Source organism: Schistocerca gregaria, chromosome 4 (genome assembly GCF_023897955.1).
Source record: "Schistocerca gregaria isolate iqSchGreg1 chromosome 4, iqSchGreg1.2, whole genome shotgun sequence".
NCBI classification, from domain to species: Eukaryota; Metazoa; Arthropoda; class Insecta; order Orthoptera; family Acrididae; genus Schistocerca; species Schistocerca gregaria.
This window is the reverse complement of record NC_064923.1, coordinates 696,188,443-696,260,531: the sequence shown is the minus strand read 5'-3', so window position 1 is coordinate 696,260,531 and position 72,089 is coordinate 696,188,443.

Here is a 72,089-nt window from a genome sequence, read left to right as displayed (position 1 = left end):
CGCAATAGCTGTAGCGCACAATACCGTAAGCTGCGATGACTGCGGTCTGCGCCTCTCGCTGCTGACAAATAAGATAACTCTCGTTCTATCTGGATTGACCCTTGCCAATCAAACTCTCCCTAGGCCTTGATGAAGTCAAGGATTCCTGTTCGCCACTAGTCTAGCTATTGGCATGCACCAGTCAGATAACTAGGCCACCGCGTTGTCACACAAAATTCGCTTGGAGGCGTTTAACTATAACTCTGTCCATTCACACTGCACAATAAGTGTGTCGGTCAACATAGTGAACAACGCTTTGTAGCAAGGACTCAATATAGAGTAGCACTTCGATTCGCTCTCGACAGAGGTGCTTTCCCAGTGAAGTACTTAGGAGAGACTTGTTCCTCACTCCAAGAGCGACAACGGAACGGCGCCTCTCCACGCCAGACGTGAAGGGGTATATCTTTCACTCTCTTCCATTATTCCTTCAGCTCGAGGCGTCAGAAATATCGTCTAACAATCACCATTGCTCTTCTAAAACGGGAAAATGACGTTTCGTTTAAGGCGACCAATCCGGAAACCTGTAGCATTGGCGTTTGGCGTTTGCTGTCTCCCTGTGAAAATCTCTGAAACTGCGTGGTACATGTAAAGAATGCATAGGCTGGCCGCTCCCACACAATGTAGCGGAATTTGCTTTTAAGTTCATCACTGGGTCGTTCCCCCTTTTCACTCGGGTCCACTCTGTCTGCTCGACGGGTGGTCGCCGGCCGACATACCCTGGGTAATCCTCTGAAGGGATCGGCCTCCTGGTATGTGATCTACCTATCTCGAACTAAAAGCTCCTGTGACCGTCGTGTCTGGAATGTATGTGTATGCGCCAGCCTTGAGTATTTCAACCATGATGCACTTACTTGTTAATTGCATATCGTTTACGTGGATTCATACAACATTGACTTTATCTTATCGAGTTTGGGTTCGAATGAAGCTTCTTGATGTGCGGAATATGAGTGTAGGTTCAAATGGTTCAAATGGATCTGAGCACTATGGGACTCAACTGCTGTGGTCATCAGTACCCTAGAACTTAGAACTACTTAAACCTAACTAACCTGAGGACATCACACACATCCATGCCCGAGGCAGGATTCGAACCTGCGACCGTAGCAGTCGCACGGTTCCGGACTGCGCGTCTAGAACCGCGAGACCACCGCGGCAGGCTATGAGTGTAGGGAGGAATATGTAAGCAATGAAGGTCAGGAGACCAAGACGTCTTACAACATGCATACAGTAGTGTCGTGTCGTGTGTCGGTGTTGGATTTGTGGTAAGCGTAAGTTAACAGTGATAGACAACAGTACTGATAGGCTAATTGATGAAGAGTTTTCCAACATGCACCTCGTGTATGGGTTCACTGAACCCTGTACAGAAGCGGCATAACGAACCTTTGCTGAGCTGACGGCAACAAGAACGTACTGCGGGATCTGTACATACGCACCAAAGAAAAACCAGACGCATTCCAAAAAGGCACACTCCATATACCGTCGCCATTTCTTTCATTCTGCTAGCAGTTTCTGTGCTATTCATAGATACTGTGCTATACAGAGATAAATGCGAATAAAAACCCAATTGAATTGCAAATAAACTGCAGTGATCCTCTGGAAACCACCAATTCCTTATTCTTTCTGTGGATTTCGAGATCACCCTTTGTACGTTCTGCTGTTTCTTACTGCCAAGGAATCTCCTCACTCCGGGTTAGAAAATGATACCAAAATGGTAGAGATAGCTGAATGGAGTTTTTAGTGGCACGCAGTGTCGTCTGACGCGGATGTAAAGTACCCCGGCAACGTCCGTCCTGAGCGTGGAATGCGGTAGGCGGTGAGCTACCGATCGCACGGCTCGTCCTCGTCATTACAGAGGGCGCTCACAATCGATGGCGACGTAACGTGCTGGCGGGGGCGGAAGGCCGGCGCGCCTCTGCGCTATGATGGATGCGCGGCCGCGCGCCAGAATACACGGTCGCGCGCCATCGACCGCCCGGCTCTCTGTGGCAATTTTTCGTTCCGCTGTTTAGACAGCGCGCCGATTAATCACGAATTCGTTCCGGCGCGACCCGTCCGAGACGGTGGCCGCCCCTGCCGGCGACCGCGCGCCGCTGACCAGGTGCCTCGGAATGGGGGCATTTCTCCCTGTGGCGCGGGACTTGACCACGTGGAAGCACTTTGTCACCTCGACGTATATTATAAGGGGACGGCCAGCCGTTCCGGGGAAGGAACAAGAAATGACGCAGGTGATTCATGACAAGCTTCCGTCAGCGGAGCTGTTTCCTTTCTACTCTATAGAGAACGAGCTTTATTTAAACTTCTGCCACTCCGAATCAGACAAAATGTCTTTCTTACCTGCTCTAGTAGGCGGTATCACTCAACACACTGCAGCAGCGGCAGTCGCCTCAGAGCCACACCGACAAATCCTACAAGTGGATAAAATTTTTAGCACCGGTTTTTCGTCGGTAAGGAAGAAGATTTGATAAATCGTTTTAATCCAAAAAAAGAACTGACATATATTCTAAATCTCCTTTGAGAGCCTCATGAAATTATAGGTTTTAATATATTTTTATAAGGCCACTTTCTTCTCTCTTTGTTCACTAAAACTTTTCAATCGATTTTAAACTAACTACCGAATGACTTAGAGGCTTGAAGGTTTAGACAAAGCTCTTGATTAAACGGTAAGGCGGTATTACTTCACTTTTTTTGCATGCCTGATCCGTCTAGCTCCCATAGGGGACGAGATGAAGGTGGAAATGGTTGGTAACTCCTGACGACTCTGCTGCCATGCCGGAGCAACTTGTTGTGTATGTATGTGGTAATGCATTTCAAGCAGTAAATGTTGAAACGTCCCCTTAGAAAAATTTGTGAATTACTGTGCTGATAAACCTCTTACGTTATTTGATTTACAAACAACTGAGCAGAACTGAACGTACTCAGACATTCCTCTCTTTACTTATTCTGATCAACACTAAACTGACACACAAAATTTAGCACAACGCAATCTGACTTTCAATAATACCTCCAAAAGAATGGCTCTGACTTACATTAACCTATACCTTTCAAGAATCACTTACCTCACAAAAATCTTCGTTATTCGAACTACTGCAATACAGCGAGCGCCACTACTGCCAGCTAAATAAAAGATTCTAACTACTGAAGGCACTAACTACTTATAGGCATAGTTAGAAAATGAAAGATTTTGATAGACCACACGTCCAGATCGTCCGCCCTTAAAATTCTGCCATCTCTCTCCCCACATCCACCACTGCTGACGGCTCACGTCCGACTGTGCAATGCTACGTGCTGTTAACATCCAACTGCCCAACACTACACTAGCGAATATTCGAACAATGTCAACCAGCCACAGACTGCACACAGCACAGCCAGTGATTTTCATACAGAGCGCTACGCGACATTACCAACGTAAAAACCTAAACAGCCTACTTAAATACCCCCCATGCTCCTCACAAAAAATGTTACAAATTGTTTTGGGCAGTTGCCAATACAAATTTGAAGAAATTTTTCATAATTATAATAACAAAGAAATCAAATGCACACACTTATTGATACAATGTTGGTCAAAAGCTAAAATTTTCTCACAGTCCATAAAGACAATCTTGATCATCCATCACAGTAGAATCACAGTGTTTTTTTTCTCAAAACCTGAACAGTAAAAAAAATTCATACGGAAGTAGTGGATTAGCATGCACTCTTGAAGAAGTAGTGTTGTCCTTCCAACGGAACGACAATGGTGACTCTTGACGTGCAGACAGGTAATGGGCCACAACAGAGCAAACCCACAGCAGAGTCAGCCAAAGTTTTGAAGAATATTGATAGGTAGGCCATCACAGAGCAGAACACTGTCGTCCTGTTAGAGATTACGGTATTGGTGGGTAACCAGAGGTGCAGACCCACTGCAATTCTTGTAGAAATAATGGTATTGGTGTGCCATCAAAGATGTAGACCCACTGTAGTCCTTGTAAAGACGGCCAGCAGCCATCTGTTGCGATTGTGCAGGTGCACAATCACCATCGAAGAGTCTTGCCGAGAATATAGCAAGTCCATCAACCACCACTTATCCACGCAGAAAGTTTTTGGAATTGTCCTTAGAACCAGCAATGCTGTTAATCGGTAAGGAATGTAATGGTTCTTTATTTACGTGACCATTACGAAACTCCAATCCCAGTTCTCGATACCAGCAATATCGTACTATTTTTCTGCGAAGTAACATAGATATTTTTGTGACAATATTCACATATGGTTTTATTAATGTATAGGTACTCCAATAGATCGCTATATTACAGTGATGTGGTTCTTGTGAGTACTCATTTGTGTGAGACTGTCATAATCTTTGACTTACTTGTAACCGTTTTGGTGCAAATGCGCACAGAGCAGTCTTTGTTTCACTTTGCAGAAGTTCAGTTGTTATTTCGCTTTGTAAAAGAACAGTCAAGTCTTGTGTTTGGTTAAAGTGGCAATTAAGTATATCAAGACTGATACAAAACTGTTTTCTTGATGATGTGACAATTAAGAAGAAGTATATGTGAATTTACAAAAAGTTTAATAAAAATGTGGGTCTTGAACACCATGTCAAAAATTATTTCTACCATAGGATTGTTCTGATCTGGGATTGTTTGATCATTAACAATTTCCTGAAAAACGCATTTGTTATGTCTTCAAATATTGCTAAAATACAGATCTGCACTTTCTAGCAGTGAAAGTGGAATCACTCTAGAATCAACAAGATGAGGCATAACAACTTCGACGAAATCTACGTGGGAATCCATTCAAGATAAGTTCCAAATTAACTTTTTTACAGTGACGACACCATCCATAGTAAATAACTTTGTTGTTGGCCGAGAGAGCGAACATATGCTCCGTGAGCAACATTATGTATCTGATTTCTAACCTACTTTGCAAGTGGTGGTATTGTTAGAGGAAGAACATTTGATAATAAACGATTTTAATCCATTAAAGGAACTGAAATATATTCTAAATCTCTTATGAGAGCCTCAAGCAATTAGAGATATTAATATATTTTTATTAGGCCACTTTCTTCTTTGTCTGTTCAGTAAAAATTTTTCAATAGATTATAAACTAACTACCCAATGAATTAGTGGCTTGAAGGATTAGACAAATTAAATGGTAAGATCGTATTAATTCACCCTCTTGTCTGTCTGATCCTTCTAGCTACCATAGATAGGGGAGGAGATGAAGGTGGAGACGGTGGGTAACCCCTGACGACTCTGCTGCCACGCAAGACCAACTTCTTGTGTAAGTACATGGTAATGCATTTCAAGCAGTATGTGTGGAACTCGATGACTGTCACTGGAATGTACTATCCTGTGGCTGAGCGGTTCTAGGCGATTCAGTCCGCAACAGCGCTGCTGCTACGGTCGCAGGTTCGAATCCTGCCTCGGACACGGATGTATGTGCTGTCCTTAGGTTAGTTAGGTTTAAGTAGTTCTAAGTTCTAGGGGACTGATGACCTCAGATGTTAAGTCCCATAGTGCACAGAGCCATGTTTTTGAAGAAATACAGCGTGTATCAGACATGACGAGGAAGTGAAGAGTTGCATTCTACGGAGACCTGAAGAGGCTGTATGAAAACAGGACAAAAAAAAAAAACTTCTTTGACAGAAATCCCAAAATGTCACTAATTTGGACAGAAGAAGGTAAAGCAGACCTGAGGGAAATGGAAACAATGGAGGAAGAAACAGGAGAAAGAGAAAGATTCAGAGAAAAGGAAATGTTTTCAGGTGTTTCTTAGAGAAAACAAAGAAAACGACAGATGCAATGTGGGCAGAAGAAAGAAGAGATGATCATAGTTAAGGAATGAAAAATTACTGGAAATAAAGAAAGGAGAAAAGAAAGAATGCATAAGATACTTTATCTGGTAGCCCAAACGAATAAACAAAAACCTCAAAAGCTACTGACACACTGAAGAGTGCTTATCGACAAGCATATGGGGACGTAGAACGAAAGATATGTATGTCGAACTGCTTTAATATGTTTAGAACTAACCATGGTTTCCTGCGGTTGTGGTATCTGTAACATTCGCCTTTTTGACCACCTCAGTATGTTACTCGCACAGCTTACATCCAGGGTTCGATTCCCGGCCCGGTTGGAGGTGTCCTCCGCTCGGGGACTGCGTGTTGTTTTGTCCTCATAATCGGCCGCAACTCGCCCAGTGTGGCTGAGACTGAAATAAGACTTGCACTTGGCGGACGAAGCTGAATGGGACCACCAGGCCAACAATGCTCCCTGCCGCCGTTGGATAAGCAGCTGCAGCAGCAAGTCGTATAACCCTAGCTAACTTATTTGTTAGATAGTTTAATTAATTTCTTTGCGTGTTTTTGGGTACTTGCATTGTTTAATTCATATATTTCGGGCGTATTATAGTATTTGAGGGATGTAGCATCGCGCCTTAGTACCTGAATAGTGTAAATTCGCGTAGTCGTCTGTCTTCTGTTTTTGTTGTGAACGGCCAGTGTCGGTTGGTCATTCAGTGTGCTCCCTGCCGCCGTTGGATAAGCAGCTGCAGCAGCAAGTCGTATAACCCTAGCTTACTTGTTTGTTAGATAGTTTAATTAATTTCTTTGCGTGTTTTTGGGTACTTGCATTGTTTAATTCATATATTTCGGGCGTATTATAGTATTTGACAGTTGTAGAATGCGCTTTAGTGTTTACTTCGTAGATTCTTATTTAAATTGCGTGTGAGTTTCGTATAGGAGGTGCAATTCCGAGTTTTAGTTACTGTAATCGTAAATTCAGCAGATTGTAGCGCAGTCGTTAGGCATTTGTACAGGTTAGTTGATACATTATTTGCGTGTTTCGCTTGCGTTATCTAGGCACGGACTCGTGTTTCAGTAACTGTTGTTCAACATCGTTTAGAATGGACAGGGACTGCGACTGCTGTATTCGGATGAGGGCTGACTTGGCATCCCTTCGCTCACAGCTGCAATCGGCGCTGACTTCGGTCGCGCAGCTTGAGGCTGTTGCCAATGGGCACCACTGTGGGGAGCCGGACTTGGGTATCACGGGGATGTCAACCTCGTCCCGTCTGTCCCCAGATCGGTCTGCCGCTGTGGTTGCCCCGGTTGCTGCCCGCAGTGGGGCTGAGCCCCCGCCTGTGGCTGATTGGGATGTCGTTCCAAGGCGTGGCAGGCAGCGAAAGGCGTCCCCGGAGGCTGATCAGAAAGCCTCCCCGGTGCGTCTGACAAACCGGTTTCAGGCACTGTCTCTGGCTGAGCCAGATGCAGCTGCCTGCCCTGTTTCAGAGGATCATTCTCAGCCTTCAAAGTCTGGGCAATCGCAGAGGGTGGGCTTACTGGTAGTTGGGAGCTGCAGTGTTAGGCGCGTAATGGGGACCCTTGGGGATACAGCGGCTAAGGAGGGGAAGAAATCCAGTGTGCACTCCGTGTGCATTCCGGGAGGAGCCATTCCTGATGTGGAAAGGGTCCTTCCGGATGCCATGAAGAGCACAGGGTGCAGCCAGCTGCAGGTGGTGACACATGTCGACACTAATGACGTGTGTCGCTTTGGATCTGAGGAAATTCTCTCTGGATTCCAGCGGCTATCTGATTTGGTGAAGGCTGCCGGTCTTGCTTACGAGATGAAGGCAGAGCTCACCATCTGCAGCATCGTTGACAGAACCAACTGTGGACCTTTGGTGCTGAGCCGGGTGGAGGGTCTGAATCAGAGGCTCAGACGGTTTTGCGACCGTATTGGCTGCAGATTCCTTGACTTGCGCCGTAGGGTGGTGGGGTTTCGGTTTCCGCTGAATAGGTCAGGAGTTCACTACACTCAGCTGGCTGCTACACGGGTAGCGGAGGCTGTGTGGCGTGGACTGGGCGGTTTTTTAGGTTAGAAGGCCTCGGGAAAGTGCGGGATGGGCTGCAATGTCAAAGGGTGCTTGGCAATTACAGGACGTGCTTGGATCAAGGAACAGTCGGAATTATAGTTGTAAATTGTTGTAGTTGCGCTGGAAAAGTCCCTGAGCTTCAAGCGCTAATAGAAAGCACAGAAGCTGATATCGTTATAGGTACAGAAAGCTGGCTAAAGCCTGAAATAAGTCCTGCAGAAATTTTTACGAAATCTCAGACGGTGTTCAGGAAAGATAGATTAGGCAGAATTGGTGGTGGAGTGTTTGTGTCTGTCAGTAGTGGTTTATTTTGTAGTGAAGTCGAAGTAGATACTCCATGCGAATTGGTATGGGTGGAGGTTATACTTAACAGCCGATTTAAGTTAATAATTGGCTCCTTCTACCGACCCCCAGACTCCGATGATACAGTTGCGGAACAGTTCAGAGAAAGTTTGAGTCTCGTAACAAATAAATACCCCACTCATTCGGTTATAGTTGGTGGGGACTTCAACCTACCCTCGGTATGTTGGCAAAAATACTTGTTCAAAACCGGTGGTAGGCAGAAAACGTCTTCCGAGATTGTCCTAAATGCTTTCTCCGAAAATTATTTCGAGCAGTTAGTCCACGAACCCACGCGAATTGTAAATGGTTGCGAAAACACACTTGACTTCTTAGCCACAAACAATCCAGAGCTGATAGAGAGCATCATGACTGATACAGGGATTAGTGATCAAAAGGTCGTTGCAGCTAGGCTCAATACCATTTCTTCCAAATCCATCAGAAACAAACGCAAAATAATTTTATTTAAAAAAGCGGATAAAGTGCCACTAGAAGCCTTCCTAAAATACAATTTCCATTCCTTCCGAACTGACTATGCGAATGTAGACGAGATGTGGCTCAAATTCAAAGATATAGTAGCAACTGCAATTGAGATATTCATACCTCATAAATTGGAAAGAGATGGAACGGATCCCCCGTGGTACACAAAAAAGGTCCGAACGCTGTTGCAGAGGCAACGGAAAAAGCATGCGAAGTTCAGAAGAACGCGAAATCCCGAAGATGGGCTAAAATTTACAGACGCGTGAAATTTGGCACGTACTTCGATGCGAGATGCCTTTAATAGGTTCCACAACGAAACAGTCTCGAAATTTGGTAGAAAATCCGAAGAAATTCTGGTCGTATGTAAAGTACACAAGCGGCAAGACGCAGTCAATACCTTCGCTGCGCAGTGCCGATGGTACTGTTATCGACGACTGTGCCGCTAAAGCGGAGTTATTTAACGCAGTTTTCCGAAATTCCTTCACCAGGGAAGACGAATGGAATATTCCAGAATTTGAAACACGAACATCTGCTAGCATGAGTTTCTTAGAAGTAGATACCTTAGGGGTTGCGAAGCAACTCAAATCGCTTGATACGGGCAAGTCTTCAGGTCCAGATTGTATACCGATTAGGTTCCTTTCAGATTACGCTGATACTATAGCTCCCTACTTAGCACTCATATACAACCGGTCGCTCACCGATAGATCTGTGCCTACAGATTGGAAAATTGCGCAGGTCGCACCAGTGTTCAAGAAGGGTAGTAGGAGTAATCCATTTAACTACAGACATATATCATTGACGTCGGTTTGCAGTAGGGTTTTGGAGCATATACTGTATTCAAACATTATGAATCACCTCGAAGGGAACGATCTATTGACACGTAATCAGCATGGCTTCAGAAAACATCGCTCTTGTGCAACGCAGCTAGCTCTTTATTCGCACGAAGTAATGGCCGCTATCGACAGGGGATCTCAAGTTGATTCCGTATTTCTAGATTTCCGGAAAGCTTTTGGCACCGTTCCTCTTAAGCGACTTCTAATCAAGCTGCGGAGCTATGGGGTATCGTCTCAGTTGTGCGACTGGATTTGTGATTTCCTGTCAGGAAGGTCGCAGTTCGTAGTAATAGACGGCAAATCATCGAGTAAAACTGAAGTGATATCAGGTGTTCCCCAGGGAAGCGTCCTGGGACCTCTACTGTTCCTGATCTATATAAATGACCTGGGTGACAATCTGAGCAGTTCTCTTAGACTGTTCGCAGATGATGCTGTAATTTACCGTCTAGTAAGGTCATCCGAAGACCAGTATCAGTTGCAAAGCGATTTAGAAAAGATTGCTGTATGGTGTGTCAGGTGGCAGTTGACGCTAAATAACGAAAAGTGTGAGATGATCCACATGAGTTCCAAAAGATATCCGTTGGAGTTAGATTACTCGATAAATAGTACAATTCTCAAGGCTGTCAATTCAACTAAGTACCTGGGTATTAAAATTACGAACAACTTCAGTTCGACGGACCACATAGATAATATTGTCGGGAAGGCGAGCCAAAGGTTGCGTTTCATTGGCAGGACACTTAGAAGATGCAACAAGTCCACTAAAGTCCACAGCATACACTGCACTCGTTCGTCCTCTGTTAGAATATTGTTGCGCGGTGTGGAATCCTTACCAGGTGGGATTGACGGAGGACATCGAAAGGGTGCAAAAAAGGGCAGCTCGTTTTGTATTATCACGTTATAGGGGAGAGAGTGTGGCAGATATGATACACGAGATGGGATGGAAGTCATTACAGCATAGACGTTTTTCGTCGCGGCGACACCTTTTTACGAAATTTCTGTCACCAACTTTCTCTTCCAAATGCGAAAACCTTTTGTTGAGCCCAACCTACATAGGTAGGAATGATCATCAAAATAAAATAAGAGAAATCAGAGCTCGAACAGAAAGGTTTAGGTGTTCGTTTTTCCCGCTCGCTGTTCGGGAGTGGAATAGTAGAGAGATAGTATGATTGTGGTTCGATGAACCCTCTGCCAAGCACTTAAATGTGAATTGCAGAGTAGTCATGTAGATGTAGAAATGCCATACGATCATTTCATTTTCATTTTTCACAGCTTACATTAGGTGCAGACAGAACGAGGAGGTGTTACTACATTTTATTCATGTGAAATTTGTTGTGATGTATCGACTTTACGAAATGTTTAATTGTTAGTTGCCGCGACCATCCCCAGTGTTTCCGCGATGTTCCGGAAGGCACATTTGGTTTAAAAAAATGGCTCTGAGCACTATGGGACTTAACATCTGTGGTCATCAGTCCCCTAGAACTTAGAACTACTTAATCCTAACTAACCTAAGGACATCACACACATCCATGCGCGAGGCAGGATTCGAACCTGTGACCGTAGTGGGCGCGCGGTTCCGGTCTGCAGCGCCTAGAACCGCAACGACAACCGCGGCCGGCAAGGCACATTTCTCCTTCCGTCTTGCGACCTCCTGCTGATATAAGTAATATTTTTGTGCTACTTGAAAGCTAACCTATGGCTTAGAACATCATGAATATATCGATTTTCTTGCTGATGCGGCAAATCACACATTAGACAGTCACGGCGACACCTCTCCGTACATTGCACTGAACAGTACACAACTTAATACACGGTCAAGAAAGAAATTCAGCATTGAATGGGCACAGATTTACGCAGGAGGACGTCTAATAGATATCTGTGCCATAGTGGTATGTGACTATACTATGAGATGACATCTTACTGTTTGTGTTGGCTAATAGACGTAACAATGTACAAAATTGTATTGGTTTTGTGCCACATACGTGCAGTTGGGTGTCAGGTGGAATGCAAATGGAACCGAATATTGGTATTCGAGAAGTATGGTTCCTCTTAAGAAATTAATCAAAATTTTAACCGAACTATTCCAGTCATCGACAATAAACACATTAAATCAGGAATATGTAAAGACACTTTAAATACAATATTGATAAACTTTTATATCGTCCATCAATGGAGACAATATTGAGATTTCATATTATTCACAATTTCCTAATCTAATGCAGCTTTGCCTAATGCTGGATACAAAAATCTCGTTGACTTTTGTAAGTTGAACTGGAATCGGAGCTTGAACACTACATCGAAAGCGCTTCTAAGCTGTATTAAGTACGTCGTATGAAAGAAGTACGAAAATTGTGCTACCAGGCGTCATTATAAAATAAATAAAAATTCCAATTAGTTGAAGTGATACTGAAAGTGGCTCCTGTGATTGGCCGTCAGCATTTGTGAAGTAAATAAAGCCAATGTTCATACTGTAACACATCACAGTGCCCTAGTCAACGCATGACATACATACACCACTTAACCCACCCCTTTCCCGCAAACCACGGTTAAACTGTAGCGGTCAGCCAAAAGGTATGCTTCGATTTAAAATGGATATCCCAGTAAAAGACCAAAATCAGGTGCTTTTCTTGCGTTCAAAAACTGAATCTTCAAGCAACTGACTGTTTCTCCTTGTCCTTGTCCAGTCTCAAAATTTGACATTGAGATACTCTTTGCATGCTAATTACTGCCTACGACTGACGCTGTGAGCATGCTGGGAGCTGACGAGTCTCTACTCAGTTCCACGACAGTAACACTATGTCTGGCGCTAAGCGTCATACACCCAGGAGAGGGAGTAAGGAGGAAGCGAGGTATGTGGAACGAGTTAAGCTGCCCGAAGTGTCCGCTTGAAAAAGCCGAGCGGTACAGAGATGAAATTTACTGGTTGTCAACCCATGACCAAGTGATACCACATCTGGTGGGAGGTGGATAGATTTTGGTGACATAACAGCACGTGTCCGATGCTTGTACATTACAGTGACTGTCATGTCGTGACATGAAGGGTTTGTTCCACTCTATCCCCCGCCCTCGTATAAGGACCAAAGAGGAGACATTCCAGTTCCCAGTCCAGCTGGATTGTTTGACATTTTAAAGTGATGATTTGTAATAACAAGTATAGATGTTCCTAAGTGAGCATTAATTTTCATCTTCTTGCACCCTAGGAAAAAAATGACGTACCACGAACGAATTTTTCGAATGGTTCAAATATCTCTGAGCACTATGGGACTTAACTGCTGAGGTCATCGGGCTCCCAGAACTTAGAGCTACTTAAACCTAACTAACCTAAGGACAACACGCGTTTCCATGCCCGAGGTAGGATTCGAATCTGTGACCGTAGCGGTCACGCGGTTCCAGACTGTAGCGCCTAGAACCGCTCAGTCACTCCGGCCGGCTATTCGAATGGTACGGAAATAAATATATGTGATGTACATATGCAGGCAAACAAACGATTACAGTTTTAGGAAAATTTGCATGATTCCTTCAAGCAAATTACTTCTAAAAATTGAATAGGTAAATAAAGTTTTGGTCCAATTCTGGCACTTACGCAAGCAGCTATACATCTTGGTACTGACACAACTGTTGGGTATCCTTCTGTGGAATATAGTGCCAAACTCTAAATTCAGTCCAACTGGCTGGTAAGATAGTCCAAACCCGAAGTTGGATGGAGGGTTCTGCCCACAATGTCCCAAACGTTTTCAATTTTGGAAGGATCCGGCGACCTTGCTGGCGAAGGTAGAATTTGTAAAGTACGAAGAAAAGCAGTAGAAATTCTCTCCGTGTGTGGGTGGGCATAATCTGAAATGTAAGCCCAGGTTTGATTACCACGAAGAGCAACAAAACAGGGTGCAGAATATCGTAGATTAATGCTGTGCGATAAAGATGCAGCGGATAAACAAACGGGACCTGTTGTAAAATTAAATGGCCCAGACCATCCCTTCTGGTTTTCAGAAATTACAGCGGTCGGGAGTCAGGATGGTTGTGGGGCGACGGCGTCGTCCTTTCTACGAGCTGTCCGAAAGTTATTTTTGCGGTTATCCAGAAAGCTATGGAGAACATACTGACCATAATTTGCAACCTGCAAGTCCACATTCTTCATTTCCCATCGAAGGAAATGTTTCTACTCTCTATTTGCTTATCGGTATCAGGAACTATGATTATAAATAAAATTTATGAATTCCAACTGATCGATTATCAGTATCTGATAAACTTTCACACACACGACATCGTAATATTAATAATAATAATAATAATAATAATAAATATAATAATAATAATAATACTGTCTGTCATAAACAGCACTATGTGCACTTCAGAGGTGACCTCTACGGTAAGTTCTCATTAAATGGTCTTTCGCCTTGACTTCTGATAGTCAGAGTTATTTGCTCGCCACAAAATAGGGGCAATAGTTTCCCCACTTGCCACGTGATTGTGTTAACATTACGGGTGGCACACAAACAATTACTTTCGCGAAATCTTAGCGATCCAGGACGGTGTACAGTCCGCGCGAGTTGACTTTCTATTTGTGCTGAAAACATGCGTTTAGTTGCAGCCTGACAGTGACGTCACCCGAGGCAGTGAGTAATCCGGCGTTTGACTGACGCGGACCGTGTGGTAGCTGGGTGCGAAGTGAAGTCCTCACTGCCCCTCAGATCGTATTTAAATGTGGGCGCAGCGGACGGCCTAAGGGAACAGCTGCCGTCATTCGCTCTGTCCCCGACTAGCAGAATCTAAATGGCCGCTTTCTCGGACACACATCATTTTATAACACTCTTGTGTATTAATTTAGAATATTCGTCAATTTTGGATGAATGGAGTTAAGTTGGCTTTAACCATAGAAAAAGTTTTAGCTCCACTGCATTTGAACTTCGCCGATCACAATTTTTTTAGAAGGAACCGAAGTAGAACATAATCTCTGAACTATATCTTTAAGAGACCTTGTGTTGACTGGTATTTGCATAAAAGTTCTTCAATATTCAATAGATGTAATCAAGTGCTGTAGTCAGAACTGTCTATCATTAATATAACTGGTACTTAATCAACTGCAAATAAGCACGTTTTGTTAAAACCTTAGTTTTCAGTAAATTACTTGAGACCTATTAGAGGTACCTCAGTGAGGTCTCATAGTTACCGTTTTTATATCATGTTTGTAACTCTAATATTTAGCATCCTCACATTAAAAAAAAAAACATTTTCGCCAAAATATTATTCCGATCAGGCTGAGACTTGGAGCAGTTGTTTTTGACATAAATTCGCATTTTCTGAAGAATTTTTGGGTTTCTAGCTTTGTTATTTATAGCTACTCTGTATTTTACTTAAAACAATGTATTTAGGGAAACATTCAGCTGATCACTCTGAGATTTAACAACTTTAACCTAACACGTTGAAGCATATGTTGAAAAAGTTTGTAAAAGCCTCTTCAAATTTTAATTTCATTTTTAGATTATGACGCAAATATTTGTATGCTAAGCAGAGGGCCATTATGATGACGTGACTCTAGTAGATATGAACTGGGGTACGTCCCGGGACACTCGCAGGCCTCTGTATCTCTCAAATGATGCGGCGGCTGTTTCACCACATCACCACCTATATATTTTTGTGAAAACGATTTGTTTTTGAAGAAAATTAAATATTAGAACCAAGGGATGTTACTCCAACAGCCAGGACTGATGGTCTGAGGGGCCACTTCATTTCATCGCAGAACCCATTTGGTTGTCATCCGCGGCACCGTTACAGCGCATTGAGAAGTCGACGACATTCTACGCCTCGTTGTGTGGCACTTCATCGCAAGCCACCCTACGCTTACATTTCAGCAAAACAGCGCACTCCCTCACACGAGCAGATTTTCTGCTACTTTTATTCCAGCTTGCAAACACTACTTGTTATCTGTATGCATTGTAACTGTTCACTTTCACTTCATGATAAGTATATATTTATCTTGACATTGTGCTTGTGTTTTTGGAAATGCCATTTTGACTATGTCGATGATTTGATAATGGGTCCCAGCCCGAAACTATTCATCATGTAAATAAAACAAATGAAATCTGCTACTTGACTGCTGTTTCGTTGTAGTGAGTAACAGAAATGACTAACCTGCTGTTATTCTAACCTGCTGTTATTCTAACCTGCTGTTATTTCAACACACTGATCCTCTCTTGGTCAGATAGGTTGCAGGATCTCTTCCCAATTGAGAACATTTGGAACATTATGTGCGGGGCCCTCCAATCAACTCTGGATTATAGCGATCTAACTTTCCAATCAGACAGATGGCATGATATATCTAAGGAGAACATCCAACAAATCAATCAATGCCAAACAGAGTCACTGTTTGCAAAATGGCCAGAGGTGGATCAACGCGTTATTGACTTGCTGATCTTGTGAAGCTCTTCCTCTTGAAGCTATCATCTAATTTTTATGAAATTGTAATCATTTGTTTGTCTGCACGTGCACCTCATATCTACCGACTTCTTTCTCTGGGTGTACATTTTGGCACCTAGCGTGCGGTTAACAGTTCGAATTCCAAAATGGTTCAAATGGCTGAAAGCACTATAGGACTTAACATCTGATGTCATCAGCCCCCTACCCTTAGAACTCCTTAAACCTAACTAATCTAAGGACATCACACACATCCATGCCCGAGGCAGGATTCGAACCGGCGACCGTAGCAACAGCGCGGTTTCGGACTGAAGCGCCTAGAACCGCTCAGCCACAACGGCCAGCTCGCATTTCAGTTCCTGAATTCATTACATGCTGGAGACTGACGCAGATCCCTCTGGATATCAATTCCTCATTCCATTGCAATACACACCACTTGATCTACGAATGTAAGTACAGCCACAAATTCCAAGAAGCACAATAAGCGAATTGCATTTCCAGCGCTATACTCCATTCAGGTATTGGTGTCAAGTTATATACAGTACAACATATTAAAAGTAATAAAGGAATATTAGAGGTGAATACATTAAATTGCACTATACGAAGTAAATGAAAGGGAGAAAAATACCATAGAGCCTTGCTGCTCCAGTGAATTTATCTTCCCGGTGACTTCTTTCACTGGCGCCCCGATAGAGGGCTCGAATTTCAGTTCTCATAGATGATCGCTGACTCAGTTTGAAATAGGCAGGCAGTGAGTTGTGAAATAAGAACGGACAGACGGGGTGCAGCGTAAAGGTAGCATGCTGTGCTTTTAGTGCGCAATGTTTCTTTGAGCCGTTAGTTCTGTTTGTGCCGAGGTCAACTTCTCACTCCTTTGGGTAGTGGCAATCACATTGCTGTATCGTCGGTGTGCTCCTACGGCGTTCTGCGAATTTCCACTTCCATCTTTATTCATGCTGTGTGGATCTGGACACTTGCAGTTTTGCCCTCATTGTTTCGGCGTATGTAAGGGCCGTCGCCAGAAAATGTTGCAGTCAGTATTGCTTGTGCTCTGATACCTGTGCCTCTGTTGTTCATTCCTTATGAATCACTGAAACATTTTAATTTATTGTGATTAATGTTGGCCACAACCGCTTTGTACGTTTGTAATCATTTTATAGTTGAAAGTTTTGGGTGTAAATAACTCATTGACCCTGTGCTGGCTATAAGGTGTATTACTGAGACATTTAATTTCTGTGGATTACCAAGGCCATAAGCTATGCAGCACCTTCAAATTCAGTGCTTCACTATTGAAACTTGGTTTTCGCTCCAGACTATGGCAATTTGGTGTTTAAACTTTAGTTCTTATTGAAGATGTTTACTCAGTTTCATTAACTTAGTCATGAGCCGTGTGGCGTAATTCCTCTTCACTGAGTTTGAGATTTTTTACATTTTGTAAGGTCGGTAATTTTACCTTTTAATTATTTGAAGGGAAATTATCTGTATGAATATGTGTGTTTTGAAACTAGGTTCTAGACGGTTATCAAGCGTGATGATGATTCACGTAAACACTATTTGTAATGCCTAGTCACTACGTTTTCCGTTGGAGTTAGAGAAACAAGGTTAATCATTCATTTGTTCCATGTTTTTGGTTCAAGTGAGCACCTGGTCGTGCAATTCTTGTGTAAAATTTACATAACTTGTTTGCGGAGACGTTAACTGTGTATTTTTATACCCACTTACTAGTGCTTTAAGATCTACATCCGTTAGGAAGTTTTTTTGGGAGTAACATTTGCTACCCTATTTTATGATGTGTTTTGGGTTAATAACCATGATCGCTTAGGAAGGTGGCGATTGTTGTTCATGTAAATTGTATTTCCGTAGCCTATATCTAAAGTAAGTGGCGTTTGTAAGCAGTGCCTCTTATCCGTGCGAGCCCGACATTTTGGTAGCTGCCGGCCGAGAGGGTATGATGCTGTTGTGTCCCTGCACGTACCTCCCGGCTGTGTTTGAGGCGTATCGGCTGTTACTATAGTGGAAATGTTCATCTTGGTGTTTTGCCTTCATTAAGCTTCGCCTTCCCTCCTTAAGGCTCCGATGTAACTCCTTGAAGCTCTAAATACTCTGCCTAAAGACCTACAGGTGGGAGTTGTTGTATTTCAATTTTGAGATAGTTCCTTTGCCTGTTCAAATATGTGCGTATATACTTGATATTATGAGGAAAATGTTAGTATAATTTCCATTATAACTACAATCTCCTTAAGACTTCTATTTATAATCACAACTCTCTATTTTTTGCTTGAGCTTATAATATTATTGTGAGCGTTCTATGCACGTAAGAAAATTTGCCAGATCTACCATGCTTGGTTGTTTATTATAAGTTGATAACTCAGTAACTCTGACTGTTTAACAGTACTTGCAACAGTTATTTTTACTTTCTTATTGTTTAACAGAGGTTTTATTATGATTTATTTTTTGTTTGTTGCTGGCAATGATTCCGTCGGGAAAGCACGAATTAAAAGTTTAGTCATGTCAGTATGTGGCTGAAATTTTAAAAGGCTTCTTTTCACTTAACAGCCTCTTGTGTTCAGAGGTATTTGATGATTATTGTATTTTATTTAGTACTGCCATGTAAACTATAACTAAATGTGATACTTCAAAGGACAAATGACGCAAGAATTGTGTAAGCACCCTTCCATGTGATCTTTTCCTATCTCAACTTGTATCCTGAGGTTCAACTATCGTCTCAGTGTCACCAAACTGTGCAAGCTCAAGAGATGTTAGTGGTGGCAGTTAGGAATAAATGTAGCCATAAGAATTGTAGCTTTAAGGAAAAGTAATCGTTTTGTTGTTGTTTATTTTAATGCATTCGGAAGGAAGCGTATGACTGAAGCTGATGGACCCACTGCTGCAAGGTTGTTGGCTACATAGAAAGTCAGTTTTAAATTCAAATAATCTTTCTGGTCACACATTCATATTGCTTGTGTTATCACTAGGTCAGTAACAGTGGTCATGTACCCATAAATCAAACAATTATAAAATTAGTGAAATGAATAGGACAATTTATTAATTGTTATCAATTTTTCCGTGGGTAACTGAAACCACTGACGGCTCACTGGAGTAAAGGACCATCGAATGGTGATGATAGAGCAATTCTCATGTACAGCAAGCTGTTACTAAATTGGTTCCTTCTGCACCCCCTCCTCCTCCCACGCAGATTATTCTGTTGCTGAACTCATTATCATCTTTAATAGCTACCCCGCTCGTTCAATTATAATTTTTGATAAGTTGGCATAAAACACATGTCCAAAGATGGTGGAGCGTATCAGATATTAAAAACTGTCATGAATGCTTTCTCCAAAAATTATTTTGAGCAATTAATTCAGAAGCCCACTCGAAGTGTAAGTGGAAGCGGAAACATACGTTACATTTTATGAATAAATGATCTTGAGCAAATACGAAACACCATGACATAAACAAGAAGTAGTGACCAAAAGGCAGTTGCAGCGAGACTGACCGAATCCAACAAAAGTAAACGCAAAATATATGTATCTTAAAAAGATAATAAAAGTTTGCTTGACACCTTCCTAACAGACGGTCTCCACTGCTTGCCAACTAACTGTGTAAGAGTAGTCCAGATATGGCTTGAATTCAAAGAAATAGTATTTCAGGCGACTGAGAGATGTATAGCGACTAAATTAATAAAAGATGGTACTGATCCACCATGCTACCCAAAACAGGTCCCACCATTGATGCAGAAACAACGAAAAAGTATCCCACATTTAAAAGAACACAAAGTCTCTAAGTCTAGCAATGTTTAACTGGAGATCGAAATTTAGCATGGATTTCAATGTGGGAACCTTTTAATAGTTTCCATAAGGAATTTCTCTCTCGAATTGGGACAGAAAATCCAAAGATATTCTGCTCATATTAAAGTACACCGCTGGCAAGACAATATAAACACCTTCAATGCGCCACGCGGGATTAGCCGAGCGGTCTTCGGCTGTGCAGTCATGGACTGTGCGGCTGGTCCCGGCGGAGGTTCGAATCCTCTCTCGGGCATGGGTGTGTGTGTTTGTCCTTAGGATAATTAAGGCTATGTAGCGTGTAAGCTTAGAGACTGATGACCGTAGCAATTAAGTCCCATAAGATTTCACACCCAAACAACACCTTCAATGGGTGGTAACGATATCAGTGTTACCGACGACAGTGTCATTAAGCGAAGTTACTGAACATAGTTTTCCAAAATTCCTTCACCAAAGAAGACGAAGTAAATATTCCAGAATTCTAAACAAGAACAACTGTCAATATGAATGACTTAGACATAGATATCCTCGATGAAATGAATCTGTTTAAAGCACTTGATGAAGGCATGTCTTGCAGTTCAGACAGCATAACAATTAGGTTCCTTCTAGAGTATACCACTAACAGGCCAATACTTGGAAATCATAAACCACTGCTCACACTACGAAAGGTGGGTACCGAAAGACTGGAAAGTTGCAGTGCACACACGAATACTCAAGCAATGAAATAGGACTAATCTTCTGAATTTCAGACCCTTTTCACTAATAAATGAAAAGCACCATTTTGCTTTTGTTCTACAATATTACGTTTATTGTTAACCGGTTTTTGGCTTACAAGGCCATCTTCAGACATTTACTTTTCACTAACGTCGACTTAGAGTAGGATTTTGGAACACATACTGTGTTGGAACATTATGAGTTACCTAAATGGTAAAGGTATATTGAGAGACCCTCAGAACAGATTCAGAGAATATAGATCTTGTAAATCACAGCAAGCTCTCTATTCGAATGAATTACTGAATGCTACCGACAGGGGACTCCAAATTCATTCCATACTTCTAGATTTCAAGAAGGCATTTCACACCATTCCTCACGAGAGACTCTAAATCATATTGCATGCCTGTGAAGTATAGCATCAGTTATGCGGCTGGATTCGCGGTTTCCTGTCACTCAGGGCAAAGTGCTTAGTAATCGACAAAAGTCATCGAATAACACAGAAGTGATATCCAGGGTTCCCCTTTAAAGTGAACTCCTCGCCAGGCCCTGAAGGCCTAAGGGATTTCTACGGGCCGTCGTCGTACCATCTGCCGTGAGGCGTCATGGGAATGCGGTATAGATCACATGTGGTCTGCACATTGTTTTCCAGGACGTTTTGCAGACTTTCCTGACAGTGGCACCTCTCCTGTACGATTAAGTAGCTTCTCTATGTGCATCACGAGGGCGTTCCCATCACGTATTAGTCCTTCCACCAAGGAAAATTGCTTGGCAGTACCGGGAACCGAACCACTGTCCAACCCATGGTGGCCCATCATGTTGACCAATCAGTTACAGAAGCGGATGCTATAGGCCCTCTGCTGTTAATAATCTACACAGGACAACAGAATTAAAGGATTAGTTTATCTAAGCACCGTGAATTCCACCTGTGCGATGCGTAAGTTCGAAATTTGATTCAAAGGTGTCAACAACGGTCCCCTCTATAAGTGCAAAATCATGCCACCAAGGTGTCGACACTTACGAGAGGAAAGGTTACACCTCTCAAGTTATTGTGATATATAAGCTGGGTTAGTGATATCACATTGGCACCAAACTCCACCACAATCCCGCCCAGTGCCGCCTTGGACGTTTCACACGATGGGAAGTTCGTTTACAGCCCCTTGTACCCACATTTTAACCTGTATTTTAACGCCTCTGCGGTAGGGGTTAGAACCACGAGGCTCAACGTTCAAATAGCGCGGTTTCATTATGAGTTGCGGAGAATCGGTGTGAAAAAGCCTCAGGGGGTTGTATAAAAGGCTTCAATGGAATTACATTCTCTCGGACATTGTTTCGCACACATTTCGCGATCGCAGAATAACAGTTCGCATTTCCATGAGCAACAGGAAAACGTTCTTGACAACCTTTGACACTGCTGAAACACTCGGACGTTTCAGGGCTTCTGTAAGGACATTGTAAGCCTGCATTCCCATTAAACGTTGTATGACCCCTTTCTAGAGCAGTGAGATAATAATGTTTTCTCCTGAGTACAGACTGGTACCACTAGGGACCGCTCAAAACCGTTCCACGGAATCTGAACGTGAACAGTGTTAGGGAAGGACAATTATGTGTTTTCACCCCTCCTTCGTCACATTCTCCTATCGCGTAAGCGCATGGAGTTGGAAGATGATGATGTTCCTAGACAAAACGGTAAAGTGTCGAAGAATTCAAGGTTCGGCAACACCGTAGGTCACACCCACGCATCTTTGTTGAACAAGTTACAAATTGCCTATCTGAAAATTCGACATACATTAAGCCTCGTGGCTCCTCTAGTACCTGTTGTTGAGGAAACTCCATCGACACATGTCAGGAACTGTTTTGCCTACAGTCAGGCGCTAAAGCGAGAAATGTCGATGTTTCAGATAGGCACATTTGTAATATGCTGAACTAAGGTGGTGGGTTCACATGTCCTCGGGCAGAAAGTGAAAGAAGGAACGGAATGTGCGGCTGACTCCTTACGCATTAGCAACAGGTTCGAGATACTAGCTATTGTCGGTAACGCTTCAGAAACAGCACCCGATACCTGCTCTGTTATGGCAGCTTCCAATCCTCCGACCGAGTCAGAGTCCCTCAGGGAAATAGTATGCAGAGCGAGCAAAATGTAAGTGCACACTGAGTGTGTTTGCCGGGTTTGGTGGGCGAGAGCGGGGGGGGGGGTCTCGTCCGTGACGTAGAGGAGGCTCTGCATACGGCTATCCACCGCACTGGGTGTAACCTGCTGCCAACAACAGTACGTGTCGTTGCGAATGACGGCGGCCACTTGGATTCTGAGTTCATTCTCGGCTCCATTCGGTGGATGGCAGATTCAATAAAGGCAACTAGTATGAGACGCAGAGTGCGGTCGACCGCGTGCCTCTGGTTTGGAGCGAAGTGGAAAGTCGAAACATTCCCCTTAACACATCAGGCGTGCACTAAATGCAGGAAGCGTCTACTAGGCTACCAAAGTACGTGTGCTAGCACATACAGGTTTTTTAGGTTAGAGAAACCACCCTTTGGGATCAGCGACGAATTGCCTGCCAAAATTGAAGTTATATCATCCACAATGGAAGCAGAGCATGCTCGTCCTAGAGGATCGGATATAAAACTGGGTAACAAGATATTAGTAAATTACAGGAGCATCGAAAAAAGGACCCCAGGATTAGCTCACTTGTTGAAGGTTATAGTGTCCAGATAATATGTGAAACAGAGAGGTGGTTAAAACCAGAAGTGAACAGCAAATAAACGCGAAGTTATGATTGGTACATTGCTCGTAAGGGTACGTTAGTCGCCGATGGTAACAACGTATTTATTGCCGTAAAAACTCGTTAATATCAAGCAATGTTAGCTCTGATTCAGGAAATGAATTGATCTCGGTGTAATTAATCATCAATTGGCTGTCAAAAACTGTAGTCGAATGCTTTTGTAGACCTCCTGGATCACGAGCTGCTGTAGTAGAGCGTTTCGCCGGACACTGTGACCGAGCGCTTCTAGGCTCTTCAGTGTGGAACCGCGCAATCGCTACTATCGCAAGTTCGAATCCTGCCTCGAGCATGGATGTGTGTGATGTCCTCAGGTTAGTTAGGTTTAAGTAGTTCTAAGTTGTAGGGGACTGATGACCTCAGATGTTAAGTCCCATAGTTCTCAGAGCCATTTGAACCATTTTTTTGTAGCAGTTCGACTTGTCATGGACTCAACAAGTAGTTGGAAGTTCGCTGTGGAAACATTGCGACATGCTGCTACTGTACCGGTTCATAATTGCGAACATGTTGCCGGTACAGGGTTTTGTGCACGACCTCTCCATAATGTCCCATAAATCATGGGTGGGATTTATTCAGGCGATCTGGGTAGTGAAATCGTTCGCTCTAATTGTCAAAATGTTCTTCGAACCAATTGCGAACAAATGTGGCAGGTTGACAAGTCGTATTGTCATCCATAACAATTCCATAGACTTTTAGTATCAGGATATACATGAGTGGATGGAAAAGATCTGTAAGTAGCCGAACATAAGAATTTGCCGTCAATGTTTGATTCAGTTGGACCAGAGGACCCTGCCCATTCCATATAAACACAGCCCACATCATTATCAGTCATCACCAGTTTGCGCAATGCCTTGTTGACAATTCGGTTCACGGCATCGTCGGGTCTGTGCTACAGTCGAAGCATACCATCAGCTCTCACAGGCTGAAATCCAGACCCGTCTGACCAGGCTACGGTTTTCCAGTCGTCTAGGGTTCAACCGATGTGGTTCAAATGGTTCAAATGGTTCTGAGCACTATGGGACTTAACATCTGTGGTCATCAGTCCCCTAGAACTTAGAACTACTTAAACCTAACTAACCTAAGGACACCATACACATCCATGCCCAAGGCAGGATTCGAACCGCCGACCGTAGCAGCCGCACGGTTCCAGACTGAGCGCCTAGAACCGCTAGACCACTGAGGCCGGCCAACCGATATGACCAGCCCAGGAGAGGCGACGTCATGACGTAAGCAAAGGCACTCGCATACGTCCCCTGCTACCATAGCTTATTACCACCAAATTTTGCCGCACTGTGCTAAATTATACGTTCCTTGTACGTCCAACATTAATTTTTGTGGTTATTTCACGCAGTATGGCTTGTCTATTAGCACTGACAGCTCTATGGAAACGCGGCTGCTCCCAGTCGTTAAGTGAAGGCCATAAGCTACTGCGTTGTCCGTGGAGAGAGGTAATGCCTGAAATGTGGTATGCCTGTCACATTCTCGACACTGTGCACCTCGGAATACCAAATTCCCAAACGATTTCCGAAAAAGAATGTCCTATTCTTCTGGCTCCAACTGCCATTCCACGTGCATTCCCATCGCAACGCGACAGTCATGTCTACCTTTTCACATTAATCACCTGAGTACAAATGATAGCTCCTTCAGTGCACTGCCTTTTTATAACTTGTGTATGCAACAGAAGGCCCCCGGTGTAGACAACATTCCATTGTAACTACTGGCGATCTTGGGAGAGCCAGTCCTGACAAAACTCTACCATCTGGTGAGCAAGATGTACGAGACAGTCTAAATACCCTCAGACTTAAAGAAGAATATAATTCCAATCCCAAAGAAAGCAGGTGTTGACAGATGTGAAAATTACCGAACTATCAGTTTAGTAAGTCACAGCTGCAAAATACTAACGCGAATTCTTTACAGACGAATGGAAAAACTAGTTGAAGCCTACCTCGGGGAAGATCAGTTTGGATTCCGTAGAAATGTCGGGACACGTGAGGCAATACTGTCCCTACGACTTATCTTAGAAGCTAGATTAAGGAAGGGCAAACCTACGTTTCTAGCATTTGTAGACTTAGAGAAAGCTTTTGACAATGTTGACTGGAATACTCTCTTTCAAATTCTGAAGCTAGCAGGGGTAAAATACAGGGAGCGAAAGTCTATATACAATTTGTACAGAAAACAGATGCGGTTATAAGAGTCGAGGGACGTGAAAGGGAAGCAGTGGGTGGGAAGAGAGTGAAGCAGGGTTGCAGTCTCTCCCTGATGTTATTCAATCTGTATATTGAGCAAGCAGTGAAGGAAACAAAAGAAAAATTAGGAGTTGGTATTAAAATCCATGGTGAAGAAATAAAAACTTTGAGGTTCGCCGATGACATTGTAATTGTGTCAGAGACAGCAAAGGACTTGGAAGAGCAGTTGAACGGAATGGATAGTGTCTTGAAAGGAGGATATAAGAAGAACATCAACAAAAGCAAAACAAGGATAATGGAATGTAGTCGAATTAAGTCGGGTGATGCTGAGGGAATTAGATTAGGAAATGAGACAATTAAAGTAGTAAAGGAGTTTTGCTATTTGGGGAGCAAAATAATTGATGATGGTCGAAGTAGAGAGGATATAAAACGTAGACTGGCAATGGCAAGGAAAGCGTTTCTGAAGAAGAGAAGTTTTTTAACATCGAGTATAGATTTATGTATCAGGAAGTCATTTCTGAAAGTATTTGTATGGAGCGTAGCCATGTATGGAAGTGAAACATTGACGATAACTAGTTTGGACAAGAAGAGAATAGAAGCTTTCGAAATGTGGTGCTACAGAAGAATGCTGAAGATTAGATGGGTAGATCACATAACTAATGAGGAAGTATTGAATAGGATTGGAGAGAAAAGACGTTTGTGGCACAACTTGACCAGAAGAAGGGATCGGTTGGTAGGACATGTTCTGAGGCATCAAGGGATCACCAATTTAGTATTAGAGGGCAGCATGGGGGGGGGGGGGGGGGTAAAAATCGTAGAGGGAGACCAAGAGATGACTACACTAAGCAGATTCAGAAGGATGTAGGTTGCAGTAGTACTGGGAGATGAAGAAGCTTGCACAAGATAGAGTAGCATGGAGAGCTGCATCAAACCAGTCTCAGGACTGAAGACCACAACAATAACATGCAACATTACTGCCATTTGTATAAGGTTGTATCGCTATCGAATGACTTTTGCCACCTCGTTGTAAATATATTGTAGAAAACGTCGGAAGCTCTTAAAGACTATTCGCAGATCATGTGATTGTCCACAAAAAAGTAAACAAGCCAGAAGAAAGTACAGATTTGCAGAATGATCTGTGGAGGATTGATGAATAGTGTAAGTTCTGGTAGTTGACCAGTAAGTTATGTAAATGTAACATACTGCTCATACATAGATTAATTAATCTACTGTTGTACAACAACACTACTGATGACAAATTGCTGGAAAGAGAATGTAACGTAATGTATCTAAGAGCAACTAGGCAGTACGCCATTAAGTGGAATGACCACATAAAGCAGACTGAGATTCATGGGAATAATCTTAAGGAAATATAACTAATATTTTTCATCCTTACCAGACAGGAATGATGGAAGAGACAGAGAGCACCCAACGTAGAGCGGCGTATTTCGCCACGGAATCTTTGAGGTATTGTGCATCAGTGAGAGGTTCACTACTGAAATTTCGAGCGAACACTTACCGGAGAGAGAGGCAGTCAACACATTACTTCTACCCACGTACGAGACATCGACGAGGAAATTCTAGAAATTAGAGCTTATACAGAGGCTTACTTACAACCGTTCTTCCCATGCGCCATTAACGAGTGGAATGGGAAGGAGGAATTTGTTAGTTCTACAAGAAGTACCGAGTATTCAAATTTTCACATGAAGTAGTTCCCCAGTTATTTCTACTAAGTCTTATTAGTACCACTTCCAGTTGCTTAATTGAGTAATGAAATTTATATTATTTTTTTGTGTGGCAGCACAGCTATAACGCACGTTTCCAAGTTTGTTGCTGAAGTAAAGCGCTCAAATAGTTGTTCAATGAAGTATTCACTGAGGTCTAAGGTCTTGAGATTTATTACATTTTTTGTGCACATAACCACTCACCCCTTTCCTTATTTTACACCTACTGTAGCTGACCGTTTGTTTAATTTAATCAGCAGAACTAATTCCACAACATAGACACATCGAACGGGAAAGTTTATTTCTACATGGTGATACTGAGACACGGATATCAATACCAACGGCCTTGAGGTATTTGGCATCGTTTCAGAAACGGCAAATCATCTAGGAAATTTTGTGCCTAGTAGCTATTGAAAGGCAACACTGTTTCCTACATATGAAGCGAATGGTCTACTGAATGAATTCAACTTGAAACAAAGGATAAGTAAAGATGAGGATTAGAATTTGTTAGTAATTCCCCGATTCCGGCTAATTTATTTTCTATTTGGAGAGAAGGTCACTCGTCCTTGAGCTTGTATATATATATATGTGTGTGTGAGGCACACACTATGTTGACGTTTGTTATGTAGTGGAGCAGCATCATACAATGAGCGAAAGTGGTGAACTGCTCTAGTATACAGTACCTGCTGTACATTGAAAGAGGAAAGGGAGGAAGGAAGCCTTTCTAGTACAGATAAGGTACACATGGCCTTCTGTCTTTGCTGAAAATGTTTTCTAACGTCTGCAGTTTGATGTTTCACTTCAAGAAGATCCTCTTTTCTTGTGTTACAGTGCGCTTCATTGAGCTCTTCGTTGCATAAATGTGAAACCTATATAAGGTAAAGAGACAAAGAGAGGGGAGAGGGACACTGTTGTAAATTCGCATTTTGTCGATGTCTATGTCATTATAGAAAGAACCTGGTACATTGGAAGAAGTTGGAGGAAAGTAATAAGTTGTGATCTTGTTGAAGAAATTACCCTAGCTTTCACTTCATCTTATTTTGTGGAAGAGCCAGAGGTGGAAATTTTTACTTTGCTTGTCCTGATCTCAAGTCCACCATTGTGTTTCAGTGAGACAGGCTGGCAGAAAACATCTATGTAGGTATTTTTCGACTAAATGTGTAGTATTTTTAATCATATAGTGGTTACAAGTAGTGTGACTGGTTCACAGCAATTGCTAATTTAGAAAGTGCGCTTACACATACACGTCTACGCCCAAGGTTTTTGCTGGGCTATGACTGGAAATCAATCATGTAGAGGGACAAATTTTCTGCCTTCTTTCCTGCACCACATGATTAATGTTTAACCATGACAAAATCTGTGAGCTTATGAAATTGTTTAACATGTTTATAAAATTACTGTTAGTTGGAAATCACAAGGCTCGCTTCTATTGGTTGGCGAGATTACAATACTGGCAGTACCAGCTAAGCTTCACAGAATAATGTGATAACATACTTTCTTCAGGGACGTCCAAGAATATACATGTGGAGGAGAAAAGATGTCTGTGACTTAAAGCAAAGTGCAGAGCCTGACCTGGGCTCAGGATTTTCATAACACTTAGAAAGCGCAACAGGTCTACTAAATGGACTGCTACACTACACTTTTTCACCAACTGCTAGAGTACTGCTGCAAATACACGATCCTTACCACATGGGAATGGCAGTGGAAATCAAAAAAGTCCAGAGATGAGCAGCCCATTTTGTATTGACATATGGGAGAAAACGCCGTATGACATGCAAATCGTGCAGACCTTTTTCATAGGATTTTAGTCATCAACTTTCTCCACAGAATGTGAAAATATTTTACTGTCACCAGGCTACATAGGGAGAAATTACCATTCTAAAAAACGTGTGAAAAATCAGAGCGCATACAGAAGGACTTCAGTGTTCATATTTTCCGCATGCTGTTCGAGAGTGGAATGGTAGAGAAACAGTGTGTAGGTAGTTCGAAGAACCTTCTGTTCGGCACTTAAATGTGATAATTTTACCATAGTTTTGGAATGCAGTTATGTAAAACATTTCAAACGAAATCTCCGTCATTTGACTGTATAGATAATTTATTCTACAACATAATCATGATTATGGCCTTTCGCCAGACTGTGAATGTATTTTCGTTTTTAAGATGTGACACCTGAGATTTATATGGAAGTTTAATATGCAGTATGTGATCAGAAGTATTCTGAAGCCTGGCTGAAAATGGTGCTCTCCATCGGTAATGCTGGAATTCAGTATGGTGTTGGCCAACCCTTAGCCTTGATGACAGCTTCCACTCTTGCAGGCATACGTTCAATCAGGTGCTGTAACGTTTCTTGGGGAATGGCAGCCCATTCTTCACGGAGTGCTGCACTGACGAGAGATATCGATGTCGGTCGGTGAGCTGTGGCACGAAGTTGGCGTTTCAAACCATCCCAAACGTGTTCTATAGAACTCAGGTCTGGATTCTATGCACGCCAGTTCATTACAGGGATGTTACTGTCGTGTAACCACTCGGCCACAATCAGTGCATTATGAACAAGTGTTCGATCGTGTTGAAAGATGCAATCGCTATGAAAATGAAATGTGTGTGAATTCCTAAAGTATCAAACTGCTGAGGTCATTCATTATTCCCTACTTTAACTAACATATGCTAAGAACAACACACACACCCATGCCCGAGGAATGACTCGAACCTCCGACGGGAGCGGCGATGCAATCCGTGACATGCCGCCTCAAACCGTGCTGCCACTCCCGCGCGGCTGCAATCACCGTTACGGAATTGCTCTTCAATACTGGGAAGCAAGAAGATGCTTAAAAAATCTGTGTAGGCCTGAGCTGTGACAGTACCAAGCACAACAACAAGGGGTGCAAGCCCCCTCCATGAACAACACGACCACACCATAGCACCACCGTCTCCGAGTTTTACTCTTGGCACTATCCACTCTGGGAGATGACGTTCACACAGCATTCGCCATACCCACACCCTGCCATCAAACCACCACCTCTGATTCGTTACTCCACACAACGTTTTTCCACCTGTTCAATGGTCCAATGTTTACGCTTCTTACACCAAGGGTGGCGTCGTTTGGCATTTACCGGTGTGACGTGTGGCTTATGAACAGCCGCTCCACCATAAAATCCAAATTTTCTCACCTCCCGCCTAGCTGTCATGGTACTTGCTGTGGTTTCTGATGCAGTCTGCAATTCCTGTGTGATGGTCTGGATAGACGTCTGCCTATTACTCATTGAGACCCTCATTAACTGTTGGCGGTCTCTGTCACTCAACAGGCGAAGTCGGCCTGTACGCTAGGGATGTTTAGGAGCGTGGAAATCTAGTGTACAGATGTATGACACAAGTGTCACCCAATCACTTGACCACATTTGAAGTGTGTGAGTTCCGTGGAGCGCCCCATTCTGCTCTCTCACGATGTCTAATGACTACTGAGGTAGCTGATATGAAGAACCTGGCAGTAGGTGGCAGCACAATGCACCTAATATGAAAAACCTATGTTTTTGTGGGTGTCCGGATACATTTGATCAGATAGTGTATTTAGACGGTTACTGCCTGTATAGATGTGTGATCATGCCCAACAGTGTTGTACTCGAAGGTAGCTAAAGAACAAAAATTATGATTGTACAGTAGAATGAACGATCTATAGAGTCAAACGGCGTAACTTTCATTAAAAGATTAAAAAAGAAAGTTCAGTGTGAATTACAGATTGGTGATGGAGATACAGAACATCCGGCCACTACTGCAGCACATTTCCACACTTGCACAGTTAGAGTGGTAAGTATGTGCCGTCGAGGCAGCTACTGAGGTAATGGTTAAGTGGCAGCAGGGTTGCACTGCGCACATTTACCATCACAAGCAGCTACTTGTTCCCATCACGTACTCTGGCGAAAGTATTCATGTTGGTTCTTGCTCTTTCAGGGATCTTTCATCAGATCACTAAGGAATTTCGCAATCACTGGATGTATACACAATGTAATTCCGTATTATCCTTTCATGTGTCCACACACCTTGCCAAGACTATATTCCGTATTTGTCATCTCTTGTCGACTTACTAAATGTTTGTACGCTTGATTCACCGGGTAATTCATTTTGTTTGATGTCTTTTGGCAATAAACCAAATTGTTATAATGAACTCTAGCTTCCTGTGATAGTTTTATCAATCCTCCCCATAATAAATCCACGTGTGATGTGGTAACCGCTCTTAGTTCTTAATTGGGCCACCACTAGTAATTTTCTTTCAGTAAGACGTCTTGAGATAGTTTCTCAGCATATCATATGGGAAGCTTCCCTTCCCCACAAGTCACCGGCTATCGGATCTGTAGCATCTTAGGGGATGACTAACAGTTCAACCGACACATCACACTACAAAGGAAACATGGTTCCATTAACGAACTTTACAACAAGACTATTTTTTCCTGTCTGTTCCATACAGTGAGGGCACAACAAAACTTACCTGATAATTTTATAGCAGTCTACAGTGGTGAATAGTTATTGTTAATAAACATCACAAATGTTATGGAAATGATCACTGCTGACTTTTATGCAGCGCTATGCTCGATTTATTTGTATTAATAGCTCGATTTATTTGTATAAATACACAGTTTTCTGTATGGAAAACAGCTGTTTATTGTGTTTACAAATCGTACTACGTGTCATATATGAAAGCGCACTGCTTTACAAGCTCATTGTTCCACAGGAATTTAATTTCAACTGCTTTCAGTTTTTCCGTTTCTGTTTTTCATTCACGTTTTCTGACAGCGGTTCTCATTTTTAGGAGACTGAAAACATAGGTATAGTCCAAAGCATTTCGTCTTGCAAATGCTAATGAGAAATCGCGGCATTGCAGCGCCTCGGTGCATGTGCTATCAGGTTTCTCGGTCGCCTCGTCTACTAAATTTCGTCAACAGAACAACTTACTTTGATCACTAACTCCGCGTCACTAGGAGGCTCAATATCCGTCCACACGTATCGCTATTTAAATAGTCGCAGACATTTTCGTGATAAACCTCTTCACAACCACAAATCTGTATGCCAAAGGAAAATATTCATTCTAATGATGGCAGAGCATTTCAGAATTAATTTTTTCGCTTGTTTTAAAGTCGTTCAAGTACACTGATAATCCAAAACATTGTGACCATCGCCAACGGCGAGGCTGGATGTCGCCTGGTGTGGTTTCGGAAACGCGACACGGTTAGGAAAGTTTTATTAGCGGATCGAAGACGGATGGCGTAACATGATAGCGACAACATGGTCGAAAATGTGGAAATCTACTGACATAAGCGATTTTGACAAAGGTGATATTAAAAGCCTGTGAATGAGTACCTCGAAAGCGGTGTAGCTGTTCGAATGTTCACGGGCTATTGTAGCGAGTATTTAAGAAAATTGGTGGAACGACAGTGAAACTACCACTGGGCGATCGGTGGTTGGACGTCTACGACTCTTAAAAGAAAGTGGACTCGGAGGCTTGCCTACTCTGTAATGCAGGACGTCCTCGGCATGCCTGCCAACGGACCACAGTGCTGGTGTACGATTAAGTGTTTCGGAGCACAATGTTCATCGGACGTTGTTGAACAGTGAGCGGCAGGCGGACCCTAGTGTTCACATGTTGACACCACGACGTCACCATTGACGATTGCAGCGGCTTCGGGATCGTCGGAATTTGACCGTGGACCAATGAAAATGTGTCGCCTCATCGGATGAATCGTGGATTTTCATCTCTAGGTATATGGTCGTCCTCACAAACACCGTCATCCACGCGAACTGTGGTTGCAAACGAGCACCGCGTCAAGGCCGCAGGCTCGTGGGAACAGTGGTGTGTTATTGGAGACTTTCTGCTGCGTTCGCATGGGACTTGTGGTAGTAATCGAAGACTCTGACAGCTGCGGACCACCTGTGTCACTTCATGCTTAATGTCTTCCTGACATGTAATCGCTGAACAGTACAATCGTCCGTGTCTCAAAGGCTGAGCAGTGCTAAAGTGTTTTGCGGAATATGATAGTGAAATCACGTTGATACCTTGGTCACCAAATTTCCCAGGTGTAAAATCCAGTGGGACCCATGTGGTTCGTTATCAGGCGGCAGTACCCAGCAAAAAACTCAGCAGCCAATGTTTACGTAAATTACACCACATATGCGTAGAAATCTTGTGCCTGATACCTCCACAACCTGCCAACAAACAATCGGTGATGTACGGCATTTTAGAGATAGCCCAAACAGCTATTAGGCAATGATCATAATGTTTTGGATCGTCAGCGTAGGCAAGGATAATCCTCAAACCAGATAATAGTGAGGTTGCGGTATATAGTCATATATGATGATGATGATGATGAGGTCCCATGTATGTTGTATGTTAACCGGGGACCTAGAAACGACGGAGAGGCTCAATCCCTCCCGCAGCTGCAGTGGTCCACAACGCCACGACGACTACCGCAGACCACTTCACCCCACCGTAGCCCCACACCGAACCCAGGGTTATTATGCGGTTCGGCCGCCTGTGGACCCCTCCTAGGGAACGTCTCACACCAGACAAGTGTAACCCCTACGTTTGCGTGATAGAGTAGTGGTGGTGTACGCATACGTGGAGAACTTGGTTGTCAGCAATCGCCGACTCAGTGTAGCAGAGGCGGAATAAGGGGAACGAGCCCGCATACGCCGAGGCAGATGGAAAACCGCCTGAAAACCATCCACAGACTGGCCGTCTCCACGGACCTCGACACAAGTTCGCCGGGCGGATTCGTGTCGGGCACCTGGCGCTCATTCCCACTCCGGAAAGCCGTGCGCTAGACCGCTCGGCTAACCGGCCGTTCATGAGTTCCCATACTCCGAGAAGCGTAGGGGACGATGGGGGAAACCCGCTCCGCCGACGAGACTACGTCCTAGAGGAGGTGGTTTGCCATTGCCTGCCTCCGACCGTAACAAGGATGGATGATGATGATGATGGAGACGACACAACAACACTCATTCATCTCGACACTGGGAAAATCCTTGGCCCAGCCGGAAATCGAAACCGGGACCCCGTGCGCGAGAAGCGAGAACGCTACCGCAACGCCACGAGCAGCGGCCATAGAATCATTTATAAATACCCATAACTGATTCCCACTTACGCTTGGTGTACCTGATGTGTAAGTCAGTGTAAGTCATATTCATGTTAGCTTTATTAGTAACTAAGTCAGAGACGCAGATGCAGAAAATACAGTCGAATAAACAAGGACATGAGGGCAACTAGTCTCAGGGCACGACAAACTTCCCTTTGGAGAGAGAGGGAGAGAGAGAGAGAGAGAGAGAGAGAGAGAGAGAGAGAGAGAGAGAGAGAGAGAGAGTGAATTTGCGACAGGAGAAGGCAGGAGCTCTCGTAAGAAGAGAGACGTGGTTGGAAAGTAAAGCTGACATGCTAATATGGCCAGCAATGATTTTGCGTGAAACAGTCAAGAATCAGAGCAAGACTGAAAGTGTTTGTTCATTTGTACTGATGAGGTACAGAACGTCGCGCTTTTATGTCTTCCGACTGACTCGTCAGTTCAAGTTTCCTGTCAGACTACCATATCAGATTGTGTCTACATTTGAACGTGAATTTTCTTTGCTGAACGTTATGTTTTGGCACGTTCTCTCACTACGCTTTCCGTTTTGTATTCGTTTTCAGTTGACCGATTCCGCCATTGCTACACGTTGTATGACTGAACTGTCACTTTATACCATTGCATCTAGCCATTGCCATTATGTGTCAGAAATGATAATTCTTAATCAGACTTTTCAGAGAAGATAGCACTAGGTAAGATTTTCGCTGTCGTCAGCAGTTGCTGAGTCCTGTCAAACATAAATGCTTTGTCACTGCTAAATCCATTAAACAGAACTGCTCTGCTACGTGTGAACCGTTCCTGCGTCATAGAAACAGCGCTTGGAATGTGACTGACGACTTTGAGATAGAACCACATCGTTTATGATCATAATCACACCCAAATTCTCTTTCAGTGCATCACGAGAGGATATACGCTGAACACGGGAACTGATATTCTGATCAACGAACACCAAAGCGGTAGCAGCCGCGGTGTTCATACTATCTGCTGCTAGTTCGTGGAGAGCAGTACTGCAGAGATACGTTGTCAGGTTTCTCCTTCACAGGGATTCTCAACTTTTCTACGATTCTAGTAAATAACTAATCATAAAGGGACTTCAATCTGGAGCATCCGTTTGGCAGTCTGACATGTGGCCCTTGACGAAAGAATGCCTGATGGCTTCGTCGCGTAGGGTAGAGATTAAGAGAACGGGGCGTTAGACGCCAACATCTCGTCGACATTTACGTCATCAGAGAACAGCCTAAAGCGGAAAGTAACAGGATCGTGAGAAGAGGAAGAGAGTAGTTTCAAACGTCCCGTCGACAACGAGGTCATCAGAGACGGAACACGTTCTCGGATTAGGCATGGATGGAGAAAAACATGGCGATGGAGAGGAAGGGTGTGTGGTGGGGAGGGGGGGGGGGGGAATTCGTTAGAATGGGACGTTATGGAATTTCGACTTTGTCCTTTCAAAGGAATAGTTTCATTATGCTTCTAATAACAAAAAATACGAATGTTAACTTGTTGATTAGAGTCCCGTTCCTTCCGGTTGTGATTCTAGTCCATCAGCTGCTGACTAACAGCTCTCATTAACCGTAGTTACCTCTCTTCTTCACGTTCCAAAGATATACGTGGTGGGGTAGTGGCCTTTGAAGTTCTTGTTAAAAGTGAAAGACCTTGAGGTAAAATTCTGCAGAATGTATGAAAAGATTAAAGCATGAAGGTTCGGAAGTTGTTTGCAAGCTGCCTAAAAGCGGTCTGGCGAATTTGGTGTGGACGTTTAAGTATAAATGCTAAATTTAAAACTTATTGCATTACATAGTAAACATTATCTCGCTTGTTTAACAGCGAATTAATGAGTAACATTGTCACGTATATGCGAAATAATCACAGACAATGAGGGAAGCAATGACGTCAGGAGTCGTTTCTACAGAAACCAGGCATTTCATTGTCATGTAGCTATAAAAGAAGAAGCGCTGGTACCCGACACTCCAGTGTGGTTGGCACAGGTGTGGAAGCACAGCTCATGTTACTGGCAAGTCGAAGTTTTGCACACACTGACACAACGAAGAGAGAACAGCCTTTTGTGCTACTGCCAAGTGGCCATGCCGTCAACACATAGACGAGAGAAAACCAAATGCTACAACTAAGTGGCCATCCTGTAGACACATAGACGAGGAAACAGCTCGTGCTACGATCAAGCGGCTATTCCATCGGCTCACAGAAGAGGGAAGGGTGGTGCTACTACGAAGAGACCATCGTTTCGACACATAGGGGAGAGAAAAATTATTGCCACAATAAAGTGGACAATCCCATCAATAGAATGAAGAGAGAACAGCTCGTGCTGCAACCAAAGGAAGTGGTTATAGCATTGACAAACAATAGAACCCAGGTTTACCTCAGTTGCGGCGGTACCGGTCATCTTCGTCGTGGACGAGGCTGCTATGGAGTCCCAGGGGACCCACGGCCGAAGTTTCTGGTGGCGCTACCGTTGCTGACAGAGTGTACGATGGTTGCAGTAAACAGAATGTTACCATGTACTTTACAAACAACTATATGCAATAAAACTTAACTAAAACTTAACTAAAACTTTCCTTACTACTGATTGCTCGCAATTCAAATTAATACTGATTGCCCTCAACACAATTTAACCTGACACATTGTGTGACAAAGCTGAGTACTGAATCTGGCGTTTTTAGTAACTGTCGTATTTAAAGGATGTATAGTAGGAGTTGTACAGCAAGGGATGTATTAGCAATAGGTGGAAATCGTCTTTACAACTTTGAGTACCAGCAATATTGCCGTAACTAACCGACTGGCAAAATAATATCAGAAGCATCTGCCCAGGACGCGGCATACAATATCAGAGCGCTGTTCAGTGCCATGCTATCTATTGCAAACTATCCAAAAGCATGGAATGGAAGTAGTAGTCAGTCAAAAGGCAGGCCATTGTCTGTGGCTACATAAGGCCTGTATACTACCGTCGGACCCTGAGTGATTTCAGAAACCTTTATGGCACGTGCAAGCAAGGTATCAGGTGGAGTCAAGGGTCACTCAAAAAGTGATAATTACCACGTTACGTAAATATTTTTTGGTTTGTTGGTATGTAAATAGGCCTTACTCCTCAGAACCATAGTACGCCACTGGAGGAATCACAACAAATTGAGATGTCCCATCTCTGGTGTGTTAAATTTTTCCGATCATTTAGATTTTAAACGACTTGTCCCCACTGGTCACGATTCTCTCAGCACCTTAGTTTATCAAAGTTTGATTATCGTGGTAACAGAGGAGGCCGTCCCGTATTAGCACTGAAGTATCAAAGTGCCTCAATATGGTGGTACTCCAACGTCACGAAATCTCGTAAAAATGAGCATATGCAAGTGGGACACGATATTACTTAGGATCAATTAGGGCTTCGGGAGGGGTATTTCAATATTAATGAACTTCGCAACTGGTGGACAATGCAACGGGCGCAACGGAACTCAGTATTCTTTGAAGCCGTCAGCCTGCACGTCTCCCTTGTTTTCGGCAGGGTGTACCTGTAAGGGAAAACGTTTTTAATGAGCGCGCAGCATACACCCTATCAAGTCTGCCGGGTAAGGTAATGCCATGTGGCCTCGCTTCGCACTGAGACACATTTTACATGAAGGTGGTCTGTGCAGTGATCTGATGCTATTAAAAAGTATGTCTGCAGCCTGCACTATCAACTGTGACGAGTATAACTCTGGTTTCAAAATCTTGCTATGAGTCAGGACATGGAGAGCAGATTCTAATGGTTTCTTGCTCCTTGCCGTCTTCGACATTAGTAGTTAGCCAGAAGTACTGCCGTAGTTATTTACGTCTGAGCATAAAACTTGTATCATTAGTTCAAATGTTCAAACGGATGTGAATTCCTAAGGGACCAGACTGCTGAGGTCATCCGTCCCTAGACTTACACACTACTTAAACTAACTTTATCTTATCCTAAGAACATCGTACACATCCATGCCAGAGGGAGGACTCGAATCTCCGGAGAGAGAGGCCACGCAATCCGTGACATGGCGCCTCATACCACGCGGCCACTCCGCAAGGCTTATCAGTTGTGGTGCCATGAACACCATTATTTACATTTTTGTCTTTGTTTCAATATACCCATTATACCTAATTTATTTTAAGAGGAAAACATCCGTTTATGCGTTTGTTTTGCTCATTCAATATATTTTTTAACCTGATGAAGTATCGAACGGGTCAATATGGTAGGTCTCGCGCACACTCCGCTGCAGAGTGAAAAATTCATTCTCATTCTGATGTATCTCATAGCAGTTGTTAAATTTCGCAAGACGATAGCGTCTTACTGCCTATCGACTCTTCTTCAGGATATATGCTGCACTTCTCATCGTTTGTTCTGTAACATCAGTGGTCACCAAGTTGGCTGGTAATTGCCAATCAACGATTTTAGCTCTATCTCTTGGCTTGTGCTAGTGGTACAGAGTGATTCGTTTTATCCTCCTCTACATCTACACGGATTCTCTGCAAATCACACTTCCGTGCCTGACAGAGGGTTCATCGAAAAACCTTCACAAAAGTTCTCTATATTCGAATCTCGAACAGTGTCCGGATAAAACGACCACCTATATCATCTCGTGCAAGTTCTGATATTCCTTATTTTATTATGATGATCGTTTCTCCCTGTGTTGGGCGGCATCAACAAAATATTTTCCCATTCGGAGGTGAAAGTTGGTGACTGAAATTTCGTGATGACATTCGGCCGCAACGAAAAATACTTTTGTTTTAATTATGTCCACCCCAAATCCTGCATCATGTCATTACAATGTCTCCCCTATCTCGCGTTAGTACAAAACGTGCTACTCTTCTTTGAAATTCATCGATATACTCCAAAAATCGTATCTGATAAGGATTCCAGACTGCGCAGCAGTATTCCAAAGGAGGACGGACGAGCTTAGTGCAGCCAGTCTCTTTCGTAGATGTGTTACATTTTTTAAGTGCTCATCCAATAAAACTCAGTACCTGGTTTGTCTTCTCCTAAACTTATTCTGTGTGTTCCTTCCAATGTAAGTTGTTCGTAATAGTAATTCCTAGATATTTAGTTGAATTTAGGGCCTATGGGTTTGACTGATTTATCGTGTAACCGAAATTTAACGGATTCCTTTTAGCAATCATGTGGATGACCTCAAACTTTTCATTATTTAGGGTCAACTGCCAATTTTCGCTCCATAAAGATATGTTTTCTAAAGCGGTTTACAGTTTGTTTTGATCGTCTGACGACTTTACTAGACGATAAGAGACAGCACCCTGTACTGAACTATTATTTTGAAACACTACATTGTCCTGCGCAACGACGAAATTTCGTATCGTTATCCGTTGTGCCAAGCACGATGAGGTTCTGCTATCTGAAAAACCAGTTGCTACGTAGTACCCAAACCAAACAAAATAAATACATTGGCTTCTGATACTATGATGCACACAAATTCTCAGCAGTAAATGAATTATTCATAGAATCTATAATGTAATGCCTTCTGTGCACAAAAATCGATTTCAATAGTTGCACAGAAATTTCAAACATCAGCCGCATGAAATTATGGATGCGTTACAGTGCTTGAAAAAGAAATGTAATGTGATGTCACCGCCAGACACCACACTTGCTAGGTGGTAGCCTTTAAATCGGCCGCGGTCCGGTAGCATACGTCGGACCCGCGTGACGCCACTATCAGTGATTGCAGACCGAGCGCCGCCACACGGCAGGTCTAGAGAGACTTCCTAGCACTTGCCCCAGTTGTACAGCCGACTTTGCTAGCGATGGTTCACTGACTTCTACGCTCTCATTTGCCGAGACGATAGTTAGCATAGCCTTCAGTTACGTTATTTGCTACGACCTAGCAAGGCGCCAGTATCAGTAATATTGATATTGTGAATCATGCACCATAAAGAGCGACGTTCTTCATTAATGGATTAAAGTTAAGTATTCCACCAGCTACGTCCGTTTTCCTAAATTCTAAATCCCTTGTCATGTTCCAGACCTCATGCCAGCCTGCGTGAGCTGAGACGCGTGCATTTCGGCCTCCTTTACTAACACTGTTGGCTCTCCTGCCAACTACAACATGTGACACTAGTAAAAATATGAGCATCGGCAGTTTTCTTTTCAGAAATCCAACACTTACTGACTACGTATTTTCAAAATATCCAGTGAACTATTATAACAGGTTTATCAAGTGTAACTTAAACACTTGTCTTTTTCTCTCTATGTGATTCAGTCTTCCTAAAACTCTACCAAAACTTCTCAGAAGTGATTACCAAACTAACCTGTCCCAAACTTAAACTCGTGTGATGAGCAAAATTCTGACTGTACTGAATTACAAAGAATATGATCTGCTCAGCTACGTCTATGAACTGGAGATATTTCTAGAAAAATGCAATGTCACCCTGAGTTTACCAGATACTGAAATAAATTCGCAACTGAAAAAAAAAGAAATTCCTGGTCCCAGCTTGTATTTTCACATATCTCGTGTCTTGACAAACATTTTTACAGATTTCAAAAAACTGCACATTTTACGGCAGTGAAGCAACATTAAGAACTGAAAATCCCGTACCTAAAAGTGCAATGTAAGTACATACATAATAAACTAAACGGTGGGAATTTTAGCTGATAAGAAATAATATGTAACAAAATTGAAATGAAACTCTATACAAGACTAGCACACTGGACTCGCATTCGGAAAGACGACGGTTCAATCCCGCGTCCGGCCATCCTGATTTAGGTTTTCCGTGATTTCCCTAAATCACTGTAGGCAAATTCCAGGATGGTTCCTTTAAAAGGGCACGGCCGACTTCCTTCCCCGTCCTTCAATAATCCGATGAGACCGATGACCTCGCTGTCTGGTCTCCTCCCACAAAGAACCCAGTTCAGTGGGAGATGCTGTCATAAAGAAATCTGCTTCCTTTTGTATGGAAAAAAAAATGTAAGTACGGTACCTTTCTCTTTTAAAACAAGCAGTCCGAATTTTGGTGTCGTTTCGTTCTTCCTGAAAAATAAATACAGAAACAACGGTAGTGCTGACCAAGACTTGAGGGTGAAACTGAGCTTAATCGTGCGAGACTTTCAAGCTCTGGTTAAAGATCAACAGCACAGTGCTTTCAACTGACACATGTAGATGTTCTTTCATCAGAACCTAGATTTTAGAATTGTCTACTTACTGGTCCTGAAATCTTGATTTTGTGTCGAAGATTGAATTGATCCTGAATTGTTTCACTTTTTTGATTTTAATTTATTGTACTCGTTGTCCAGTTTATTACACTATTGCACAGCTGGTCTATGTTATTTGGGATGTAGAAGTTTAATATTTATTTCAAATGTTATTCCTCTGTTATTAACTGAATATTTGTATCACAACCGGTTTAATTAATTTTCATTTTATTTGCCAGAAATAAGAATTAGATATGAGCATGAGCGACTCTGTAAACAGGTGCTTCCACGAAACCTTTTTACTTGTTTCTATCACTTGTCTGCCACATGTAGAAGTTGATTGACACGACTCAAAAGTCACACATGTGTTGTCAGAACTAAGCCAGTTGGCAAACATTATTACTCCCTAATCCCCTGCGACAGTCGCCACTCAACATTTGGCACTCTCCTCCCCCTCGGTTCAACGTTATTTCGTATGCAGAGGCAAAACAGTCTGGTAACCGCTGTTCTGGAAAATTACCCAAGTCAGTCAGTAGAACTCTGAAAAATTTCACGCTAAATAATTTCCAACTTTTAGGATTACACAACAGAGACAAAATATTGTAGAAAATCACCTTACGTACACTCCTTCCATTCTTTTTCCTTATCACATAGCATTTTGGTAATTTTGTCCGTACAGTGCCAAACATTTCAGCTCCGAAGATTTCACATGCTCCTTGGGTCTCTTTAGGAACTATCATAGAACGGACAGCTCAAAAAGGAACTTCTCAACCACAAATCACATAATTTCTTCATAGTAATGTAGCAAAACTGCAATCACCCGAAGAAAATCTTAAATAAAGAGGTGGAAATGTTAAAAATATAAGAAAACAATTCTAGTTTCATTTCTTGATGTCAGTCTGATGTAGTCAGTTCAGACGATAATCACGACTATGTTAACGTTTCTCCATTTTTAACTCCACCTGTGAAAAGCGACATATCTTCGTTTTTTGACAGAAGTAACGTAAGCAACGCTGACCGATTGAAAGTATTAAACAATACATGGGTAACTATGCTCGGAGAGAAAGCATCTGAAACGGACCGTCGCATAACATACATTCTGCAGGCGCCAAGTACTAACGATTTACGTAGCGAATGACGTCATCATCAATAATCACCGCAATTTTTGTACTGCAGTGCCTGCATTTCCATTTATCACAGTTCTCACTAGTCAGAACTTGTTTTCCAATTCTAAAAGTTGAAAAAACTTATCACAGTTCAGCTGTTAATATTTTGGCGTGCTTAACAGAATGAACATCATGAACCTGAACAGAATTAACCCCAACCTCCTATCCCAAAACAAGAAAGCAATATCTACGCCTCTGTGTGCACTATAATGCAGGAAGTAGCTAGTTCAGTGACAGAGAATGTGTACTGTGCGCAAGCGGGACTTGTAGGTTAGAGAATCAACTACAACTCATTCCTCTTCGCATCAGGTTCGATTTACCTGCAAAAATAGATGATGCATTAATCACAGTGTTCTCACAGTCTGTTCGTCGTCACAGATCGAATACAGAAAAGGTTCAAATGATGTTAGTGGACTGCAGCAGTATCCAAAGCGAGTCGTAAAACTGGCATCGCCCTCAGAAAGTTGTAACGCCCAACTAGTATTAGAAACAAAGTGGAAACCGGAAGTGACTAGGATTAAAATTGTAAGTCCAGATCGTAACTTTTATCAGAAGGTTGTGTTAGTCGCTAAAGGTAGCAGCATATTCATTTCAGTAAAGAAATCGGTAATGGCTACCGAAGTTATGATAAATTACTAATGTGAATTAATCTCGGTGAAGTTAAGTATCAAAGGCCGGTCATAAATAGTAATCGGATGCATATATAGGTAGCCTGGGGGTAGACTGCTTAAGAGAGAAAGTGCAGATATCGTTAATAATTTTACTGATCGTGCTGCTGCAATTGGGGTTAACTTCAACTTATCAGCCTATATAATGGAAGAGTCATGCGATCACAACTGGTGTCAGATTCAGGGATTCATGTGTGATTGTTGTGAAAGTCTTTTCCGTAAATTACTTCGAGCAGATAGAGAACGAACTAGTGAAGGTAACGTCTTAGACCTCCTAGCAACAAACAGACTTGAACTTCGGAACCGTTATGTTCAGGAAGTTGTCAGTGATCATAAGCCTGTGATAGCAACTCCAAGTACGGGTTTTATAGAAATATTTGGAAAAGTAGGTACATACTATTGCTCATATTTTTTGCTTAGCAAGGGCCCCGGGATACACCTTCAGAGTATCTGAGTAATTTACATAAAATATTCAGTGCTGAGAACGAAGATGTGGAGCACCAATGGAAAAAAATTCAAATATATCGTTGAGTATATTTAGACAAAATTTGTTCCGAGTGAGGTATTAAGGGATGGCAAAAGACCACCATGTCTTAATAGCAATGTTAGAAAATTGCTGCGTAAAAAAGGAGAGCTTCATTACACATTCAAAAGAAGTCAAAACCTAGCTGACAAACAAATGCTGAACGAAGCGAAAATGAGCGTAAAGAGAGCAATAAGAGAATCTTTGAGTGACTCCGAAAGTAAAATATTGTCACCAGATCTGACTAAGAGACCTTGTAGTCTTAAGTACAATCAGTAAGCAATAGCAATTCCTCAATTCATTCACTCAGTGACCATTCTGGCATCAAAACGAAAGATAACAGAGAGAAGGCCGAAATACTGGATTCGGTGTACGGAAATTATTTCACCGCGGAAAATAATAACACGGTGCCTCCTTGCAGTTATCGTAAGAACGTCAAAATGGGATGTGGAGATAACGGAACGTGCAGTGGTAAATCCACTGCAATAGCTTAGTGCGTGAGAGGCATCAGGATCGGATGAGATACTTCTAAGATCTTACAAATATTATTGGAAAGAACTTGCTCCCATTGTTGTAGCAGTAGTTTATTGTAGTTCGCTGGACCAACGGCGCGCACCTAGCGACTTGAAGAAAGGGCAAGTAATCAAGTAGAATGAAATCTTTCACGGCAGATGTTGTCATCACTTAACATTTCCGGGCTGAGTTGCCTTGGTCCATACATAAGACGTAAGGGGAGAGTCTTATGTATGGACCACGGCATCTCAGCCCGGAAGTGTTAAGTGATGAAAGTAATTGCCGTTTTCAAGAAGGGTTGCAGGACAGTGGTAGCGTTGACGCAAATATTCTCTAGAATTGTGTAAGTTTTTTCATGTCTAAGAATTATGACGGTTTTGGAGAAGGAAATCTCCTGTATAAATATCATCATAGATTCTGCAGACAGAGATCTTAAGGAACTTACGGAACTTAGCTCGCACTGTTCCTCTATGAGCTCCATAACGCTGTAGACAACGGTGCTCACGTTCATGACGTGTTCTCTGCATTCAGGAAGACATCTGACACTGCCCCCCGCCCCTGCCGTTAAGTGGCTCTTAACGCAAAAGTACCGACAGCTCTAAAGGTAATTTCCGGAATACCTCAAGGAAGTATGATTTCACCATTACTGTTTACAATGATTAGCCGAACGGGGTGGTCGAACGGTTCTAGGCGCTTCAGTCCGGAACCGCGCTGCTGCTACGGGCGCAGGTTCGAATCCTGCCTCGGCCATGGATGTGTGTGATTAGGTTAGTTAGGTTTAAGTAATTCTAAGTTCTAGGGCCTGATGACCTGAGATGTTAAATCCCATAGTGCTCAGAGCAATTTTTTTACAATGTTTACAGAAGAGCCAGTAGCAAGGGTAGGATGTTCTTTAAGACAGTTTGGTGCTGATGCGGTTGGTCGTAAGAAAGTAGCAAAGCCATAAGACAGCACTGATTTGCAAAATTATTTACAGAGGACTGATGAATGCTACAAGCTCTGTCAGTTGATCCAGAAAAATGTTTCAAATGTCTCTGAGCACTATGGGACTTAACTTCTGAGGTCATCAGTCCCCTAGAACTTAGAACTACTTAAACCTAACTAACCTAAGGACATCACACACATCCATGCCCGAGGCACTATTCGAACCTGCGACAGTAGCGGTCGCACGGTTCCAGAGTGTAGCGCCTAGAATCGCTCGGCCACTCCGGCCGGCAGAAGATAAATATATGTCACATACTGTCCAGACTTAGGAAAAAATCCCCTACTGCACCAGTACACTATCGATGACAAACAGCTGGGAGCAGTAACCACTGTAATATGTGCTGGAGTAACTATCCAGGGTGTCCTGAACTAGAACGATCACACGTAACAAGCACTAGGAAAAGCTGATACCAGTCTGTGGGATTCATAGGAAGAATCTTAAGGAAAGAAACTGCCTACAAGACCGTTGGTCGAACGATACTTCAGTCTTGTTCGTCAGTCTGAGACCCTTACCAGGTGTTATTGATAGAAGAGATAGAGATAGAGCAGCGAGTTTCGTCGCGGTATCATTTGGCCGGCACGAGTGCCTTACAGAGATGCTCAACAAATTCCACTGGCAGAAGCTACAGGAGAGGCATTATGCGTCACAAAGGAGTGATTTCGGGAACAGTCGGACAACATATTATTACTTGCTCTAATTAGTGAAACAAACATTTCACATTATGAGTAAAATTTTTAGAACCTGTCTTCCCTACAAAAGAAATAGCTGCCTCTCCAACAAATCTTCATCATAGGTTGGTAGAGCCACGAAGGGTTCAAAGCAACGTTTAAAAAGGGTATGGTCATTTTAGTTACTATGGCATTGGCCCCTTACCTAGCTTTCATTTATTGTGAATCTTTCATGCAGCACAAACTATCAAGGGTCTCAAAAAAGGCGCAGGTTACTCTAATTATAAGAAGAGTAAAGTAAAGGTCTCGCCAAATTACAGACCAATATCCCTAATTTGTGTTTGCTGCAGAATTCATGAACGTATTCTCAGTTCGAATACAATAAATTTTCATGAGACTGAGAATCTCATGTCCACGAATCAGCAAGGCTTTAGTAACCATCGCTGGTGCGATATTCTCAAATGGACGAAGGACAACAGGCAGATTCCATATTCCTAGATTTCCGGGAAGGGTTTGGCGTGGTGCACGATTACAGGTTGTTAACGAAGGTACGAGCTTGTGGAATAAGTTCGAGAGTAGTCGAAGACTTTTTAAATACTAGGACCCAACATGTTGTCCTTGGCGGCGAGTGTTCATCAGAGACAAGGGTTCCATCAGGAGTGCCCCGGGGAAACGTCATAATATCGTGGTTGTTCTCTATATCCATAAATGGCTTGACGGACAGTGTGAGCAGCAATCTGCATTTGTTTGGTTAGTTTGGTGATGATGTCGTGGCATCGAAATTGAGCGACCATAGGAATATACAACACTACTTAGACAAAATTTCCAGTTGGTGTTATGAATGGCAGCTAGCCCTAAACGTGGAAAAATGTACGTTAATGATAATGAATAGGTAGATCAAACCTCTAACGTTCGTATACAGTGTTACCAATGCCCTTCTTGAGACGGTCAAGTCGTTTAAATATTTGGGCTTAATGTTACAAAGCGATTTTAGGTGGAACGAGCATGTCAGGACTGTGGCAGGGAAGGTGAGTAGACGGCTTCGGTTTATTGGGAGAATTTTAGGAAAGTGACCTGTAAAGGAGACCGCATATAGGACGCTGGTGTGACCTAGTTTTGAGTAGTGCTCCAGTCCTTGTGGTCCATACCAGGTCGGACTGAAGGGAGACATCGAAGTATTTCAGCGTCGGGCTGCTAGATTTGTTACCGGCAGCTTCGAAAATCATGTAAGTTTTACGGAGATGCTTCAGGAACGCAAATGGGAGTCCATGGAGGAAAGGTGACGTTCTATTCGAGAAAGTCTGTTGACAAAATTTAGAGAACCGGTGTCTGAAGCGCATTTCTAACGATTCTACTGTCAGCAACTTAGAATGCGCGTAAAGACCAAGAAGATAAGATACGAAAAATTAAGGCTTATAGGGAGGCATATAGACTGTCTTTTTCTGCTAGTTCTACTTGCGAGTGGAACAGGAAAGTGAATAAGTAGTTGTGCTACAGGGTACCCTCCATCACGCACCGTACGGTGGCTGCGGAGCATCTATGTAGAAGCAGATATAGATGCATATGTCCATAATCAGACGACGCCAGTGTATTGCCAAAATACGGAACACCTTTCCTGCTTGTGTATTACGAGCATTTACATCAAATAGTTCAAACGGCTCTGAGCACTATGGGACTTAACATCTGACGTTATCAGTCCCCTAGAACTTAGAACTACTTAAACCTAACTAACCTAAGGACGTCACATACCTTCATGCCCGGGACAGGTTTCGAACCTGCGACCATAGCGGTAGCGCTTTTCCAGACTGAAGGGCCTAGAATATCTCAGCCACACCGTTCGGCTCAGCATTTAGAGTTGCATGATGATGATGATCTTTAGAATCATCATGCAATCGGCAAACCGAAATCTTATGAAACTCTCTCCGCGTGTGACGTGGTAACCGCTCTTAGTTCTTAATTGGGCCACCACTAGTAATTTTCTTTCAGTAAGACGTCATTGAGATAGTTTCTCAGCATATCGTATGGGAAGCTTCCCTTCCCCACAAGTCACCGGCTATCGGATCTGTAGCATCTTAGCGGTATGACAAACAGTTCAACCGACACATCACACTACAAAGGAAACATGGTTCCATTAACGAACTTTAGAACAAGACTATTCTTTCCCGTCTGTTTCATACAGTGTGGGCACAACTAAACTTACCTGACAATTTTATAGCAGTATAAAGTGGTGAATGGTTATTGTTAATAAACATCACGAGAGGTTGTGGAAATGATCACTACTGCCTTTTATGCAGCGCTATGCTCGATTTATTTGTATTAATAGCTCGATTTATTTGTATTAATACACAGTTTCTGTATGGAAAACAGATGTTTGTTGTGTTTACAAATCGTACTAGCTGTCATATTTGAAAGCGCACTGCTTTACAAGCTCATTATTCCACAGGAATTTAATTTCAACTGCTTTCAGTTTTTCCGTTTCTGTTTTTCATTCACTTTTTCTGACAGCGGTTCTCATTTTTAGGAGACTGAAAACATAGGTATAGTCCAAAGCATTTCGTCCTGCAAATGCTAATGAGAAATCGCGGCATTGCAGCGCCTCGGTGCATGTGCTAGCTGGTTTCTCGGTCGCCTCGTCTACTACATTCCTCTACAGAACAACTTATTTTGATAACTAACTCCGCGTCACTAGGGTACTCAAAATCCGTTCACACGTATCGCTATTTAAATAGTAGCAGATATTTTCGTGGTAAACCTCTTCACAACCACAAATCTGCATGCCAAAGGAAAATATTAATTCTACCGATGGCAGAGCATTTCAGAATTAATTTTTTCGCTTTTTTTAAAGTCGTTCAAGTACACTGATAATCCAAAACATTGTGACCATTGCCAACGGCGATGCTGGATGTCGCCTGGTGTGGTTTCGGAAACGTGACACGGTTAGGAAAGTTTTATTAGCGGATCGAAGACGGATGGGGAAACATTATAGCGACAACATGGTCGAAAATGTGGAAATATACTGACATAAGCAATTTTGACAAAGGTGATATTATAAGCCTGTGAATGAGTACCTCGAAAGCGGTGTAGCTGTTCGAATGTTCACGTGCTATTGTAGTGAGTATTTAAGAAAAATGGTGGAACGACAGTGAAACTACCACTGGACGATCGGTGGTTGGACGTCTACGACTCTTAAATGAAAGTGGACTAGGAGGCTTGTCTACTCTGTAATGCAGGATGTCCTCAGCATGCCTGCCAACAGACCACAATGCTGGTGCACGATTAAGTGTTTCGGAGCACACTGTTCATCGGACGTTGTTGAACATTGAGCGGCAGGCGAACCCTAGTGTTCACATGTTGACACCACGACGTCACCATTGACGATTGCAGCGGCTTCGGAATCGTCGGAATTTGACCGTGGACCAATGAAAATGTGTCGCCTCATCGGATGTATCATGGATTTTCATCTCTAGGTATATGGTCGTCCTCACAAACACCGTCATCCACGCGAATTGTGGTTGCATACGAGCACCGCGTCAAGGCTGCAGGCTCGTGGGAACAGTGTTGTGTTATTGGAGACTTTCTGCTGCGTTCGCATGGGACCTGTGGTAGTAATGGAAGACTCTGACAGCTGCGGACCACCTGTGTCACTTCATGCTTAATGTCTTCCTGACATGTAATCACTGAACAGTACAATCGTCCGTGTCTCAAAGGCAGAGCAGTGCTAAAGTGTTTTGCGGAATACGATAGTGAACTCACGTTGATACCTTGGTCACCAAATTTCCCTGATGTAAATCCAGTGGGACCCATGTGGTTCGTTATCAGGCGGCAGTACCCCGCCAACAACTCAGCAGCCAATGTTTACCTAAATTACACCACTTATGCATAGAAATCTAGTGCCAGATACCTCCACAACTTGCCAGCACACAGTCGATGATGTACGGCATTTTAGAGACACCCCAAACAGCTATTAGGCAAGTGATCATAATGTTTTGGCTTGTCAGTGTTTGGACGGATAATCCTCAAACCAGATAATCGTGAGGTTGCTGTATATAGTCATATATGATGATGATGATGATTATGATGAGGTCCCATGTATGTTGTATGTTAACCGGGGACCTAGAAACGACGGAGAGGCTCAATCCTTCCCGCAGCTGCAGTGGTCCACAACACCACGACGACTACCGCAGTCCACTTCACCCCTCCGTAGCCCCACACCGAACCCAGGGTTATTATGCGGTTCGGCCGCCTGTGGACCCCTCTAAGGGAACGTCTCACACCAGACAAGTGTAACCCCTACGTTTGCGTGATAGAGTAGTGGTGGTGTACGCGAACGTGGAGAACTTGGTTGTCAGCAATCGCCGACTCAGTGTAGCACAGGCGGAATAAAGGGAACGAGCCCGCATACGCCGAGGCAGATGGAAAACCGCCTGAAAACCATCCACAGACTGGCCGTCTCCAAGCACCTCGACACAAGTTCGCCGGGCGGATTCGTTTCGGTCACCAGGCGCTCCTTCCCACTCCGGAAAGCCGTGCGCTAGACCGCTCGGCTAACCGGCCGTTCATGAATTCCGATACTCCGAGAAGCGTAGGGGACGATGGGGTAAACCCGCTCCGCCGACGAGACTACGTCCTAGAGGAGGTGGTTTGCCATTGCCTGCCTCCGACCGTAACAACGATGGATGGATGATGATGATGGAGACGACACAAAAACAATCATCTCGAGACTGGGAAAATCCTTGACCCAGACGGGAATCGAAATCGGAACCCCGTGCGCGGGAAGCGAGAACACTATCGCAACGCCACGAGCAGCGGCCATAGAATCATTTATAAATAATCACAATTGATTCCCACTTACTCTTGGTGTACCTGATGTGTAAGTCAGTGTAAGTCATATTCATGTTAGCTTTATTAGTAACTAAATCATAGACTCAGATGCAGAAAATACCGTCGAATAAACATGGACATGAGGGCAACTAGTCTCAGGGCACAACAAAATTCCCTTTGGAGAGAGAGAGAGAGAGAGAGAGAGAGAGAGATAGAGAGAGAGAGAGAGAGAGAGAGAGAGAGAGAGAAAGATAGAGTGAGAGAGAGTGAGTTTGCGACAGGAGAAGGCAGGAGCTCTCGGAAAAAGAGAGACGTGGTTGGAAAGTGAAGCTGACATGCTAATATGGCCAGCAATGATATTGCGTGAAACAGTCAAGAATCAGAGCAAGACTGAAAGTGTTTGTTCATTTGTACTGATGAGGTACTGAACGTCGCGCTTTTATGTCTTCCGACTGACTCGTCAGTTCAAGTTTCCTGTCAGACTACCATATCAGATTGTGTCTTCATTTGAACGTGAATTTTCTTTGCTGAACGTTATGTTTTGGCACGTTCTCTCACTACGCTTTCCGTTTTGTATTCGTTTCCAGTTGACCGATTCCGCCATTGCTACACGTTGTGTGACTGAACTGTCACTTTATACCATTGCTTCTAGCCATTGCATTATGTGTCAGAAATGATAATTCTTAATCAGACTTTTCAGAGAAGATAGCACTAGGTAAGTTTTTCGCTGTCGTCTGCAGTTGCTGAGTCCTGTCAAACATAAATGCTTTGTCACTGCTAAATCCATTAAACAGAACTGCTCTGCTACGTGTGAACCGTTCCTGCGTCATCGAAATAGCGCTTGGAATGTGACTGACAACATTGAGATAGAACCACATCGTTTATGATCATAATCACTCCCAAATTCTTTACATTATGGAACAGACATCGATGAGATGCAAAATATGTTTAGTGAGAGCTACAGCAATTGGAATATTGATCATTGCTGAAATAAGCGATTTCGTGTAGTTTCGTGTTCCGTGCCACGTAACTCAGATCTCTCTCTCTCCCTCTCGTTCAGTGCATCACGAGAAGATATACGCTGAACACGGGAACTGATATCCTCATCAACGAACACCAAAGCGATATCAGCCGCGGCGTTTATACTATCTACTGCTAGTTCGTGGAGAGCAGTACTGCAGAGATACGTGGTCAGGTTACTCCTTCACAGGGATTCTCAACTTTTCTACGATTGTAGTAAATAACTACAATCTGGAACATCCGTTTGGCAGTCTGACATGTGGCCCTTGACGAAAGAATGCCTGATGACTTCGTCGCGTAGGGAAGAAATTAAGAGAACGGGGCGTTAGACGCCAACATCTCGTCGACATTTACGTCATCAGAGTACATCCTAAAGCGGAAAGTAACAGGATCGTGAGAAGAGGAAGAGAGTAGTTTTAAACGTCCCGTCGACAACGAGGTCATCAGAAACGGAACACGTGCTCGGATTAGGCGTGTATGGAGAACACATGGCGATGGAGAGGGAGGGGGGGGGGGAATTCGTTAAAATGGGACGTTATTGATTTTAGACTTTGACTTTTCAAAGGAATAGTTTCATTTTGCTTCTAATAACAAAAAATACGAATGTTAACTTGTTGATTAGAGTTCCGTTCCTTCCGGTTGTGATTCTAGTCCATCAGCTGCTGACTAACAGCTCTCATTAACCGTAGTTACCACTCTTCTTCACGTTGCAAAGATATACGTGGCGGGGTTGTGGCCCTTGAAGTTCTTGTTAAAAGTGAAAGACCTTGAGGTAAAATTCTGGAGAATGTATGAAAAGATTAAAGCATGAAGGTTCGGAAGTTGTTTGCAAGCTGCCTAAAAGCGGTCTGGCGAATTTGATGTGAACGTTTAAGTATAAATGCTAATTTTAAAACTTATTGCATTACCTATTAAACATTATATTGCTTGTTTAACAGTGAATTAATAAGTAACATTGTCACGTATATGCAAAATAATCACAGACAATGAGGAAAGCAATGACGTGAGGAGACGTTTCTACAGAAACCAGGCATTTCATTGTCATGTAGCTATAAAAGAAGAAGCGCTGGTACCGGGCACTCCATTGTGGTTGGCACAGGGGTGGAAGCACAGCTGATGTTACGGGCAAGTCGAAGTTTTGCACACACTGACACAACGAAGAGAGAATAGCCGTTTGTGCTACTGCCAAGTGGCCATCCCGTCAACACAGACGAGAGAAAACCGAATGCTACAACTAAGTGGCCATCCAGTAGACACATAGACGAGGAAACAGCTCGTGCTACGATCAAGCGGCTAACCCATCGGCTCACAGAAGAGGGAAAGGTGGTGCTACTACGAAGAGGCCATCGTTTCGACACACAGGGGAGAGAAAAATTATTGCCACAATGAAGTGGACAATCCCATCAATAGAATGAAGAGAGTACAGCTCGTGCTGCAACCAAAGGAAGTGGGCATAGCATTGACAAAGAATAGACCCCAGGTTTACCTCAGTTGCGGCGGTACCGGTCATCTTCGTCGTGACGAGGCCGATATGCAGTCCCAGGGGACCCACTGCCGAAGTTTCTGGTGGCGCTACCGTTGCTGACAGTGTACGATGGTTGCAGTAAACAGAATGTTACCATGTACTTTACAAACAACTATATGCAATAAAACGTAACTAAAACGATGGTTGCAGTAAACAGAATGTTACCATGTACTTTACAAACAACTATATGCAATAAAACGTAACTAAAACTTTCCTTACTACTGATTGCTCGCAATGCAAATTAATACTGATTGCTCTCAATACAAATTAACCTGACACATTGTGTGACAAAGCTGAGTACTGAATCTTGCGTTTTTAGTAACTGTCCTATTTAAGGGATGTATAGTAGGAGTTGTACAGCAAGGGATGTATTAGCAATAGGTGGAAATCGTCTTTACAACTTTGAGTACCAGCAATATTGCCGTAACTAACCGACTGGCCAAGTAATATCAGAAGCATCTGCCCAGGACGCGGCATACAATATCAGAGCGCTGTTCAGTGCCATGCTATCTATTGCAAACTATCCAAAAGCATGGAATGGAAGTAGTAGTCAGTCAAAAGGCAGGCCATTGTCTGTGGCTACATAAGGCCTGTATACTACCGTCGGACCCTGAGTGATTTCAGAAACCTTTATGGCACGTGCAAGCAAGGTATCAGGTGGAGTCAAGGGTCACTCAAAAAGTGATAATTACCACGTTACGTAAATATTTTTTGGTTTGTTGGTAGGTACATAGGCCTTACTCCTCAGAACCATAGTACGCCACTGGAGGAATGAAAACAAATTGAGATGTCCCATCTCTGGTGTGTTAAATTTTTCCGATCATTTAGATTTTAAGCGATTTGTGCCCACTGGCCACGATTCTCTCAGCACCTTCGTTTATCAAAGTTTGATTATCGTGGTAACAGAGGAGGCCGTCCCGTATTAGCACTGAAGTATCTAAGTGCCTCAATATGGTGGTACTCCAACGTCACGAAATCTCGTAAAAATGAGCATATGCAAGTGAGGCACGATATTACTTAGGATCAATTAGGGCTTCGGGTGGGGTATTCCGTGATCAATGAACTTCGCAACTGGTGGACAATGCAACGGGCGCAACGGAACTCAGTATTCTTTGGAGCCGTCAGCCTGCACGTCTTCCTTGTTTTCGGCAGGGTGTAGGCCTCCTGTGTTAAAGGTCCATCAGACCTGTCAGAGAAAACGTTTTTAATGAGCGTCCAGCATACAGCTCTATGAAGTCTGCCGGGTAAGGTAATGCCGTGTGGCCTCGCTTCGCACTGAGACACATTTTACATGAAGGTTGCCTGTACAGTAATCTGATGCCATTAAAACGTATGTCTGCAGCCTACACTACAAACTGTGATATCACGAGTATAACTCTGGTTTTAAAATCTTGCTGTGAGTGAGGACATGAGAGCAGATTCTAATGGTTGTCTTGCTCCTTGCCGTCTTCGACATTAGTAGTTAGCCAGTCATTTGTATCTGACAACATATTTACTACTTCTAATCGCTTCAGGAAGTAGTGCCATAGTTTTATTTACGTCAGAGCATAAAACCTTTATCATTAGTTCAAATGTTCAAATGGGTGTGAATTCCTAAGCGACCATACTGCTGAGGTCATCGGTCCCTAGACTTACACACTACTTAAACTAACTTTAACTCACGGTAAGAACAACATACACACCCATGCCCGAAGGAGGACTCGAACCTCCTGCGAGAGAGGCCTCGCAATCCGAGACATGGCGCCTCATACCACGCGACACACCCATGCCCGAAGGAGGACTCGAACCTCCTGCGAGAGAGGCCTCGCAATCCGAGACATGGCGCCTCATACCACGCGGCCACTTCGCGAAGCCTATCAGTTGTGATACCATGAACACCATTATTTACATTTTTGTCTTTGTTTCAATATACCCATTATACGTAATTTATTTTAAGAGACAACATCCGTTATGCGTTTATGTTTTACTCATTCAATATATTTTTTAACTTGATAAAGTATCGAACGGGGCTGTATAGTAGGTCTCGCGCACACTCCGCTGCAGAGTGAAAAATTCATTCTGATTCTGATGTATCTCATAGCAGTTGTTAAATTTCGCAAGACGATAGCGTCTTACTGCCTACCGACTCTTCTTCAGGATATATGCTGCACTTCTCATCGTTTGTTCTGTATCATCAGTGGTCACCAAGTTGGCTGGTAATTGCCAATCAACGATTTTAGCTCTATCTCTTGGCTTGTGCTAGTGGTACAGAGTGATTCGTTTTATCCTCCTCTACATCTACATGGATTCTCTGCAAATCACACTTCCGTACCTGACAGAGGGTTCATCGAACAACCTTTACAAGAATTCTCTATATTCGAATCTCGAACAGTGTCCGGATAAAACGACCACCTATATCATCTCGTGCAAGTTCTGGTATTCCATATTTCATTATGATGATCGTTTCTCCCTGTGTTGGTCGGCATCAACAAAATATTTTCCCATTCGGAGGTGAAAGTTGGTGACTGAAATTTCGTGATGACATTCGGCCGCAACGAAAAATGCCTTTGTTTTAATTATGTCCACCCCAAATCATGCATCATGTCATTACAATGTCTCCCCTATCTCGCGTTAGTACAAAACATGCTACTCTTCTTTGAAATTCATCGATATACTCCAAAAATCGTATCTGGTAAGGATTCCAGACTGCGCAGCAGTATTACAAAAGAGGACGGACGAGCGTAGTGCAGCCAGTCTCTTTCGTAGATGTGTTACATTTTTTAAGTGCTCATCCAATAAAACTCAATATCTGGTTTGTCTTATCCAAAACTATTTCTGTGTGTTCTTTCCAATATAAGTTGTTCGTAATAGTAATTCCTAGATATTTAGTTGAATTTAGGGCCTATGGGTTTGACTGATTTATCGTGTAACCGAAATTTAACGGATTCCTTTTAGCAACCATGTGGATGACCTCACACTTTTCATTATTTAGGGTCAACTGCCAATTTTCGCTCCATAAAGATATGTTTTCTAAAGCGGTTTACAGTTTGTTTTGATCGTCTGACGACTTTACTAGACGATAAGCGACAGTACCCTGTACTAAACCATTATTTTGAAACACTCCATTGTCCTGCGCAACGACGAAATTTCGTATCGTTATCCGTTGTGCCAAGCACGATGAGGTTCTGCTATCTGAAAAACCAGTTGCTACGTAGTACCCAAACCAAACAAAATAAATACATTGGCTTCTGATACTATGATGCACACAAATTCTTAGCAGTAAATGAATTATTCATAGAATCTATAATGTAATGCCTTCTGTGCACAAAAATCGATTTCAGTAGTTGCACAGAAATTTCAAACATCAGCCGCATGAAATTATGGATGCGTTACAGTGCTTGAAAAAGAAAGGTAATGTGATGTCACTGCCAGACACCACACTTGCTAGGTGGTAGCCTTTAAATCGGCCGCGGTCCGATAGCATACGTCGGACCCGCGTGTCGCCACTATCAATGATTGCAGACCGAGCGCCGCCACACGGCAGGTCTAGAGAGACTTCCTAGCTTCGCCCCAGTTGTACAGCCGACTTTGCTAGCGATGGTTCACTGACTTCTACGCTCTCATTTGCCGAGACGATAGTTAGCATAGCCTTCAGCTACGTCATCTGCTACGACCTAGCAAGGCGCCAGTATCAGTACTATTGATACTGTGAGTCATGTACCATAAAGAGCGACGTTCTTCATTAATTGATTAAAGTTAAGTATTCCACGAGCTACGTCCGTTTTCCTCAATTCTAATTCCCTTGTCATGTTCCAGACCTCACGCCAGCCTGCGTGAGCTGAGACGCGTGCATTTCGACCTCCTTTACTAACACGGTTGTCTCTCCTGCCAACCACAACATGTGACACTAGTAAAAATATGAGCATCGGCAGTTTTCTTTTGAGAAATCCAACACTTCCTGACTACGTATTTTCAAAATATCCAGTGAGCTATTATAACAGGGTCATCAAGTGTAACTTAAACACTTGTCTTTTTCTCTCTATGTGATTCAGTCTTCCTAAAACTCTACCAAAACTTCTCAGAAGTGATTACCAATCTAACCTGTCCCAAACTTAAACTCGTGTGATGAGCAAAATTCTTACTGTACTGAATTACAAACAATATGATCTGCTCAGCTACGTCTATGAACTGGAGATATTTCTAGAAAAATGCAATGTCACCCTGAGTTTACCAGATACTGAAATAAATTCGCAACTGAAAAAAAAAGAAATTCCTGGTCCCAGCTTGTATTTTCACATATCTCGTGTCTTGACAAACATTTTTACAGATTTCAAAAAACTGCACATTTTACGGTAGTGAAGCAACATTAAAAACTGAAAATCCCGTACCTAAAAGTGCAATGTAAGTACATACATAATAAACTAAACGGTGGAAATTTTAGCAGATAAGAAATAATTTGTAAGTTAATTGAAATGAAACTCTATAGAAAACTAGCACACTGGACTCGCATTCGGAAGGACGACGGTTCAATCCCGCGTCCGGCCATCCTGATTTAGGTTTTCTGTGATTTCCCTAAATCACTCTAGGCAAATTCCAGGATGGTTCCTTTAAAAGGGCACGGCCGACTTCCTTCCCCGTCCTTCAATAATCCGATGAGACCGATGACCTCGCTGTCTGGTCTCCTCCTACAAACAACCCAGTTCAGTGGGAGATGCTGTCATAAAGAAATCTGCTTCCTTTTGTATGGAAAAAAAATGTAAGTACGGTACCTTTCTCTTTTAAAACAAGCAGTCCGAATTTTGGTGTCGTTTCTTACTTCCCGAAAAAAAAAATACAGAAACAACGTTAGTGCTGACGAAGACTTGAGACTGAAACTGAGCTTAATCGTCCAAGACTTTCAAGCTCTGGTTAAAGATCAACAGCACAGTGATTTCAACTGACACATGTACATGTTCTTTCATCAGAACCTAAATTTTAGAATTGTCTACTTACTGGTCCCGAAATCTTGATTTTGTATCGAAGTTAGAATTGATCCTGAATTGTTTCACTTTTTGGATTTTAATTTATTGTACTCGTTGTCCAGTTTATTACACTATTGCACAGCTTGTCAATGTTATTTGCGATGCATAAGTTTAATATTTATTTCAAACGTCATTCCTCTCTTACTAACTGAATATTTGAATCACAACCGGCTTAATTAATTTTCATTTTATTTGCCAGAAATAAGAATTAGATATGAGCATGAGCGACTCTGTAAACAGGTGCTTCCACGAAACCTTATTACTTGTTTCTATCACTTGTCTGCCACATGTAGAAGTTGATTGACACGACTCAAAAGTCACACATGTGTTGTCAGAACTAAGCCAGTTGGCAAACATTATTACTCCCTAATCCCCTGCGACAGTCGCCACTCAACATTTGGCACTCTCCTCCCCCTCGGTTCAACGTTATTTCGTATGCACAGGCAAAACAGTGTGGTAACCGCTGTTCTGGAAAATTACCCAAGTCAGTTAGTAGAACTCTGAAAAATTTCACGGTAAATAATTTCTAACTTTTAGGATTACACATCAGAGACTAAATATTGTAGAAAATCACCTTACGTACACTCCTTCCATTCTTTTTCCTTATCACATAGCATTTTGGTAATTTTGTCCCTACAGTGCCAAACATTTCAGCTCCGAAGATTTCACATGCTCCTTGGGTCTCTTTAGGAACTATCATAGAACGGACAGCTCAAAAAGGAACTTCTCAACCACTAATCACATAATTTTTTCATAGTAATGTAGCAAAACTGCAATCACCCGATGAAAATCTTAAATAAAGAGGTGAAAATGTTAAAAAAATAAGAAAACAATTCTAGTTTCATTTCTTGATGTCAGTCTGATGTAGTCAGTTCAGACGATAATTACAACCATGTTAACTTTTCTCCATTTCTAACTCCACCTGTGAAAAGCGACATATCTTCGTTGTTTGACAGAAGTACCGTAAGCAACGCTTACTGATTTAAAATATTAAACAATATATGGGTAACTATGCTCGGAGAGAAAGCATCTGAAACGTACTGTCGCATAACATACATTCTGCAGGCGCCAGGTACTAACGATTTACGTAGCGAATGACGTCAACATCAATAATCACCGCAATTTTTCTACTGCAGTGCCTGCACTTCCATTTATCTCAGTTCTCACTAGTCGTAACTTGTTTACCAATTCTAAAAGATGAAAAAACTTATCACAGTTCAGCTGTTAATATTTTGGCTTGCTTAACAGAATGAACATCTCGAACCTGAACAGAATGAACCCAAACCTCCTATCCCAAAACAAGAAAGCAATATCTACGCCTCTGTGTGCACTATAACGCAGGAAGTAGCTAGTTCAGTGACAGAGAATGTGTACTGTGCGCAAGCGGGACTTGTAGGTTAGGGAATGAACTACAACTCATCCCTCATGGCATCAGGTTCGAATTACCTGCCAAAATACACTCCTGGAAATAGAAAAACATTGACATCAGTGTGTCAGACCCACCATACTTGCTCCGGACACTGCGAGAGGGCTGTACAAGCAATGGTCACACACACGGCACAGCGGACACACCAGGAACCGCGGTGTTGGCCGTCGAATGGCGCTAGCTGCGCAGCATTTGTGCACCGCCGCCGTCAGTGTCAGCCAGTTTGCCGTGGCATACGGAGCTCCATCGCAGTCTTTGACACTGGTAGCATGCCGCGACAGCGTGGACGTGAACCGTATGTGCAGTTGACGGACTTTGAGCGAGGGCGTATAGTGGGCATGCGGGAGGCCGGGGGGACGTACCGCCGAATTGCTCAACACGTGGGGCATGAGGTCTCCACAGTACATCGATGTTGTCGCCAGTGGTCGCCGGAAGGTGCACGTGCCCGTCGACCTGGGACCGGACCGCAGCGACGCACGGATGCACGCCAAGACCGTAGGATCCTACGCAGTGCCGTAGGGGACCGCACCGCCACTTCCCAGCAAATTAGGGACACTGTTGCTCCTGGGGTATCTGCGAGGACCATTCGCAACCGTCTCCATGAAGCTGGGCTACGGTCCCGCACACCGTTAGGCCGTCTTCCGCTCACGCCCCAACATCGTGCAGCCCGCCTCCAGTGGTGTCGCGACAGGCGTGAATGGAGGGATGAATGGAGACGTGTCGTCTTCAGCGATGAGAGTCGCTTCTGCCTTGGTCCCAATGATGGTCGTATGCTTCTTAGGCGCCGTGAAGGTGAGCGCCACAATCAGGACTCCATACGACCGAGGCACACAGGGCCAACACCCGGCATCATGGTGTGGGGAGCGATCTCCTACACTGGCCGTACACCTCTGGTGATCGTCGAGGGGACACCGAATAGTGCACGGTACAACCAAACCGTCATCGAACCCATCGTTCTACCATTCCTAGGCCGGCAAGGGAACTTGCTGTTCCAACAGGACAATGCACGTCCGCGTGTATTCCGTGCCACCCAACGTGCTCTAGAAGGTGTAAGTCAACTACCCTGGCCAGCAAGATCTCCGGATCTGTCCCCCATTGAGCATGTTTGGGACTGGATGAAGCGTCGTCTCACGCGGTCTGCACCTCCAGCACGAACGCTGGTCCAGCTGAGGCGCCAGGTGGAAATGGCATGGCAAGCCGTTCCACAGGACTACATCCAGCATCTCTACGATCGTCTCCATGGGAGAATAGCAGCCTGCATTGCTGCGAAAGGTGGGTATACACTGTACTAGTGCCGACATTGTACATGCTCTGTTGCCTGCGTCAATGTGCCTGTGGTTCTGTCAGTGTGATCATGTGATGTATCTGACCCCATGAATGTGTCAATAAAGTTTCCCCTTCCTGGGACAATGAATTCGCGGTGTTCTTATTTCAATCTCGAGGAGTGTTGATGATGCATCGATCACAGTTTTCTCACAGTATGTTCGTCGTCACAGATCGAATATAGAAAAGGTTCATATGATGTTAGTGGACTGCAGCAGTATCCAAAGCGAGTCGTAAAACTGGCATCGCCCTCTGAAAGTTGTAACGCCGAGCTAGTATTAGAAACAAAGTGGAAACCGGAAGTGACTGGGAGCAAAGTTGTAAGTCCAGATCTGTACTTTTATCAGAAGGATGTGTTAGTCGCTAAAGGTAGCGGCATATTCATTTCAGTAAAGAAATCGGTAATGGCTACCGAAGGTATGATAAATTACTAATGTGAATTAATCTCGGTGAAGTTAAGTATCAAAGGCTGGTCATAAATAGTAATCGGATGCATATATAGGTAGCCTGTTTGTAGACTGCTTCAGAGAGAATGTGCAGATATCGTTAATAATTTTACTGATCGTGCTGCTGCAATTGGGGTTGACTTCAACTTATCAGCCTATATAATGGAAGAGTCATGCGATCACAACTGGTGTCAGATTCAGGGATTCATATGTGATTGTTGTGAAAGTCTTTTCCGTAAATTACTTCGAGCAGATAGAGAACGAACTAGTGAAGGTAACGTCTTAGACCTCCTAGCAACAAACAGACTTGAACTTCGGAACCGTTATGTTCAGGAAGTTGTCAGTGATCATAAGCCTGTGATAGCAACTCCAAGTACGGGTTTTAAAATTTTTTTTGAAAAGTAGGTAAATACTTTTGCTTATATTTTTTCCTTAGCAAGGGCGCCAGGATACACCTGCAGAGTATCTGAGTAATTTACATAAAATATTCAGTGCTGAGAACGAAGATGTGGAGCACCAATGGAAAAAAATTCAAAATTTCGTTGAGTATATTTAGACAAAATTTGTTCCGAGTGAGGTATTAAGTGATGGCAAAAGACCAGCGTCTTAATAGCAATGTTAGAAAATTGCTGCGTAAAAAAGGAGAGCTTGATTACACATTCAAAAGAAGTCAAAACCTAGCTGACAAACAAATGCTGAACGAAGCGAAATTGAGCGTAAGGAGAGCAATAAGAGAATCGTTGAGTGACTCTGAAAGTAAAATATTGTCACCAGATCTGACTAAGAGACCTTGTCGTCTTATGTACAATCAGTAAGCAATAGCAATTCCTCAATTCATTCACTCAGTGACCATTCTAGCATCAAAGCGAAAGATAACAGAGAGAAGGCCGAAATACTGGATTCGGTCTACCGAAATTATTTCACCGCGGAATATAATAACACGGTGCCTCTTTGCAGTCATCATAAGAACGTCAAAATGAGATGTGGAGATAACGGAACGTGCAGTGGCAAATCCACTGCAATTGTAAGTAGGCTGTTTAGGTTTTTTTTATTGGTAACGCCGCCGCCATGTAGCGCTCTGTATGAAAATCACTGGCTGTGCCGTGTGCAGTCTGTGGCTGGTTGGCATTGTTGTAATACTCGCCATTGTAGTGTTGGGCAGCGGCAGCTGGATGCTAACAGCGCGTAGCGTCGCGCAGTTGGAGGTGAGCCGCCAGCAGTGGTGGACGTGGGGAGAGAGATGGCGGAGTTTTGAAATTTGTAAGAATTGGTGTCATGAACTGCTATATATATTATGACTAGTGAGGTAAATACATTGTTTGTTCTCTATTAAAATCTTTCATTTGCTAACTATGCCTATCAGTAGTTAGTGCCTTCTGTAGTTTGAATCTTTTATTTAGCTGGCAGTAGTGGCGCTCGCTGTATTGCAGTAGCTTGAGTAACGAAGATTTTTGTGAGGTAAGTGATTTGTGAAACGTATAGGTTAATGTTAGTCAGGGCCATTCTCTTGTAGGACTTTTTGTAAATAATGAAGAACGAAGGGAGATCTCCGAGAAGTAAAGAAAGTTTGTTTGCAAAATACTGCAGTAAAAAAAACCCTGCCCTTTCCTTGTGTTATCCCACTATTTGTTTGTGTACCCTTGTGTATTTATGTTCTTCCTGTCTTTATATGTTTATCTGATAAGACTTATGTTGCAGAATTTTTCTAATACTAAGCTACATTCACTATGATGAGGAATACTGTTATCCTCAAATATAATTTGCATTAATAACATGTTATTTACTTCGTAAATATGTTGACACATTATTTATTCTGTTTTCTTCTAATGCTCATGTGTGAAGTTGATGTTTCAAAAGTTATTCTGATCTTTTATGTATGTACTTATGTCGTAATTTTCGTAACACTGATGTATTCGCTATTTCGATTCTTTTGTAAGGCCTGTACTACTGCCAATGTTACCTGTATTGTTATGTTCTTTAAAGACGTATTTTGTACCTTTGTTATTGCATTCTTATGTTATAAAATTGTAATTGACATCAGTTCATCAAATTAAGTAACTTGTAAATTACATTTCGCTGCACACGTTTCTGTTGGTCATTGTATATGGACAATATGTGAGTAGTAGGGACTGATAGTGTTTGCACGTGTGTTAATAATTCAGTAAGGGAATGGATAACAGCTTTGCTGGTTCTAAGGACATTTAAAAAACAATTTTTGTGAGTGCACAAGTGGTGGTTATGGACGTGCTATATTATCCGCAAGACTCTTCAATGGTGATTGTGCGCCTGCACAGTCAAACAGATGGCAGCTGGCCATCTCTACAAGGACTACAGTGGGTCTACACCTTTGATGACCCACCAATACCATTATTTCTACAAGGACTGCAGTGGGTCTGCACCTCTGGTGGCCCACCAATACCGTAATCTGTACCAGGACTACAATGGGTCTACTCTGTGACGACCTACGTACCAATATTCTTTAAAACTTCGACTGACTCTGCTGTGGGTTTGCTCTGTTGTGGCCCATTACCTGTCTGCATATCAAGAGTCAGCACTGTCTTTCCATTGGAAGGACAACACTACTTCTTCAAGACTGAATGGAAATCCACTACTTCTGTGTGCATTTTCTTTTACTACTCAGACTTTGAGAAAAACACTGCAATTTTACATTGATGAATGATCATGACTGTCTTTATGGACTGTGAGAAAATTTTAGCTTTTGACCAACATTGTATCGATAAGTGTGTGCATTTCATTTCTTTGTTATTGTAATTATGAAAAAAAATTTCAAATCTGTATTGGCCACTGCCCAAAACAACTTGTAAATATTTTTTGTGGGGAGCATGGGGGCTATGTAAGTAGGCTGTTTAGGTTTTTTTATTGGAAACACTGCCGCCATGTAGCGCTCTGTATGAAAATCACTGGCTGTGCCGTGTGCAGTCTGTGGCTGGTTGGCATTGTTGTAATACTCGCCATTGTAGTGTTGGGCAGCGGCAGATGGATGCTAACAGCGCGTAGCGTCGCGCAGTTGGAGGTGAGCAGCCAGCAGTGGTGGACGTGGGGAGAGAGATGGCGGAGTTTTGAAATTTGTAAGAATTGGTGTCATGAACTGCTATATATATTATGACTAGTGAGGTAAATACATTGTTTGTTCTCTATTGAAATCTTTCATTTGCTAACTATGCCTATCAGTAGTTAGTGCCTTCTGTAGTTTGAATCTTTTATTTAGCTGGCAGTAGTGGCGCTCGCTGTATTGCAGTAGCTTGAGTAACGAAGATTTTTGTGAGGTAAGTGATTTGTGAAACGTATAGGTTAATGTTAGTCAGGGCCATTCTCTTGTAGGGATTTTTGGAACTCAGATTGCGTTGCGCTAAAAACTATTGTGTGTCAGTTTAAGCACAGTCGTGTATAATTGTTAAAAGAGGACGTTTCACATAGACCAGTCTTGTATAAAATTGTTCTAAGGGGACGTTTCATACAATAGCTTAGTGCTTGAGAGGCATCAGGATCGGATGAGATACTTCTAAGATTTTAGAAATATTATTGGAAAGAACTTGCTCCTATTGTTGTAGCAGTAGTTAATTGTAGTTCGCTGACCAACGGCGCACACCTAGCGACTTGGAAAAAGGGCAAGGAATCAAGTAGAATGAAATCTTTCACGGCAGACGTTGTCATCACTTAACAATTCCGGGCTGAGTTGCCTCTGTCCATACATAAGACGTAAGGGGAGAGTCTTATGTATGGACCACGGCATCTCAGCCCGGAAGTGTTAAATGATGAAAGTAATCAAGTAATTCCAGTTTTCAAGAAGGGTCGCAGGACAGTGGTACCGTTGACGCAAATATTCTCTTGAATTGTGTAAATTTTTTCATGTCTAAGAATTATGACGGTTTTGGAGAATGAAATCTCCTGTGTAAAAATCAACATAGATTCTGCAAACAGAGATCTTAAGGAACTTACGGAACTTAGCTCGCACTGTTCCTCTATGAGCTCCATAACGCTGTAGACAACGGTGCTCACATTGATGACGTGTTCCTTGCACTCAGGAAGGCATTTGACACTGCCCCCACTGTCGTTTAGTCGCTCTTAACGCAAAAGAACCGACAGCTTTAAAGGTAATTTCCGGAGTACCACAAGGAAGTATGATTTCACAATTACTGTTTACAATGTTTAGCCGGCCGCGGTGGTCGAGCGGTTCTAGGCGCTTCAGTCCGGAACCGCGCCCCTGCTACTGTCGCAGGTTCGAAACCTGCCTCGGGCATGGGTGTGTGTGTGATGTCCTTAGGTTGTTTAGTTTAAGTAGTTTTAAGTTCTAGGGGACTGATGACGACAGATGTTAAGTCCCATAGTGCTGAGAGCCATTTAGTAACTATCCAGGGCGACCTGAACTAGAACGATCACATGTAACAAGCACTAGGAAAAACAGATACCAGATTGTGAGATTCATAGGAAAAATCTTAAGGAAAGAAACTGCCTACAAGACCGTTCATTGAACGATACTTCAGTCTTGTTCGTTAGTCTGAGACCCTTACTGGTGTTATTGATAGAAGAGATAGAGATGATCGAACTATGAGCTGCGAGTTTCGTCGCGGTGTCGTTTGGCCGGCACGAGTGCGTTACAGAGATGCTCAACAAATTCCAGTGGCAGACGCTACAGGAGAGGCGTTGTGGTTCACGGAGGAGTGCTTTCGGGAAGAGTCTGACAACATATTATTACTTGCTCTGACATGCATCTCGCTAAATGACCAATGCATGGAAAGTCCACAAACTTCAGTTGATACAAAGGCATATCGACAATAATTCTCTCCTACCGCTATTCGTGAGTGGAACAGGGAAGGGGGAGATAAGTTAGTGGTGCAAGGAGTACCCTCAGCCACACACCGTTAGTTGGTTTGCCAAGTATTTGTATAAATGCAGAATTCAAAGCATTAGCATTTCTGATCAATGCTGTACACGATGTACAAAAACGTACTCTAATCAGTGAAACAAACATTCCACATTACGAGTTAAATTTTTAGAACCTGTCTTCCCTACAAAAGAAATAGCTGCTTCCCCACCAAAACTTCATCATAGGCTGGTAGAGCCACGAAGGGTTCAAAGCAATCGTTTAAAAAGGGTAAGGTCATTTCAGTTTCTATGGCACTTGTCCCTTACTAAGCTTGCATTTACGTGAATCTTCCGCACTGCACAAACTCCCAAGGGTCTCAAAAAAGGCGAAGATGACTAATTATAAGACGAGCAAAGTAACGGACCAGCCAAATTACGGAACAATATCCCTAATTTGTCCAGAATGAGATTTTCAGCGGCGTGTGCGCTGATATGAAACTTCCTGGCAGATTAAAACTGTGTGCAGAACCGAGACTCGAACTCGGGACCTTTGCCTTTCTCAGGCAAGTGCTCTACCAACTAAGCTACCCAAGTACGACCCACGTCCCATCCTCACAGCTTTACTTCTGCTAGTTGGTAGAGCACTTGCACGCGAAAGGCAAATGTCCCGTGTTCGAGTCTCGGTCCGGCACACAGCTTTAATTGGCCAGGAAGTTTCATCCCTAATTTCTTTTTGCTGCAGAATTCATGAACGTATTCTCAGTTCGAATACATTAAATATTCATGAGACTGAGAATCTTATGTCCATGAATGAACATGGCTTTAGAAAGCATCGATCGTGCGATATTCTCAGATGGACGAAGGGCAACAGGCAGGTTCCATATTCCTAGATTTCCGGGAAGCTTTCGACATGACGCACCATTACAGGCTGTTAACGAAGGCACGAGTTTATAGAATAAGTTAGCAGATACGAGAGTAGTCGAAGACTTCTTAAATACTAGAACCCAGCATGTTGTTCATCATAGACAATGGTACCATCAGCAGCGCCCGGGGAAACGTGATAATACCGTTGTTGTTCTCTATATACATAACTGAGTTGATGGACAGTGTGAGCAGCAATCTGCGTTTGTTTGGTGATGATGTCGTGGCGCCGAAGTTGAGCGATCATAGGAAGATACAACACGACTTAAACAAAATTTCCAGTTGGTGTTATGAATGGCAGCTAGCCCTAAATGTGGAAAAATGTAAGTTAATGTGGATGAGTAGGTAGATGAAACCTCTAATATTGGTATACAGTTTTACCAGTGCCTTTCTTGAGATGGTCAAGTAGTTTAAATAACTGTGCTTAATATTTCAAAGCGCTATGAGATGGAACTAGCGTGCCAGGACTGTTGCAGAGAAGGTGAATAGTCGGATTCAGTTTATTGGGAGAATTTTAGGAAAGAGACCTGTAATGGAGACCGAATGTAGGACGCTGGTGTGACCTAACTTTGAGTACTGCTCGAATCTTTGAGATCCATACCAGGTCAGACTGAAGGAAGACATCGAAGCAATTCAGAGGCGGGCTGCTAGACTGGTTACTGGCAGCTTCGAACAACATGTAAGTTTTACGAAGATGCTTCAGGAACACAAATGGGAGTCCATGGAGGAAAGGTGACGTTCTTTTCGAGAGATTCTGTTGAGAAAATTTAGAGAACCGGTGTCTGAAGCGGACTGTCTAACGATTCTACTGCCAACAACGTAGAATGCACGTAAGGACCACGAAGATGAGATACGAAAAATTAAGGATTATAAGGAGGCATGTAGACTGTATTTTTCTCCTCGTTCTATTTGCGAGTGGAACAGGAAAGTAAATGAGTAGTCGTGGTACAGGTTACCCTCCACCACGCACCGTACGGTGGCTGCGGAGAATCTATGTACATGCAGATGTAGATGTATATGTCCATAATCAAAGGAGGCCAGTGTAGTGCCAAAATACGGAACACCTTTCATGCTCGTGTATTACGAGCATTTAGATGAAATGGCTCAAATGGCTCTGAGCACTATGGGACTTAACATCTGAGGTCATCAGTCCCCTAGAACTTAAAAGTAACTAACACATCCATGCCCGAGGCAGGATTCGAACCTGCGACAGTAACGGTCACGCTTTTCCAGACTGAACCGCCTAGAATCTCTAGGCCACACCTTCGGATCAGCATTTAGAGTTGCATGATGATCTTTAGAATCATCATGCAATCCAAACCGAAATCTTATGAAACTCCCTACGTTCGCTCGTACGACTAACTGGAGCAGGGATAGACTGTGTACCCTCAACAGAAATAAATGTAACGTAATCCGCATGTATAATCAGAAAGACTCATTTTTGTCGATAACAAGATTGCAATAAATTCACCGGAAGCAGAGACATCTATAATATATCTAGGACTATATATAGGGAGCTATTCAACGACCACATTAAAAACTATTGTAAGTAAAACAGATGCCAGTCTGATTCTTAGAAAGAATGCTAGTGAATATAGTCCACCTGCAAATGTGGTAGCGTATAAAACGTTTGTTCGGCCAACACTTGAATGTTGCTCGTCAGTCTAGGATTCATGGAAGATAAAGAAGAAGGATGGAAGGACGACATCGAGGTCATTCGAGACGGAACACAAACTCGGACTGTGTCAAGGAGGGGGAAGGAAATTGGCGGTGCCGTTTCAAATGAACCATCCCGGAACATGCCTGTACCTCTTTGTGGAAATCGCGGAAAACCTGATTCCGGACGGCCGGATGCGAATTTGAACAGTCGTACTCCCGACTGTGGGTCCAGTGTGTTAACCATTGAGCCACCTTGCTTCGTTATGGCAGATAAGATTGATGGCGGAAACAAAGAACATCCAAAGAATTTCGGCGCATTTAGTAAATGTCCTGGAACAGCTTAGCCAACTCTAGTGGCAAGCATTCCGATTTCGAGGTGACTAATAAAGTTCTGAGAGCCGGCGTTTCTAGAATGGCCAGGTAACATATTCTAGAATGAAATTTTCACTCTACAGCGGAGTGCGCGCTGCGACGACAGGGCGGGAGCCGTGCTTCGGTAGCTCGGTCGCAAGAGCACTTGCCCGCGAAAGGCAAAGATCCTGAGTTCGAGTCTCGGTCCGGCACACAGTTTTAATCTTCCAGGAAGTTTCAGCTATTATATTGCTGCCTCCTGCGTGCATCGCGTGCAAAGTAAATGAAGGATTATCAGCAATCGTTCTTCCTGCGAGCTATTCGCGACTGGATCAGAAAATTAGTGATACAACTGTGCTACACAAGGTGTCCTCCGCCAAGTACCTCAAGTAGATTTGCGGAGTACGATTGTAAATTTAGACAGTGCCTTGCACGTCGAAAGTCTGACTTCCAGAAACAGTTCATCCACAACTTCAATGTTACCTACTGAGAAAATACGTCCTTAATGTATACTGGGCCGGATATGTAACTTCCAAGAGCTTAATATTTCCTCTCCATCACTGTCATTAAGATGTAAAAGTATTGTGAGTGGCGTCGTGACGGAGTATTATAGAGGCGTTGCCCTTAACCACGCATAAGGTAGGATGTTCAATCATTCTCTTCGTGGATTGTGTTTTATGCATAGGAAAGACCTACAGAGGTTCGATACTAGGTGGAGGGGCTGCTATGTTACTCTCGACATTTAGTACATGTAACGTACTGCGCATAAACTGGGAGACCCATTATTGTTTGATTACACGATTGACGATCAATTACCCGAAACTATAAAATTTGCGAATAAATTGTACACTTACTTAAAGTGGAGGGACCACCTAAAATTTGCTGTTCGAAAGCTAATATCACACAGATGCGGTGGAGGAATTCGACTAGAAATATAATTAACTCAAGAAAGACGTAAGTTGCGAAATCCTTATTCTATCGATTCTAGCGATTTTGTAGTCAATGCGGAACGGTTATCAGGTACAGTTAATGAAGCATCCGAAGATTGACTTGTTTAGTCATGTGCTACGACGGGTACAGACGTTATAAGGGGGGGGGGGGGGGGGAGGCGTTGTGCATTGTGGAGTGGTTTATTATTGAAATTCCAAAAGTGTTCAGCTCAAGAAATTTCAGAACACATAATGCTCGCTATCACGTAAAGTAAATGTGACCAAATAACACGATGAGTAAAAAAGGTAAGACATAACTCTAACTTATTTTAAAATGGCATTAATACGAAACCAAATTAATATCGTAGACTCACAGACCCGCAATTTCAGTGGAAACACTTTTAGTCCGTTTGTTGTCTAGGGTTTACTTTCTAGAGGTTCATAAACTGATTGAATTCTGAACAGTATGAATAAGAACAAAAACTTTGTGTAATATGTATTTATTCGTATTCCAAAATAACAATTCTTGTGAGATGCACTATACTAATTTAGCAACGATAGTGTTGCCTATATCGTGACAGGCACAAACAATACAGAATCGTTTTATAAACATACGGTTAGCTGTAGCTCGAAACGTTAGCTTGCCACATTTTCGACAGCGCGCCAAGACTGCACCCACAATTGCAAGTGTCCCCATCACCATCCTCCCCCCGTCACCATTCAGCTGCAGCTGCTGCTTTTATTTTATTGTCTTTTGACGTCATTCCTATAGCATCAAACACAACCCCTACCTCGGAATTTTCAGGTTGTTTAGGAATGAAATAAAGTGTCAAATAATTTTAAGGTAGACTGATTACCACGTTTACCGGTAATTCAGTGCATTCCTTAGGAATTGTCAGTCCTATTCGCATTGTAGTAGTCACTCACTCCCTTCCTAGCTGTAGCCTCAGAAATGGCCGTTTGCTCTGTAAGCCACAGACGAATCTGCTCTCATTAGCGGCAGACTCAAAGCTTCCTAGGGATCGCTGTGTCAGCCGATAGCATATGCCAGCAAGTTGATGTCTGGCGGGTTGCGAACACGCCGATCCGTAGACGCTTCTGACAGCAGATCAGCTGCGAAGGAGGTGCGATAGCAGAGTGTATGTAATTGATGCAAACAACTGTGAGAGTGCTCTGTCTCTCTCTTGCCACTGCCCGCATATCCCCATCAGATGGACTGCAGCGTTAACGCTGTGATGTCTGACATGACATCAGATCCTGGCCACAAGTTTGGTAGGAGCTCTGGTCCGTAGAAGCACTAGAGCAGCTCATGCCCGGGAACGGTGTTGGTAGACCATGGACTAGCCATCTGAAATAGCTTCAGTCTGGTGTCAGATGCTGTGGTTACAGAACTGCTGTCATCAGGCCAAGCACGAGGAGCATGACTGGCACAGTATGACAATACAGGAACAATCTCACACAAGAAGTTTCAATACAATAAAAAAATCAAGTGTGAATGACATAGATGCCATCTATCTAGCTGATCGACTGCTCTGGGGGAGCTGCTCGGGGCATTTACTGAACTGAGGGCCGGTTTTCCTGTGCGACGTTATCTGTAATGACCGAATCGGTCCAGTTTATTGCGAGTGGTGGGCTGTGAGCACTATGTGACTCAACTTCTGAGGTCATTAATCCCCTAGAACTTAGAACTAGTTAAACCTAACTAACCTAAGGACATCACACACATCCATGCCCGAGGCAGGATTCGAACCTGCGACCGTAGTGGTCTCGCGGTTCCAGAGTGCAGCGCCTAGAACCGCACGGCCATTGCGAGTGGTCAGCGGTCTCTAATTATGCTACATTTTGTCATTGTTTCAGTACCGTAAGTGCTCCGTGAGATTCCTGATATGCGTTGTTGCATCCTAACTAGTGCATCTTAATTAATGTTAGGCGGTC